Consider the following 72089-nt stretch of genomic DNA (forward strand, 5'->3'; position numbering starts at 1 on the left):
TTAATCTCAGGTGCAATACATTGTATACATAAAACAACAGCAGTTATTTTAGGAATGAGAAACCCCCTATAACTAGAAATCCTTTCAGAAAAAAAAACACTAGAGTATTGATCAGTATCCTATTCTATAAAACAGTATCATGTACTACACCTTGCGCATTTTACCAATGCACAATTCCATCAATGAGACTAAAGTAAATAAATGCTACAAATGAGAGGATTAGCTCCCACATGCTTTGATGTGAGGGCCGAGTCCTCACATATTTGTATCTACAATCACACAGCTGTAAACAAAGAATACAATCCTAGATTTATGCTATAGTTGACTGCATGTCTCAGGCTGGTAAGTCAGCTTTTCACAAAACTAGTATTGGATGAATTAAGTGGCAACAATGTTCTTTCCCATGGCAATAAGGATTACCTATATGGGAAGAAGAATTTAACCATCGAGTAAGGACAACTTACACTGGAGATTGAGAAAAATGTGAAGAAGCAAATATTTGATTTGCTAATTAAAAACTTAAGTCATTGGGCCGAGTTAAGAAATTAGATATCTTGAAGATATTTTATATCAGTTTTCCATGCATATCATGGTCTTAACAAAGCTTTTCCGATATCAGAAAAGGCGAGATTGCTTTTCAAAACTTATTTAATTGGGAAACATAGGAAAGCACCCACAGGTTTCTGCAGACTTCTTTAAATTTATTGAATATTTTGAGAGACATTGATAGTTTGATGCTATGCACTAAACAGCTGGTACTATCTGATGATAGAATTCTCAGACTATCTCTAAACTATGCCACTCATTCAGTCATTTATACTCTGGTTACCCACTTCAGCCATTTAAGGTTCTAAGAGAGCCAGGACCTATTCTGACACTCAATTTGCACATGGCAGAGAAACTAATACCGGTATCAGGATATCAGCTTATTAGATAATGCCTGCACAATCACACTCACATATGGCATGCACATCTATTGGTAGTTTGGAAGAAATGCAGCTCCTCTATGGCATGTGTTTGGTATGTAGGGGAAAACTGGATTACCCAATAAAGCCGTGCATGTTCACAGGTTGGGAGCTCACACTCTTCACAAAAGACAGAACCCAAGTGATGTAGAGCTTGACAGGACCTTAAACATCAGATTTTAAACAACAGCCAGTCATTGCAAACGTTGGAGTATAACAGTAATAAGACTGCATCACTAATATCCCATTAAATGACTGTATCACTAATATCCCATTAAATGTCTGTATCACTAATATCCCATTAAATAATCTGTATCACTAATATCCCATTAAATGACTGTATCACTAATATCCCATTAAATGTCTGTATCGCTAATATCCCATTAAATGACTGTATCACTAATATCCCATTAAATGTCTGTATCACTAATATCCCATTAAATGTCTGGCTGCAGCAATGTGAAGCCTCTGCAGTTAACCCAGCTCAATAGCTGGGAGCCCAAGCTACAGAGAATAAATAGATGTTTAGTTCTGAAGAAAGTTAATGATTAACTTGTTCTGGTTATAGATCTTGGATGGCAATGTGTTATATTTGAGTTCTGTTTTTCTCTTACATATATTTATTTTTAGTAAAAGGCACCTCAGTCTGGTGTTTTCACACTTAGTAGCACATTGCTAGCATAGACATTCAAACAGAACCAGCTCACATAGTCCCTTATAGATCAAGATCATATAATGGCAGTTCCCGAACTTTCCAAACAATTCATTTTTCTAGTCCTGTGGGTGTTATAATATGGAATCATTTTAAATTTCAAGTTGTCTCAAATAACTTATTCAAAATTCACAAAATGTGGCATGATATTCAATAAAAAGCCATATCAGAGAGATATTATAATGCTAAATGATTTGCCTGGAGTGACTATATATTCTTACATATATATTAGAATTATTTGGAATACTGGATCTTTTCTGACTTGATTAGGAATATGGTGTGATTGAGTCAATTGCCATTTAATGCAAAATAACAAAAAAGTCACCATAATATTCAGTGATGTTATTATAGATTGGCAAACCATACAGTCTGAAAATCTAATCAGTAATGTACATTTGTATAAGTTCACCCAACTTATAAAAACATCAACTAGAAATAACAAAGCCACAGCCAGGCAATCAACCCTTGACTGGATCCTAACATCCTCTCCAAATAAAATATCCTCCCATGGAACTCTGTCAGACATCTTAAGTGATCATTTACCAAGCTACAGCATAAGGCACCAAAGCACAGCCTGGTAAGAAAATGTACTACTTTTCAAGAAGACACTTTTTTTAATACAACTGGTTCATAGGCGGTTACTGGGCTAGTGACCTGAAGGTCTTTATAAGTCTAGCCGTGTGTACCCAATATAATACTAAAAAAACCCAATATAAAGGGACTTGCCTAAATTGTAGATCTTAGTTAGCAATGACTGCCCAGATCTAGAAGGGTCATAGGTGAAATCTCCGGCAGGAATTTACAGTTTCCCATGCAGTCATCCAGGCTGCGCTTAAACAGGGTCATGTAGGGACTTTGTTTGATGTGAGCTGGTAGCCTATTCCAGAGGAGTCACAACCTCTGAGGGACATATCTGTCTCTCCAGCAGGTCCTATTTATGTTACAGGTCAGGTTAAGGTCACTAGAGTGTGTGACCCCTGTTCCATTTAACTTGCGGATGTGCAGCATTTCCATTAGATTTGGATCCATGATTGCTCTGTAGGCCAGGCACAAGTCTCCTGTAAGTAGTCTGTATGTTACTGAGTACAGTGACAATGACTTCAGTCTGTCAGTGTATGACATGTGCTGGATTCCCCGAATTTTCTTGGTTAGAAATCTCTGAGGTGTCTCAAGTTGCTGCAGGTGCATGCTAAGGTACATACCAAAGGGAGCATTGTACTCAATTATTGACCTGATGAGGGTTTAGTACAGGGGTTGTATGACCTCTTTCACTCTTGAGGCAATGCCTTTGCTAATGAGGTGTGGAATGTAGAATGCCTTCCTTACCAAAGTAGACACACGGTGGTCAACGTTTAAGCTACAGTCAACTTGCATTCCCAGGTCTCTCACAACTGAGTTGTTACTTTGGGTATTATTATTTATATGATAGTCTACAGGGATATTGTTTTTACCAAAGGGGATGATGATGTATTTTTCAACATTGAGTTTGAGTCCATGGGTTTGGCACCAGTCACTGGTTTGTGTAAGTCCCTCTTGAAGTATATTGACATTGTTTAGGGATTCAATGATTGCACCTACTTTGCAGTCCTTAGCAAACTTAGTCAGCCACAGTTCCTCTGTTTTGGCCTAAACTTCTGAGAGGTATATTTCAAATAATAGGGGGCCCAGCTCTGACCCCTGTGGAACCACACTGGTGACAGGTCTTCTGGTTGAGTTAAAGTCCCCAGCTTTGACTGAGTGTGATCTGTCAGTGAGCCATTTAGCAACCCACCTGACGACATAGGTTGATATTCAACTGGGAGAGTTTATCAATGATGCCCAGATGTGAGATTGTGCTATTGGCCTTGGTTAAGTCAAGGTAGGGTGTGTGCACAGATTTGCCTTCATCTATGGCTCTGGTGACATTTTTGAAGATGTCTATCAGGTTTAACAGACATGACCTGCCTTTGACAAAACCAAACTGTGTCAGAGCAAGGGTTTGGATATCACCTATATCCTTATATATAAGGCCCATGATGATTTGTTTCACGGCCTTGCAGATAAGGTTGCTTAAGTTTATGGGCCTGTAGTTCCCAGGGTCTGTTGCTGTACTCCATTTATGAAGGGGGTGATGGTTGCTGTTTCCATTCAGCAGGGACAACACCAGTACTCAGAATGTGGTTAAATAGATTACCTAATGGAGTTGCTAACTCATGTTTTAGACCATTTAAAATACAACCTGTAATGCCATCCAGTCCCATAGAAGCTGTGTTTTTGACATTGGAGAGAGCATTAATGACTTGCATTTTGGAGATGCAAGGAGGGGAGATGTAGAGGGAATGCTTTGTGGAATGCTTGGAATGGATGGGCGTGAAATTTTCACTTTCACTGTTGGCTAATAGGTTAATTGTTTTTGCAGGATCAGTGTGTGTGATGCCATCTACAGCTAGTTTAGCACACATCTGGGTCCTACCCTTTAGATTATGGATATAGGTGATAAATGCCTTATGATTATCCCTAGCTATGGTTGCTAATTTTTTTTTCAAAATTGCCCTTACAGGATTTTACAAGTTGTCCTATTGTTTGTTCAAGCACAGGAGGAGATTCTTCCAGTGCTGGGACCTCTTTTTTATTCTTAGACAGTGACGTCTTCCTCTTGTATAACTTATTAATGCTAGATGTCCACCAGGGAGGCTTGTTTCTTCTTTGCTTTTTCTTGAGGATCTTGTTTTGATCCTACTGTTAAAATAAGTTAAAATAATTTTAATATACAAGTTAAAATAATGTATCAATAAAATACTTTCATGTAATATTTATGTTAAAATTAATTTATTAATAACTGTATTAATACATTAATACAACTATTAATAAACTGTTTTATGCAACTATACTCACTTGCCTCTTCTAATGTCTTCATACCTTTCTAAAAAATTATAGCATAAGCCAACTCAATTATAATGGCTTCATCTTATCCAAAAAGCACTCCTCAGCATAATTCCATTTTTCCATCCATGCTTGAAGATATACATTTTTAGCATAACCTTATAGGTTTATTTAAATTTGTTCATTTCTTATGTGATCCTATTCACCCAGGCTGTGACTACAAATAGTCCATTGCGATCAGTGTACTACCCAGTAAACAAATATAAATAAGTAAATAAATATACTACATCTCCTTACCTGGGAGTCACTAAAGTCTCCCACTAAAGACTATGCTGATTCAACATTCAATAAAATCTTACTAGGTATTCTAAACACACTAGCTGCCTCAGAGCAAATAGAGTCTAAGCCAATCCTTCCACATGACTATCCTTGGTAACTAAATACCTCATGAAACAAATAGACAAAAGGACAGATTCCAAAAGAGTTGCTCTCAGTATAAGTGTGCTTTGATTCCAAAAGCCTTGCTCTCTGTGTAAGTGAATTACTTTGGTGTAAGGCCAATCTATAAACTGACTTACTATGGGCCAGATTCCAAAGCACATGTTTTCAGCCTGTTCTCAGTGTGAGTGGTTGCTTACACTGAGAGTAAGTCTTTTGGAAATGGGACCAAAGTCTGAAAGGTCTGGAAAAAAAAAAAGCAGCTCCTACTTCATCAACACCAAACACACAAAAACAAAATTATACCATAGACAACCAATTCAATACCTACTTCATGCATACAATACTGCCATTACCAACCAGAAAACTCATCAAGCTCTTAATGTGCCTACTCAATAAAATAACTTCCTTCAACATTTCTCATTCCAGCCAGTTCCCAAAGATACCATTACAAATATTTCAAAAAATGAAAGCCTATTACAACTGCCCCTGACAATCTACTTGACAAATATCTTAAAATAGCAGTTGAGGATATTGAATATGTAGTCCCAGTTCTGATAAATTGATCCATTTCGGAAAATAAAGACCCCTTGCTAAGGAAAAAACAAATCCTTCATTATTCTACTGCACTGGGGTGGAATCAATACAGATCTTTCAAACTATAGACCAATTGCTATTTTATCTCCTCTATCAAAAATATTAGAAAAATGTATTCATTCAGAACTTCTCAACTATCTAATAGACAAACAGTTTCTGCCTTTGACCCAATAGGACTTCCACCCTCATCACAGCACAACTACTGCTTTGCTGAATTTTGTTAATGTTGTCACCACAGATATCGATGCCACAAGCCTTGTTTCCACCATCTTGCTAAAGTTATACTGTCTGTCACCATAAACTTTTCTCCCATCTTTAGAGATCACCAACTTTTCATTGCGTAGTTCAATAGCTACCCATACCTCTCAACCTCGCAGCACAAAAAATCTAGACAAAGCCAGAAAAAAATGGTGAGACAAAGCCCCAAAAATAGGGACAAATTGTAAATATTGCTCCTATAAACTTAGAAAGTTGATGGAATGACAGATTTGGCACCATTATTATTTTTCTGAAGGCTATGGCGTCTGAAACGCAAACTGTCTGTTAGTATTATTTAGTGACTTCAATCCTCAGTGATTGCCAAAAAACTGTAAATTTTATGAGGAATAGACCAAAAAAAAGAGAGGCAAACAATGGACAATATCTGTAAAAATCTTGACAGTTGAGAGTTATGCAGCTACCTCTCAAATAGAGCACAAACAATGAAATGGACAAATGATTACTCGACTTTCTTGCAGTAACAGCTGATGTATCACAAGGCCCCATACTTTTCAACATATTCATTAATGGCCCTACGCTCATACAAAAAAATTATATACTATTTAACTTCACTGATGATTCAACCCTAATCTGCTCTGCCAAAACTCCCTCTTTAAACTCCAAGGCCTTGCACAACAATCCTTTTTAATTAAAACATGGCTATACAATTTACAACTATTTCTAAATTCTAAAAAAAGACTGCTCTTTACCCAAAAATACATCTCTATCAAAATAACACTATCTACTTTCACCTCTACCAGCAACACCATGATAGAGAAAATAAATCATAAAAAAATTACTTGATGCCATTAAAGAAGACCTTTTGAAATTCAACAAAACCACCATGCATCACATGGTTAGAAAATATCATCAAAAACTAGGTACATTATACAGAGTAAAATCTCAATATGGAAAATTTTGCAATACAAAAATAAGAAAACAAAGGGGGGAATATAGAAAAGATGATTAGTAATGGAGAAGTTCCAGAAATAGAAACTGAAGTTATGTATCATCTGTGAAGTGAAATATTTAGTGTAGAAAATCTAACTCTGGTAATGTCACAGCATGGTGGAACAATGAATTCCCAAATTAAACAGAAACAGGTGGACAGGAAGCATCTAATCACTTGCCACATGAAGATACTCCAGAGCCTTCAGTAGGATATCAGTACAAATGTTTAGTTGCTCAGCAAGGGAAAGGGTAGAGATTGGAGCAATTCTGATGCAATCAAAGTTGAGGTGTGATAGCTCAGTGAGCTCCCATATGAAAGAGCAATGGATGACGTAGGATGTAGCTGAAGAGAATAGGTTACAGGTAGATGTTCTAGACTTTCTGTAGAATGCCCATAGGAAACAGAGAATAAATAATGTGCCCTCAATTTAAAGAAAAGATCTAAGGAAAGATTTGTTTTATTTAATAGAGATGGATAGATATATTAACATCAATGACAGAAATGGATTACAGAAAGTCAATAATACTCAAAACTTTAGAAGTCTGATAAACTAAATGAGGACAGTAATCAAGACTCCAAACTGAAATTCAAGTGATAACAAAAATAAATAGGATATACTACTGTGCAGCTAAATTAGTAACGGATAATGTCTTACCACAAAAATATAGGGCAACAAGGGAAAAGAAGGGAAGAAATCGAATGCCATTATAGAAATACTGAATAGAGAAAACTGTAAAGCAATTAAGATAAGAAGTGTCACCATTATAAGAAAATGGAAGAGGGAATAGATCAATAAAAATACTTAGAAAGATAGATGTGATAAAAGCAATTGTGCAGTATTAGAGCAAACCCGGATCTATTGTACACTATTGCAAATAATAAACTAAAGATATCAGCACAGGTAATAAAACTTAGAAGATATGCAGATAAATAAAAAGAAAAAGTATACACTAAGCAATTCACTGATAACCCAAAATGTTTTATGCAGAATTGGGAAACAAAGCATAAGGAATAGAAACACCAAAGAAAAAAAAGAAACAGACACATTTTGCCAAAATATTTATGAAGACCCTGTGGAACATAACAAAATGCTGAATGGATAGAAGAAGTAAAAGAAACATTAAAACATTTAAATGTACAGGATATGAAATGAGATAAAGTAATGGTCAGAGGAATTGAAACAAAATTAAGAAAAAGCTCCTAATTGGAAAACTGCTGGCCCAGATGCAATACCTACTTTCTGGTTAAAATATTAATGCCTTTGTATGAAGATGTAGCACTGAGAAATAACTTCTTATATGAGCACCCAAACTGATACCAACCTGGTGAACAACAGGAAAAATAATACTCCTCCTTAAGAGTGAAACTGTAAGCTATCCTAAAAACTAAAGATCAATACCTTGCCTTCTGATGATCTATAAACTCTATACTGGAATAGATGCCAACAAAGTTTATAGTCATTTAGACAAAAACTTAATGGTGGCAATAAAAAAGGGTAATACAAGAAAGTCATATAGAACAAAGGATCATTTGTTGTTAAAGAAAGTCATAATGGAGAAATTCAAAAAGGGGAAGGATCTAAGTGTGGCATTGATAGATTATAAAAAAGTATTTGACAGCATCCCGCATTCACAGATAAAGGAGTGTCTACAAATGTATAGGATACAGTGACCACGGAACACTGGTAAACTACTTTGAAGCTAAGCCATCATAAAGGACAAATTATCATCAAAGAGATAAACATTCAAAGAAGAATATTTCAGGGTGACTCTTTGTCACTGCTACTCTTTTGTCTTGCCCTTAACCCATTAAGCTGCCTACTTAATAGATTAGATCATGGTTACAATACTTCTCATCTTCTTTTTCTGGATGATTTAGAACTGCATAGTTCATCAGATGAAGAGTTGAAAGCACAACCAGAAGTGGTCAAAACTTTCTCAGATGATACAATAATGCCATTTGGTCTTGATAAATGTGCAGAAGCAACATTTAAAGCAGGAAGGCTACAACACTAAGAAAATATCACTGTGGGACAGGATTGTGATATAAAAGAACTTGAGCAGGAGGGAGTATATAAATATTTGGGCATTGATGAAGGACTGATGATAAAACATAAACAAATGCATACAAAACTCAGTAAGTAATATCTTAGAAGACTAAAATTAATACTGAAAACAACCATGACATCTAGGAACAAATGCCATGCTATAAACCGATTTTCTATTCCTGTTCTAACTTACAGGTTTGGGGTGATTGACTGGCCCCAAAAGGTATTGGATCAGTTGGACAGAAAAACAAGAAAACAAAAAAATACTTCATGCTTATCAAATAATATATAAAAATCAGTGTATACCAAGATTATATATTCCTCATTCTCAAGGAAGTAATGGACCCCTCAAAACTGATTACATATATAGAGCTGCAACCACAGGACTGCACACATATCGGTTGACCTTATCAGATCCAAACATAGTGAATGCTTTAAAATATGAAAAGAACAAATATAAGATGACTTCTCTGCTTAGTTTAGAAGATGCATATCATTGTCAACTGAGAATGGAAAACCAGATCAAAAGCAGACAAAAATCAGGAAGCAACTGAATGTGCCGGAAAACAAAAGAAAGACTATAAGGAGAATGATTGGCTGAGAAGGCAAGAAATGTGAAAAATGTATTAATATACTTGCAAGTAGAGAAAACACCTGGAACAACCTCATGTCAATCAGGATATGACACAGGAATGGTAAAGGAGTGGTGAATTTAAACTAAAAGATGAAATGTTAATATTAGCGGTCCCAAGATAATGAGCTACGTACACATTGATTTACAAAGTCCATTGAAACATGTGGGAGAAGCAAACAAATGCAGATTCTATAAAACAGAACTGGAAACAGTCGCACATCTTGTTGTTGGGTGTGATACACTAATGGCAAAGTGCCTGTATACTGAAAGGCATAATAATGTGGCAAGACTGCTGCACTAGGGATTGTGCAAGCTCTCCTCTATAATGAAGTAGCTGAGAAGATTTGGGGGCATGAGACACAAAGCATTATAGAGAATGGTGAAGTTTATATCACATGGGATTGCCCATACAGTTCAAAAATAGATGCGAGAAAACCAGATATAGTAGTTCATGAAAAGAAGACAAAAGTAGCATTGATCATTGAAATTGCTACACCCAGTGATTACATAATCTTATGTGCAGAGAGATACAAATTATAAAATACCAGTATTTGCAGGCAGAAATTATGACAATGTGGAAGAAGTATACATAGACAGCTGCAATAGTAGTAGAAGCTATGGGTCTCATAAAAAAAATTTACAGTCTTATTTCAATATGCTACAGATAACCTCATAGATATTGCAGGTGGAGTCAATTCTAGGCACATTGCACATGCTGTGAAGGCCACTTTTAGCTAACATGAACGACTGAAACAATACAAATTTCACAAACTTTAATTATACTTTTTTCTTAGGAATGGGGTCAGTTCCTATCATGGTATTAAAAACCCAAAAGACTTGGAGAAATTAAACAGTAAAACCCTACCTTACTGGCATAACCAAAAGATATATAGCCCCTTCTTTATTACCATCTCTCCTCTATGCTGACCCAATCGTCACTAACCTTCAAGTCTCATAACCATCCAAACTTGGGCAATGTTATGGTAAAACAGCCAAATGTGCTGTAAACTATAACATTAGGACCCACAACTGCCTAGCACTCAGAGAACTAAACTAGTTTTAACAACCACATCACCTAACCCTTTCTCAGATAACTGCAATACACAGATTTTTCTATAAGCTAGGAAATTGTTCATCTCTTAACATAGTACACCACAACTCCCTCAATAGAATTATTTACTCTAGAGAAAAAAAATCACTAGTAACTATAAACAAATCATCTAATACTACCGGTGGCTCTCTATATTCAAACAATTTAGCTAAACTATGGAATCACATCCCAATATCACTGAAATCCAAGCAGAATGTGAACTCATTTAAAACACAACTAAGACTTTACCCATCAAATCAATAGATCTGGTTCTGTGTATCTCCAGCATAAATGCCACTGAAATCTTCAGCTTGCCGTATTATCAAGCCATTTCACTTCATTCATAATCCTATGACCTACAACCAGCCTTTACAAATACCTGAATAATTTTATTAGTATTTCCCAGCTATATGCATAGTTTTGTGACACTGCTCACCACCCAACCTTTATACTTGTGATACAGGCCTTATGATAGCCTTATATATTTGTCTCAGACCTGCTTAATACATTACCTCTTAACTATATTAACATTTTCTGCCTGCCAAGTTCTTTCCCTCATTAATATGTCTTTTTATTTGTATTTGCTAATCTCAAGATCTGTTATTATTTGACAAATTCACTAATAAAACTCTTCAAAAGCTCAATGCTCAACATCTACTAAATGCAAAAGTATCTTTTATACTATTATAGTTTCCTTTATTTCATATGATTGTAATCTAAGCAGCAAATGTATGTGTAATTGTTGGGCTATAGGTTCATAGTATCATAGGTGTATACTAGACTAGTGATCACAGGGTTCATTTTAAGCCTAGCCATGCATGCCAAACATAGCTGGCAAGTTTAAGGACCTTAAGGTTATTTTAAGGTGCAAATGCAGGCTAGAGCATTGGTGGTCAAGCATTTACAGGCTGCCTCTGCCCCTTAGGGACATAGGTGCTAGACCAGAGGTGAATTTTTGATTCTCCATCCAGTGGTTCAAATTATGCTTGACTAGGATTAGGGAAGAATTCTGTTTAACACGGAAGGAAAGCCTGTTACAGAGAAGGGGTATTCTCTGAGACACATTCCGGTCCCTTCAATATGTCTTATTTATGTCACAAACAAGATTTAAGTACATTGATTGGGTATTTCTGATTCTGTTTGTTTTGCAGATACACAGAATACCCATCACAGTGGGAACCAAGGATGTCTTGTATGTCAGGCATTAATCAACCTAAACCAGTCTGTAGGAGACTGTGTACAGGAATAGAGCTTTGCCACGGTCCATGTAGGACATGTTGTTTAAGCCCTGTATCCTTTTTTGTAAGAAACTTTTGTGGACTTTCCAGCTTTTGTCTGTGCCTGGTCAGGTACATACCAAAGAGGGCACTGTACTCAGGCGTTGGTCTAATGAGGGCCAAATACAGTGAAACACTGACTTCCTTGGACATAGATTCCATACCATTGTTTATATGTTACACAATATGGAATGATATCTTTACTGTTGTAGACACATGATGGTTAAAATCCAGGTTAGTGTCTGCATGTGCCCCCAAATCCCTGACTGCTGGATCTAGTCTTAGGGGAGTATTATCAGTGAAATATTCTCAAAGGATTACCAGTATGCATCTTTTTGCATTGAGCAGCTCAATGGTACAGTGGCTAGGATTGTTGCCTCACAGCAACCACTTCTCCAGTTTGCTTTTTGGCAAGCATGCCTTTTGTGTTGAGTCTGCATGTCGTCCCTGCATTCACTAGGGTTTGCTCCAGTTTCCTGCCACATTCCAAAGTAGAAAATGGGCTCTGTTTCAGTAAACAAATATTAAATAAATTTATATGACTGCGTTTCACACCGTGGTTCTGACAACAGTTAGTTGCCGGATTCAGCCCTTCTAGAAGGATATTTGTATCTTTTGGGGATTTTATTTAGCACTTTCATCAACAATAAGTTATTACCTCTTCAGAATAAATGAACCTTCCACCAAAACACATTAAATAGTCATCAAAAAATGCATTTACATACTTAATACCACTCATTAAGCATAAAGACCTTCTATTTAAAGTTATAAACTCCGAAATTTTAAAACCTACTATTTTTATGTCTGGTCACATGATTTTAACACATTAAAACAACAATAAATATAAGTGCTAAATTAAAAACATAGTAACACTTATAAAAAATAAAATATGAAATATTATATATTATACTCACATGGTGACATCACAAATAAAATTCAGCTTTAAGTTTTAAATAACTGGTAAGGGATACTACTTCATTTAGCCCACGGGGACTAGTGGCATTCACCCTTAGTTGCCACATTAACTCCTTGTACCCAAGAAATAAATCAACAGGTCCCCCTCTTTCATCCAACTCATGTGTTCAAGTATAGTAAATTTAAAACTGTGGTTGGAGAAATTATTTAAATGCTTGGCAAGTGTATTTGCCTTTACTAATGTCATACATGTGCTGATATATACGTGTCCTGAAAGAATTTTTAGTCTTCCCTGTGTAATATCTATAACAAACCTGGCACACAGTGACATATACCACATTTTTGGTTCCACAATTACTTTTATGGTAGTATTTTATTCATATTTTTTAATTTCAACACTGACCCCCTCCAAAATATATTTACATTGTGAACAGTGTCCACATTTGTTCATCCTACCATTCTTTCTATGTTTCACATCTTCTTTTTTCTGTTCTAATATGTTCTTAAAACAAGTGTCCTTTTTAAATACCACTAATGGTTCATCACCTATTTTACTTACCACTTGTTCATCATTTTTAAGGATGAACCAATGTTTTACCAATATATCTCTAATCAAAGAAAATTGTGGATTATAGGTCATTGTCAATGCATTTTTGTATATAGTGCTGTTACTGATACTACCAGTATTGTTAATGCTGGACCTTGACACTTGTACCCCTTCGTCCATGTTTAAACCCAACAGTGGAAAAAAGTGACCTGTTATTCTTTTTTTAATTACTTCTTCTAATATCGGCCTCACAAATTCTTCAGGGTACCCTCTTCTCAGCAACATACCCGATAAAACCTCCCTTTTTTATAAAACATGTCAATCTCACTAACCATTCTAGCCAACGTCACACCTTGTCTGTTGACAAGTGATCTTTTTTGGTGCAAGAGATGCCCACTTTCAAAGTGTAAAAGGATGTTCGAATAAGTTGGTTTCCTGTAAATGGTTAAAACAAAGTTTTTGTTCACCCTGTCTTTGCTAATCTGGATATCCAAATAGTTAATACTATCTAAATTGGTATACACTGTGAATTGCAGAAAGAAGTATTGGAATTAAGAAAAAGTAAAAATTCACTTAGCTGGTCTGAATTCCTGTCCCAAAAAATCAGGATGTCATCCAAGTATCTCCCATAAAATTTACAATACTTGAAACCTTTTGAAAGACCAGTAGACAACTGCCATTGTGTAAGGACAATATTAGTGATCATAGGGACGTATGCAGCCCCAATGGTAACACCTGATATCTGTCCAAATAGTTGTCCTTCAAATATTATATAATTAATTTCTAGAACTATTTCCATCAAAGATCTAAAAGTTAGAATTCTAGAATGCACATATTGGGTGTGCCTAAAAGAAAATCATAAAATAATTCTATACCTCTTTGATGGATTATAACATTAAATAGGTCTTTCACAGCAACTGTTACTAGGATAAGTTTGTCGCTGTAAAATCCTTGTCTGATTTTTCTTAAACAATCCCAAGAATCTTGGATAATATGTGGAAATTTCTTCAAACAATTTTTTAATTGAAAGTCAAGAAACTAAGGAATAGTCAAAGTTTTTGATGCCTTAGCATCAACTATAGGCCTAAGGGGTGGATTGGTGGTGTCTTTATGAATTTTTGGGATCCCAGATATCGTTGGGATCCTAGGACTATTCTGTAACAGGAAATCATACTCTGCTTTTATTATCTGGTCATTTAATAACAAATCATATAAAATGACATATATATTACTGTATGGTATGTTCAGTTTGTTTAGGGATACTTGTTTATATCCATCCCCAAATAAATGACTAAACATGCTATCCACATATCTGTATTGGTCCATCACCAACAACCTGCCCCCTTTATCTGGTTTCATGACTTTAATTAATTTGTTGTTGGAAATACTAGACAACAAATTAATTTCTTCCTCTGTCTCCTTGGGGTAAATGTTGTTTTTTACATAGAGTCCTAATATCATTCACGCACATGGTTTCAAAAAGTTGTAGTGTGGGTTGTATGGGGGGTTGAATACACTGGCCTTTTTGCACATTGTATTATATCCCAAGTTAGAATCAGTATTCATGGTCACACTTAAATTGTGCTTGCTTATATATAACATAACATCCAATAAAGTTTCGTCCATACTTGCATTCCTAGTGGGCACAAAATTCAGCCGCTTCTAGAAAAAATTTGCGCATTCTTTTGTGACCTGATGACTACTTAAATTATAAATTTTAAAGTCATTATGATCATTGTATATTATTGTACTGTCTTTGCTTTCCTTTCATCTATTACCAGAAATGCTTGTAGTACATCATCATTTACCAATTCATAGCTCTTCTCCTCCCTCTCCCCCTCCCATTGGAATCCCTCCCCTGATTGTGGCCATTCCAGTAACTCCTGGTTTGTGGCCTGTTGTTGTTGTAATTCTGTTGCCAAATTTTCTCTGAACATCTGGCGGGGGTCCATAAAGGGGTATTTTCCTGATTAGCATCATCCTCATAACATTCAACAGTTGTGTCCCTTTCTTCCCTTTCAAACACATTTATTTCATCATCAACAACAACCCTTCTTGAACATTATTTGCAGTATTTCTGCTTGTAGGTAAAGGATATGCTTGCCCTTTCTCATACTCTTTTCTGTCCCTTTCTAATTTCTTATTTTTATCTCTTTAATATTGACAATAGTTTTGTCACCATTCACATACATAGCTTTATATTCATTAAATTTCATAGGAAAACACAAATCCTGTTTAATCTGTTCATCTAGTCTGTTGACATAGTCTTTCAGCAAATTAAATGTTTTATCATTGTATTTTACTAAAAGTTCCATCAATTCACAGCCTTGGTGATTAAACAGAGCTAGCAAGTCTCTATGCAGGTCAGAACCACTTATTAGGTCATTTTGAAATGTTAAACACCTAAGGCCTTTTGGGACTTGTTCCCATTTCAAACATTCTCTCAAATAGTGGCTCTCAACCTGCAATTTTTATTAATTTTAAAACATCTTTTTCAAGAGCTTTAAACTTTTGAGCAACAGTACCATGTATGTTTCGCTGTTGGGAAATAGCTAAAGCAGCGTGTCATTCTTTGTTAATCCAATCCAAGATGTTAAACATTTGTTGTAACTCCACCTGATTAGTTGAGCATCTCCTTTGAGTTTGCTGAGTCTGCTGAGCTGGCCCATTACTTAATCCTGCTTGTTCTCCATTTCTTGATAGCTACCAAAAAAAAAAGATTCTTTTGGCCTGGGGGAATGTTGTTAAGCGAGTCCTGTGAATGTGACATACCTTCCTCATTTTGTTGCCCAAACATAGTGGGAGACAGGTTTAATTTTGACCCAAAACCAACAAGTTACTGTGTCAACACTCCAGTGAGTGGTGTTAAGTTCCCTATAGCTTTCAACAGTTCATCAAGGGAACCACCAGCTCCTGCAACAGCCTGCGTGCCGTTAACCATAAACTAAGACAAAACTCTTGAAAAGCAAACCAAATAAGCAAAAGAAATGTACAAAGACGTGGTAAAAGCCGAGAAACTTTTTATTTAGTGCTCTTGTCAAAAATAAGTTATGACTTTTTCAGAATAAATTAATCTTCCACCAAATCACATTAAATGGTCATCAAAATGTATTTACAAACTTAATTCCACTCGATTAAGCATTAAGACCTTCTATTTAAAGCTGCAGACTTGAAATTGTAAAATCTGCGAAGTTTATATGTCTGGTCACATGATTTTAACACACTAAAACAACAATTAATATAAGTGCTAAACTAAATACATAGCAACACTTATAAAAATAAAATATGATATATTATATATTATATTCATATGTTGACATCATAAATAAAATTCAGCTTTAAGTTTTAAATAACTAGTAAGGGATAGTACTTCATTTAGCCCAGGGTGACTAGTGGCATTCAACCTAAGTTGCCAGACTAACTCATTGTACTCAAGAAATAAATCAACAGGTCCCCTTCTTTAATCCAACTCCATGTGTTCAAGTATAGTAAATTTAAAACTGTGGTTGGAGAAATGATTTAAATGCTTGGCAAGTGCATTATTTGCATTACCTATACTAATGTCATACATGTGCTGATATATACATGCCCTGAAAGTATTTTTAGTCTTCCCTATGTAATATCTATAACAAACCTGCACACAGCGACAAATACCACATTTCTGGTTCCACAATTACTTTTATGGTAGTATCTTATCATACCATATTTTTTAATTTTAACACTGCCCCCCTCCAAAATAAACTTACATTGTGAACAGTGTCCACATTTGTTCATCCTACTGTTCTTTCTATGTTTCACATTATCTTTTTTCTGTTCTAAATGTTCTTAAAACATGTGTCCTTTTTATAGACCACTAATGGTTCATCACCTATTTTACTTCCCACTTTGTTCGTCATGTTTAAAGATGAACCAATTTTTTACTAAGATATCTCTAATCAAAGAAAATTGTGGATTATAGGTCATTGTCAATGCGTTTTGTACAAAGTGTTGTTACTGATACTACTAGTATTGTTAATACTGGACCTTGACACTTGTACCCCTTCATTCATGTTTAAACCTAACAGTGGAAAAAAGTGACCTGCTATTCTTTTCTTAGTTATTTCTTCTAATATCAACCTCATAAATTCTACAGGGTACCCTCTTCTCAACAACATACCCAATACAACCTCCCTTTCTTTATAAAACATGTCAATCTCACTAACCATTCTGGCCAATCTCACACCTTGTCTCTTGACAAGTGATCTTTTTTGATGCAAGGGATGTCTACTTTCAAAGTTTAAAAGGGAGTTTGAATACGTTGGTTTCCTGTAAATGGTCAAAACAAAGTTTTTGTTCACCCTGTCTTTATTAATCTGCATATCCAAATAGTTAATACTATCTAAATTGGTATCCATTGTGAATAATAGAAAAGAAGTATTGTAATTAAGAAAAAGTAAAAATTTACTTAGCTGGTCTGAAGTCCCGTTCCAAAAAATCAGGATGTCATCCAAGTTTCTCCATAAAATTTACAGTACTTGAAAACTTCTGAAAGAAAGACCATAGACAACTCCCATTCTGTAAGGACAATATTAGTGAACATAGGGGTGCATGCAGCCCCCATGGTAACACCTAATGTCTGTCTAAATAGTTGTCCTTCAAATATTATATAATTATTTTCTAGAACTATTTCCATCAAAGTTCTAAAAGTTAGTATTGTAGAATGCACATTTTGGGTTTGCCTACAAAGAAAATCACAAAATAATTCTATACCCTCTTGATGGGGTATAACATTAAATAGGTCTTTCACAGCAACTGTTACTAGGATAAGTTTGTCACTGTAAAATTCATGTCTAATATTTCTTAAATAGTCCCAAGAATCTTGGATAATATGTGGAAATTTCTTTAAACAATTTTCTAATTGAAAGTAAAGAAACTTAGCAATGGTCAAAGCTTTTGATGCCTTAGCATCAACTATAGGCCTAAAGGGCGGGTTGGTGGTGTGTTTATGAATTTTTGGGATCCGAAATATCGTTGAGATCCTAGGACTATTCTGTAACAGGAAATCATACTCTGTTTTCATTATCTGGTCATTTAATAACAAATCATATAAAATGACATCTATATTCCTGTATGATATGTTCAGTTCATTTACTGATACTTGTTCATATCCATCTTCAAACAAATGACCAAACCATGTGCATGAATGATTTTAGGACTCTATGTAAAAACAACATTTACCCCAAGGAGAAATATAACTTAACAGAGGAAGAAATTAATTTGTTGCCCAGTATTTCCAACAACAAATTAATTAGAGTCATGAAACCAGATAAAGGGGGTGGGTTGGTGGCGATAGACCAACAAAGATCTGCGGATAGCATGTTTGGTCATTTGTTTGGGGATGGATATGAACAAGTATCCCTAAATGAACTGAACATAACATACAGGAATATATATGTCATTTCATATGATTTGTTATTAAATGACCAGATAATGAAAGGAGAGTATGATTCCTGTTATAGTATAGTGCTAGGATCCCAATTATATCTGGTATCCAAAATATGGATAAAGACACCACCAACCCACCCCTTAGGCCTATAGTTGATGCTAAGGCAGCAAAAGCCTTGACTATTGCTATGTTTCTTGACTTTCACTTAAAAATTGTTTAAAGAAATTTCCATATATTATCCAAGATTCTTCAAACTGTTTAAAAAATTAGACAAGAATTTTTACAGTAACAAACTTATCTTAGTAACAGTTGCTGTGAAGGACCTATTTAATGTTATACCCATCAAGATGGTATAAAATTATTTTATGATTTTCTTTTAGGCACATCCAATATGTGCAATCTAGAATTCTAACTTTTAGAACTTTGATGGAAATAGTTCTAGAAAATAATTAGATAATATTTGAAGAACAACTATTTAGACAGAACTCAGGTGTTGTCTTGGGGGCTGCATGGACCCCTATGTTCGCTAATATTGTCCTTACACAATGGGAGTTGTCTATGGTCTTTCTTTCAGAAGGTATCAAGTACTGTAAATTTTATGGGAGTTACTTCGATGACATCCTGATTTTTTGGGATGGGAATTCAGACCAGCTAAGTGAATTTTTACTTTTTCTCAATTCCAATACATTTCTACGATTCACAATGGATACCAATTTTGATAGTATTTGGATATCCAGATTAGGAAAGACAGGGCAAACAAGAACTTTGTTTTGACCATTTACAGGAAAGCAACATACTCGAACACCCTTTTACACTTTGAAATTGGACATCCCTTGCAATCACTTATCAAGAGACAAGGTGTGAGGTTGGCCAGAATGTTTAGTGAGATTGACATGTTTTATAAAGAAAGGGAGGTTTTATTGGGTATGTTGCTGAGAAGAGGGTACACTGAAGAATTTGTGAGGCCGATATTAGAAGAAGTAACTAAGAAAAGAATAACAGGTCACTTTTTTCCACTGTTGGGTTTAAACATGGACGAAGGGGTACAAGTGTCAAGGTCCAGTATTAACAATACTGGTAGTATGAGTAACAACACTATGTACAAAAATGCATTGACAATGACCTATAATCCACAATTTTCTTTGATTAGAGATATCTTAGTAAAAATTGGTTCATCCTTAAAAATGATGAACAAGTGGGAAGTAAAATAGGTGATGAACCATTAGTGGTATATAGAAAGGACACTTGTTTTAAGAACATATTAGAACAGAAAAAAGAAGATGTGAAACATAGAAAGAATGGTAGGATGAAGAAATGTGCACACTTTTTACAATGTAAGTTTATTTTGGATGGGGACAGTGTCAAAATTAAAAAATATGGTGTAATAGAATACTACCATAAAAGTAATTGTGGAACCAAAAATGTGGTATATGTCACTGTGTGCCAGGTTTGTTACAGATATTACATAGGGTAGACTAAAAATACATTCAGGATACGTATATATCAGCATATGTATGACATTAGTAAAGTAATACAAATAATGCACTTGCCAAGCATTTAAATAATTTCTCCAACCACAGTTTTAAATTTACTATACTTGAACATGTGGAGTTGGATGAAAGAGGGGGACCTGTTGATTTATTTCTTGAGTACAAAGAGTTAATGTGGCAACTTAGGGTGAATGCCTCTAGTCCCCCTGGGCTAAATGAAGTAGTATTCCTTAATGGTTATTTAAAACGTAATGCTGAATTTTATTTGTGATGTCAGCATATAAATATAATATATAATATATCATATTTTATTTTTTATAAGTGTTGCTATGTATTTAATTTAGCACTTATATTTATTGTTGTTTTAATGTGTTAAAATCATGTGACCAGACATATAAAAATAGGTTTTAAAATTTCTGAGTCTGCAGCTTTAAATAGAAGGTCTGAATGCTTAATTGAGTCTTATTAAGTATGTAAATGCATTTTTGATAACTATTTAATGCGTTTTGGTGGAAAATGTATTTATTCTGAAGAAGTCGTCACTTATTGCTGATGAAAGTGCTAAGTAAAAAGTTTCTCGGCTTTTAGCACATCTTCGTATGTTTCTTTTACTTATTTGTTTTGCTTTTCAAGAGTTTTGTATTGGTTTATGGAGAACAGCACTCAGGCTGTTGCAAGTGCTGGGGATTCCCCTGATGAACTGGCGAAAGCTATTGGAAACTTAACAACACTCATTGGAGTGTTGACACAGCAACTTGTTGGTTTTGGGTGGAAATTAATCCTGTCTCCCACTACGTTTGGGCAGCAAAGTGAGGAAGATACGTCGCATTCGCAGTACTTGCTTAACAGCATTTCCCCCAGGCCAAAAGAGTCCTTTTTTGGTAGTCAGCGATCAGCAAATGGAGAACAAGCAGGATTAAGTAATGGGCAAGCTCAGCAGCCTAAGTAAACTCAACAGAGATGCTCCACTATTCGGGTGGCATTACAACAAACATTTAACATCTTGGATTGGATTAACAAATAAGGACATGCTGCATTTGCTATTTCCCAACAGTGAAACATACAAGGTATTGTTGATCAACAGCTTAAAGCTATTGAAAAAGATATTTTAAAATTAAGAAAATTGCAGGTTGAGAACCACTATTTGAGAGAATGTTTGAAATGGGAAGAAGTTCCAAAAGACCTTAGGTGTTGGAAGTTTCCAAATGGCCTAATATGTGGCTCTCACCTGCATAGAGACTTGCTAGATCTGTTTAATTGCCAAGGCTGTAAATTGATGGAAATTTTAGTAAAAGACAATGATAAAAAATTTAATTTGCTGAAAGACCCTGTCTACAGACTAGATGAACAGATTAAACAGGATTTGTGTTTTCCTATGAAAGGTAATGAATATAAAGTTATGTTTGTGAATGTTGACAAAATTAAAGATAAAAAATATAAGAAATTAGAAAGGGACAGAAAAGAGTATGAGATAGGGCAGGCATATCCTTTACCTACAAGCAGAAATAATGCAAATAATGCTCAAGAAGGGGTTGTTGATGATGAAATAAATGTGTTTGAAAGGGAAGAAAGAGGCACAACTGGTGAATGTTATGAGGATGATGCTAATCAGGAAAACATCCCTTTATGGACTCTGCCAGATGTTCAGAGAGAATTTGGCAACAGAACTACTACAACAGGCCACAGACCAGGAGTTACTGGAATTGTCCACAATCAGGGGAGGGGTTCCCATGGGAGGGGGAAGAGGTATGAATTGGTAAATGATGATATACTACAAGCATTTCTGGTAACAGATGAAAGCAAAGACAGTACAATAATATACAATGATCATAATGACTTTAAAATTTATAATTTAAGTAGTCATCAGGTCACAAAAGAATGGGCAAATTTGTTCCAGAAGGGAATGAATTTTGTGCCCACTAGGAGCGCAAGTATGTATAAAACTTTATTGGATGTTATGTTATATACAAGGAAGCTCAATTTAAGTGTGATCATCAATAATGATTCTAACTTGGGATATAATACAATGTGTAAAAAGACCAGTGTATTCAAACCCCCCTACACCCCACACTACAACGTTTTGAAACCATGTGCATGAATTATATTAGGACTCTGTGTAAAAACAGCATTTACCCCAAGGAGAGATATAACTTAAAAGAGGAAGAAATTAATGTGTTGTCCAGTATTTCCAACAACAAATTAATTAGAGTCATGAAACCAGACAAAAGGGGGTGGGTTGGTGGTAATGGACCAGCAAAGATATGTGGATAGCATGTTTGGTCATTTGTTTTGGGATGGATATGAACAAGTATCCCTAAATGAACTGAACATACCATACAGAAATAGAGATGTTATTTTTTATGATTTGTTATTAAATGACCAGATAATGAAAACAGAGTATGATTTCCTGTTACAGAATAGTCCTAGGATCCCAACGATATTTGGGATCCCAAAAATTCATAAATACACCAACAACCCACCCCTTAGGTCTATAGTTGATGCTAAGGCATCAAAAACTTTGACTATTGCTAAGTTTCTTGACTTTCAATTAAAAAATTGTTTAAAGAAATTTCCACATATTATCCAAGATTCTTGGGACTATTTAAGAAAAACCAGACAGGAATTTTACAGTGACAAACTTATCCTAGTAACAGTTGATGTGAAAGACCTATTTAATGTTACACCCCATCAAGAGGGTATGGAATTATTTTATGATTTTCTTTGTAGGCACACCCAATATGTGCATCCTAGAATTCTAACTTTTAGAACTTTGATGGAAATAGTTCTAGAAAATAATTATATAATATTTGAAGGACAACTATTTAGACAGACATCAGGTGTTGCCATGGGGGCCGCATGCACTCCTATGTTCGCTAATATTGTCCTTACACATTGGGAGTTGTCTATGGTCTTTCATTCAGAAGGTTGCAAGTACAGTAAAATTTATGCGAGATACTTGGATGACATCCTGATTTTTGGGATGGGAATTCAGACCAGCTAAGTGAATTTTTACTTTTTCTTAATTCCAATACTTCTTTTCTATGCATCACAATAGATACCAATTTAGATAGTATTAACTATTTGGATATCCAGATTAGCAAAGACAGGGTGAACAAAAACTTTGTTTTGACCATTTACAGGAAACCAACATACTCGAACACCCTTTTGCACTTTGAAATTGGACATCCCTTGCATCAAAAAAGATCACTTGTCAAGGGACAAGGTGTGAGGTTGGCCAGAATGGTTAGCAAGATTGTCATGTTTTATAAAGAAAGGGAGTTTTTTTTGGGTATGTTGCTGGGAAGAGGGTACCCTGAAGAATTTGTGAGGCTAATATTAGAAGAAGTAACTAAGAAAAGAATAGCAGGTCACTTTTTTCCACTGTTGGGTTTAAACATGGACAAAGGGGTACAAGTGTCAAGGTCCAGTATTAACAATACTGGTAGTATGAGTAACAACACTATGTACAAAATTCATTGACAAAGACGTATAATCCACAATTTTCTTTGATTAGAGATATCTTAGTAAAAAATTGGTCCAGCCTTAAAAATGATGAACAAGTGGGAAGTAAAACAGGTGATGAACTATTAGTGTTATATGAAAAGGACACATGTTTTAAGAACATTTTAGAACAGAAAAAAGAAGATGTGAAACATAGAAAGAACAGTAGGATGAACAAATGTGGACACTGTTCACAAATGTAAGTTTATTTTGGAGGGGGACAGTGTTGAAATTGAAAAATATGGTGTGATAAGATACTACCATAAAAGTAATTGTGGAACCAAAAATGTGGTATATGTCGCTGTGTGCCAGGTATTTTATAGGTATTACATAGGAAATATTAAAAATACTTTCAGGACATGTATATATCAGCACATGTATGACATTAATAAAGGTAATACAAATAATGCACTTGCCAAGCATTTAAATAATTTCTCCAACCACAGTTTTAAATTTACTATACTTGAACACTTGGAGTTGGACGAAAGAGGGGGACCTGTTGATTTATTTCTTGAATACAAAGAGTTAATGTGGCAACTTAGGGTGAATGCCACTAGTCCCTCTGGGCTAAATGAAGTAGTATCCCTTACTAGTTATTTAAAACTTAAAGCTGAATTTTATTTGTGATGCCAATATATGAATATAATATATATCATATTTTATTTTTTGTAAGTGTTACTATGTATTTAATTTAGCACTTATATTTATTGTTGTTTTAGTGTGTTAAAATCATGTGACCAGACATATAAAAATAGTAGGTTTTAAAATTTTGGAGTCTGCAGCTTTAAATAGAAGGTCTTAATGCTTAATTGAGTGGTATTAAGTATGCAAATGCATTTTTGATGACTATTTAATGTGTTTTGGTGGAAGATTAATTTATTCTGAAGAAGTCATAACTTATTGTTGATGAAAGCGCTAAATAAAAAAGTTTCTCGACTTTTACCAAGTCTTCATATCTTTCTTTTACTTATTTGTTTATTGTTTGGGGATTTAATGCCTACAGACAGTTTGCAGTCATCACCAAACTTGGTCAGTTAGAGGCCCTTGATGTTGGCATTGACTTCCGAGAACTGAACAACAAAAAAGCAGAGAGCCCTAATGGACTCCACTAGTGACCATCTTCTTTGTGTTGATGGACTCTCTGCGCAAACTTCTTGGGTCCTATCTGAGAGCTACCTAACTATCCAGTGGTGACATAGGGGTGTATACTTAATTCAATGAGTTTGTCTACCATGTCCAAGTGGGGCATTGTATCAAATGCCTTGGCCAGGAGAAGGTAGGCAAAATGCACTGTTCTCCCCTCATCCATTCCCTTGATGACCTTCTACAAGAAGTTCACCATGTTGAGCAGGCATGATCTGCCCTTGACAAAACCAGAATGGGTTGAACCAGTATCTGGCGATTTGACATTGTTAATCAATTTCATAATAATTCTTTTCATGGCCTTGAGTATAAGATGTGCCTGGCATACGGGTCAATAGTTTCCAGGGTCTGTAAATGGTCCACCCTTGTGCAGGGGGATAAGTGTTACAGTACTCCATTCACATGGGATGAAGGCTATCTGGAGGCTATGGTTAAATAGTGATTCTAGTGGTCCTGATAGTATGTGCTTCATGGTATTTAGGAGGCATCCTGGTATATTATCAGGACCCACTGATGCAGTATTTTTGGCTTTGGAGAGCATGTTGGTGACTTGCTCCATAGTGAAATTTGGGACTGGACAAGTTCAGTGTTTTTACCAGAAAAGTGTATAGGGTAAAACTGGAGGTGAATTTGCTGGGCAATACATTTTCTATATCTTTTGGCTCAGTGTGGGTGGAACCATTTACAATTAGTTCTGCACATTGTTGCCGAATGTCATTGAGGCTGAGGACATAGCTAAAGGAAGCCTTATGGTTGTCCTTGACCTGGAAAACTATTTTACCTCAAGGGTCTATGTAATTCAATCAACTGTTCATATTTTTGAATACTAGAAGATCAAACGGGGAAGTTCAAAAAATAAAAATGTCGAAGCCGTGGAAATACGAATTCTTTCCCAGGGAAAGAATTAATTTGGCTGTTTCTGCGGCCTTGACATTTTCTCCACTGTGGTGCGAAAGTTACGGATTGGGTTAAGGTAATTGTGCGAGTGTGATGGACGTTGCGGTTAGGGTGTGGGTAAGGTAAGTGTGCGAGTGTGACAGACATTGGGGTTAGGGTGCGGGTAAGGTAAGTGTGCAATAGTGACGGACCTTAGGGTTAGGGTTTGGGTTAAGGTTAGTGCATAGATAGTTGTGTATGTAAGGTTTAGTGTGGGTTTATTAGGTTTTTGGTGTGCTTGTGTTGTGTGTGTTTTTCGGAACAGCGAATTTTATCCCTGTGAAAAAATTCAGTGTTCTGAGGTTTCCATGTCATATTTCGAACTACCAAGTTCGAACATATGGTGTTTGAAATTTTAGAAGTTCGATTATATGACATAGACCCTACCTCAAATATGGCTTTGTTAGACTTGATTTGTCCTCTGAGTCACTTATTTAGATTGATGAGAATTTTTTTTATCATGATGTATTTTGCACTTCTTACTTTATCCATGAGTTTCTTTCTTTAGCTGTACAACTTATTTATGTTTGGATTCTACCAGGGTGTTTTTTATTTATTTATTTTTTTATGTTTGTTTTGTGTTTATATCTGGTAGCCACAGCTGTCACTTTGCACTTATTGACATGGTGTACAGGGTGTCTATGAACATTTACGCATAGGCTACAGGGTTCTCAGGGCTAGGGGGGACTTGTAACTTTGCCATGTCATCCCTTAATAATAGGAAGCTTGTCTTGGAATAGTTCCTAAATGTTCCTGGATTTTCAGGGGTCTCAGGTTCTGTTTTTCTTTCAAATGAGAGAGCTTTATTGTCTGACCTCAACTGAGAGAACATTGCACACTAGGGAGTTGTGCAGCATTCTCCCATGTTAATGAGGGCCAAATCCAGTATGTTCTCATCAGTAGTGCCAGTACAAACTATGTGATCTAGGGTATTTTTGTTGACAAAGTCCAAGAATCTGTGGACCTGCACATTTGGGATCATGCATGACTTCCAGACTGTTCATACTGAGGTACTTAAATTCACACATGAATATGGTGTTAAGTTAAATTTTGAGTGACTCCAGTAAGCTTAATTATGTGTTACGTATTTCCTGAGTTTCGGAGGGGGACCTAGAGTTTGCAAGGATATGATCTGGGACTCTTCCTTTGGTGAGTTGGATGTGGAGAAGCTCAAGTACATCATCCTGTTTGACCAACCTTGATATATGATTGTTTTTGATATAAACTGAGACACCTCTTCCTTTATTCCCTATTTGTACAGTAGCTGGTCTAAATGTGTAGAAGGCATTGTAGCACTGCACTACAGGGGTGCTCTCTGTAGCTTTAATCCAATGTCTCAGTGATTGCACAAACATCTGCATTTTCTAAGATGAGGAGAACATGGAGGTAGTGATGTTTCTTGTTTAGGCTCCTGGTATTGAGCAGTAGCATCTTTAGAATTTTTTAGGGTTGGGTTTGCTTTGTCAAAAAAGACAGTTTTTGCCAATATTTAAAAGCCTGTAGGGACAGGCACAGGCTATCTTTGGCAAAAAAGTGTGGCTTGTTGACCATGTCTCCCATGCTGACAAAAATTGTACTCCCCTTGAAGTGACCTCAAAAACTAAGTAAATTATTAAAGTCAATTATCTTCTATTCATTTTGTAGCATCACACTTGGAGAAGGTTGAATGCTACTCAATACTATGCTTATACTAGCCCTTGGATACATAATCCAAGAGCTCCAGCATGTCTCTGTTCATATATTCCAGGGAGGCATGTCTCAGGTCATTTGTTTTCTCATAGAATATGAAAGAGTCAAAATAGTACTTGCAATCCAATGACCTGAGTGCATCCAATTTTTGGAGGTAGTTTCATATGGAAGATTTTGATACTACATGCCTGTGGCTGCGCACAGCACTGCTAAATGCCACTGCATGGTGAGCAGCATTGCACAAATGCAGTGACGATATACAGGCACATAATGTCTCAATATAAACTGCCTAGACCTCAGCCAATCACAACAACACTTTTTGGGGTTTCAAACAGTGAATCCCAACTCAGAAGGGACTTTGCTACCCTCTCCTGCCAAAAAAGAGCAGACCAAGGACTTTCTTAATGTGAAAATACTGTCTGGGTGCCCAAAAAGCTGAAACTAGCTTAGTTACAACTAATATATGAAAAAGAAGTGCAGGAACAAGCAATAGTACCAAAAGAAATAGAATGGAGCAAGAAGCACAGCAAATAAGCACAGATATCAGAGCAGCACAAGTAATAAAGAAATTAAAGTGCAATTAAGAACTATGGTTTTAGATGCTCAGGTCTGCGTGAATCTGGATTCAGCACAAAGTCAAATGCAATGGCAAATAGCCTTCAAAATGTAGAATTCAAGTGCAAAACTCTTTAAAATGCGTAAATATTACAGGCACTGTAGTATAAATCTAGGAAAAGCAAATCAGTACTTAAAATTACTTACTTAACAGTGAATACAAATAGTTTCAGCAGAAAATGTCTTCAAAAAGTGTTGTGGTAGGCCAGGCAAGAACAGCTTAATGTCTGTCCATGTGTGTTAATGAAAGCCTGTTTAAAAATGTTTGAAATCTGTTGGAGTCTCCTCTGAAAAGTTTTTTTTAAAATGAAAGCAAGATAATAATAATAATAATAATAATAATAATAATAATAATAATAACATCCCTAGTTGGAATGGTTGGCAGTGAGCTCCTCACATGCTCTCTGTCATGGGATTTGTCATTTTAGACTATTTCTTAATATAACCACCTCTGTGGTTATTCAACCTCAAGTTATGCTGTTTCAGTTAAATGATCCATCACTTTAAATGGACTGCTGTGCAATTCTCATTTACTAGATATACACTGATCAAAGTATAAATTACTGTCTACCACTGTTCGTATATTGTTGTTAATAATGGTGGATGACATGATGTACTTCACTGGAGTTGCAAAAAGATGAGGCTCAGATCACTGCTATTAGGCAGAAAATGATCCAAATACCTTCAGGGTTAATTAGATTTGTTTCAGTGAGGTAATTTAATGTTTTAAGTGTGGGGATTATTGATGTTTCTTTTTAGTATTTGCATGTGATTAGCTTTCTTTTCCATTCTTCTGCTGTCTACAAAGTTCATGAAAAACACATTATGTGCTTGCAGGTTTTATGCCATGGTTAAGTAGACATGGTATTTGTATAGTTGAGATAGGGTGCTATAAGGGTCAAATTCCTCCACATGACATGTGCTGAAGTGCCTCCTTGAAAAAAAAATTCTATTATGAGGAAGAAGCTCATTTCTGCTCTTGGTGAATGTAGATCATTTCATTTTAATAGCTTCAGTGTGGCTATCCAGATATGTTTGCATCTCCTTAATTATGTCCGCTGAAATGCCTGTGAAAGTCATGGAAAGCATTTTGTGGTGCATGCTGCTGGAGTCCATGAATCATACTTCTTTCGCAGGTGATTTGATGCACAATTTCGTGCAGCACAGGCCTTACCACTAATTCCACTTAAACTATTTCTATAACTTGGTCACCAGTGAAATGGCAAAGACCCATTAAAGCCACATTTATGGACATCAGCAAAGCTTTTTCCACTGTGCCTTACAGAAGCTGTTAATATGTATGTTCTGGAGTCCAAAATAGTGAGACAAATAAACTGAATGATCACAATTATTGGGTAGAAGTGAAGGGGGAACTGTTTTGCAAAAAAACTTAGGCTTTAGTATTAAAATCATCTTATTTGTCATATTCATGCCTTTTGGATTGGAGATAATCAGGGTGATGCTGTGGACACAGGTGGAAGGGTCAATTTCCATTGGCACCTGTTATAGTTACATGGTAAATGGATAACTCATAACAGGAATTTTATAAAAAAATGTACAAGGCCATGCATTTTATAGGGATAAAGTATGGCAAATGATCAGACAGAACTGTAACCTTTAAGTGAACAGAGTGAAAGATTCTGGCATCCAGTCAGTTGTACTATCCCCTTCTGCAAAATCATGAAATGAGGATCTAAAGTGCAGTGTCAGGGGGGGGGAGGCATGCTCATATAGATATCAATTTTCTGCTTTGTGAAGTGCATTGACTAAGTAGATCAAGGATAAAGTAATGAGATCCAGGCTATTAAAAACTATTGTAAATATTCCTACTTCAAAAGCAAACCAAAGTGACAAATTTGGGAGCAACAAAACAAAATCTTCTGACTCTGAGACCATGTGATCATAGAGAAAGGGGAAGAGTCAGAATTATGTAACTCTATTTGCTCCTCTACGATATACATGCATGATCTGCAAACGAAAATCAGAAAGCATCTACCAAGCTGCAGTTTCACAAATTAGCAGATACAGAAGAACAGTTCCTTTGATGAATAGAGCATTTGACCGGCAGGACTCCGTGAAACAGCACTTGACAACTGGATTTAAAATAACTTAGACGGTTTCTCACAAAGCCATATCTAGTATACTGATCCAAGCCCTGAGAGGTTTGCATAAAGGGGCAGAATAGATTTGTAGAATGTGAGACGTCAAAATGGTAAGTAGACTGGAGCCTTTTGGAATAATGGAAATTCTTAGGCTACTGTATACAGTGAAATAGAAAATAAATACAGAAAACAGAAAAGGGCACATTGCATTTTCCAAGGTTAAGGGAGTGGTACAGTTGAAGAGACAAAAAGAGATAAAGGGGTCAAGAAACTATATATGACTGTCAGTGACTGAGTCTTCCAGCATGGATACTCATTTTTTAAATGTATCACACTGATGGTAGTAGGTTTTGCACCTGTTTTCGTTGTAAAACAGCTAATGTGAATACTGTTTTTCCAGGTATCATTGTAGATGTTGTCACCATGCAGTAACAATTTTATATTTCTTTGAGTTGCACCACTTATTTAACAACTGAGTGAAGACCTGAAGGCACATCTTACTGCTTCTGCAGCACATTGGGGAAGGAGCCTGACCACAGTAAGCCATCAGACACTTAGCCAAGCTGATTTATTCTATGTCACGTCCCTTAGCTGCTTCAGATTAAAAGTGCCCTCAATACTGGGCCTAGGCATGCATGTGCTGCCCAGTATACACCACACTGCCACCTACAGCATGAACATAGCAGAGTAACCCAATGTCACTCCTTTTCCTGCTGCTACATCATCTGATCAACAACAGGTGTTATTTATACCCCAACAGACACTACATCCTCATCTGGATAGGTAACTTAATACTGGATGCGTGTCAGTCCCATCTTTCAATGTTATTACCTTCAATGTTAAAGTCAAAACTTAAAGGGTAGAAATGAGCACAGTCAATAATGCATCCCTATGTACCAAGGAGCAAAGAAATAGTTGAATTTCTGCATAACTTCCCAATTTAGCTTACAAATGTGTAAGCTAATAAGCTTATGAGGTCCAAACGAGTTGCTAACTTCTTAATAAATCTGGTTTCAGTCAATGATTGTGAGGATGAATTTTAAGAGCCACTGTGATCTATACAGTCTGTCAGTTCCTGCAGTTTCCAGAATCTTTACACTGATGTTAATGATAAGTGCACTTGATTGTTTAAAATGCTTGAGAAGCAACTTTAACTAATAACCAAAGGCCCTTCCTTTTTTTCTCCTTCATACGTAGTAATGGCATTTGAAATATGATGCAGCTCTTCTCCAACATTTCCTTATTTATTAGACTGGATTAGATTTGCTTGAAATGGCTCAGAGCAAATGAAAACCCATACATGAGAAACACATGGTATCTTGATGAGGGTGCCATTCATGTTCTTATAAATTAAAGGTATGTTCTTATTTAAGATGTTAAAAGTCCCCCATTATCTTCATGCTCATAACTGCATCACACATCTTCTGGCCAGTGGCACAGAATTGACCCCATACTGATTTTTTGGAAAGCCTTCTGTAAAGCTACACAAAGTCCTGTTTACATTCTGCACTGCTGCAGTGACCATTCTTTTGGTTTTCTGTCTGTCAAAATTATTTTTTTTCATTCCTTCATTGACATTTTTAGTATTTTCTGCTTTGCATATAAATCATCACTCTGAACTGTTAAATTGTTATTAGCTGACAAGAATACTGTTATTTATGCAAATGGTCCTTTATCTGACTTTTCCAGACCTACGTTACAGGAGTTTACAACCTTGATTTACAGACTACTTTCTGTCATCTGCATTTGCTACTAAGTCCTACCTGATAATATCTAGTTCAGTTAATGCCAGTATGACTGAAAAGAAATGGCACTGAATAGAATGAAAAACACACCAATTAGAATTTTTTTCTAGCCTCTGAGATTCTCAAATATGCTTTGTTATAACTAATGCAAGCACAGATGCCCCTGTTTTCCAGTCTATCATAACAATGCACTGCTATGCTATTATGAATAATTTTATTGAATTTTAATAAGTATTTTTTTCTTATTTTGGAACCAGTAAAGTTTACATTGTGGGTAATTGGAACTAGATATATTACATAAATGATTAATGAAATGCAAAATAGGTGAAACAGCTCCAGGTAGCAGAAAATGACAATCATTTAATTTATTTATGGATTGTTGATTGAAATGTCTAACTGCATCTGCAAATAAGACATGCCATTTTCAGGAGAAACTCATTGAGAAAGCTCCATTGCCCTTAAATATATGTAATCCAATTAGATAAATACTACAGTATATGACACACAGCAATAATACGTATTAAGTTAGTTAGGTAAGGCAAAAGGATTTTTTTTAGCTGTTTTAGGTTTAAAAAGATATCTTAAACAATGAAATAAGACAAAAGCTTTCCTCATGTGTATGTCAGTAAGAAACATGAGCATTAATAAGTGATTTGATTTTGCTGTATACAAAGTCCAAGACTGAGATTTTCCTGGGATAGTGGGCATAACCTCCTCCATATCTGTGTATGCAGGGGTCGAGGACTTTAACAATATGTTTCAATGATCACTATATATAGTTTAGGTCATCTTTATTCACTCTTTTAGTGTTAAATGCATGTAAGGCAAACTGCTATCGTGCAGCCATTAAAACAAGTCTTCAGATAAGATGCTAAACTGAGATTCCATCTTCCTGAGTTGATGGTAGCTCCAATGAATGTAAGACATCCCATAGCTCTTATCAACAAGAGGAGGGGAATTCCCCCAGGTGCCCTGACCATATTTTCCCTAGTAAGTATGAATGCTACCTCAAGACTCCCTTTAAAAGGGGCCATAGGCCTCGAGCAGCCAACCTAGTCAACAAAAGATAAAAAAAATTAAGATAGAACAACACTGTTAGAGGTATTGTACATTTACTCAGTGCATAACACCTTCTATCTGATAAGCAGCATACACAACCAGAGCTGCTGAACTGTGCATTGTTAACTTAATCATAACTGGCACACTGTCACTCATCACAATGACATATGTGCACATACATGCCTAAATGTTTTGCTTTACCCAATACACCCCCACTGTAATTTCCCAGAAACAGTATGTTTTTACAAACTCAATGCAGAATCACAATAAGAATATTAATAATTAGCTGATTTGAGGCTAATTTTAAAATGACATCCTAGATCCCAAGGCTTTTGCTCTTAAATTATTTAGTTGTTTAGAATGACTCACAGTTTCAGTCTCTCTCTTGATGTTTTGTAAAATGCAGAGGAAAGAACCTCTGCAGATACAGCAGGTACAGTTGTGCAAGCTGAACTTACCATAACAGTAGATGTTTGAATGATCACTGCTGCAATATCCTTAGCTGTATGGGTTATATCCTCCCAAGGATATGACAGCCAGCTACCTTCTGAAGCTTCAGGGCAGCTTCCATGTGCACAAACTATCAAGCAACTTGAGATGAAATGACTAAAAGAAAAGTTTGTGTGCAAAGCCCTTCAGAGCTTTGCTACCAGCAGAGAAAGGCTGAGCCCTGAAAGGACAATGCTAAAAATAACAAAAAAATAAATGTTTGCTCCCTGGCATAAAAACACACCAAAAAGGGGGCGGGTGCTGCATCAGTGATCATAAAATGGTGGTAAGTATAAAACTTACACAACTGTACTATGTCCATCATATTGATCATTGCTGTAGTAGCCCTAGCTATATGGGTAGATTGCCACAGCTAACTATATTTGGGAGGAAGAAGGTAAGGGTCCACAAGCACCAGGAGAATGGTCATAGCAAAATCTGATCTAGATCTAGAGATGGAATCAAGCTTATAGTGCTTTGTAAAAATATGTACATATGGCTACGATCAGCTTTTAGAATACGTCTAGAAGCCATCCCTTTCCAAAAAGCCATAAATGAAGCCAATGCCTTGGTACAGTGGGATCATGTAGACATCACACCCTATCAGCAGACCAGTTGTAATGTGGCCTATGTTCTGGGATATATGGTATGTGGAATGTCCACCAGCAGGTGCTTATGGTGGTGAGTACCCCCTTGTACGTACCTGAGTACAATGCACCCTTCCTCAAGTCCCTCCATACACATCTTCCAATGATGTGCAACTGAAGTATACCACCTTTATCACTCTGAGCTATCACACATCTATTTGTGTGTAAATAAGTGTTTGTTTTATTGCATAAACATTACTTTCTGATGGCACGGAACTGCCATCGATGTACTAATAACACATGCATGTGTGATATCTGTTTCAGAGATGCACTTGTGACATACATACATAGCTGTTTAATGACATTGATGGCATGGTTTACATCCATGACTGTGCAGATTGTGCTATATATATATATATATATATATATTTATATATATATATATATATATATATATATATATATATATATATATACACCTGCCATGCACACCAGTCAACTAGCCTGTAGTGATCTTAATGTCAAGTGTCTCTTCACACCTCCTGCATATGTTAGTATCAGGAGAGATGCTTGATTACACTCATAGATTGCTGAAATGTCCTAATAGTTATGGAAATGTGTTGGCGCAGAACCATCAACGCTCACTCAGAAACACATATGTTCTGTCAGAGACATAGGTATTGCTGGTGGTATTTTTCTGATATTGTCCATGATTGTGTGTGTTGGTTTTACTGTTGGCCATGAGACTGCATCTGTGTCTTACGTGTTAGAAGCCTCTGCTGACACTATAGGCATACTCAGGCAAATCAGTTTGCACAGCTTCACAATATGCACCCAACCCCAATTGTATTTAACATCCATGATAGATATTCTCTCCATTGTTCATGTCTGGATGCTTATATCACACAGATATCTTCCACTGCTATGTCACATTCTGTGACAGTCACACCATATACATTTGTCACTGTGCAGTCCGTACTCTGCCATGTGAAGATGTGGTTAGTGTTCCCACTGCAACTGTCTTCCTTTTATATTTCCTCATGTGCAGCACATTACAATGTTTCACATGCCTTCTTTCCCGGTGTTCATCCCTAAACTTCATCTTTGTGTCCCTTTTCAATAAACATACTTACCATGACTGTTTTTTTATAAATGACAGTCCATGCACCATTACAGATCATTGAAACAACTTGTACAGACTGCGTGGAATGGGGTTCCACAATACTCAGTAGTATATACACTGTTCTGTCCTGTGCCTGCCACACATGCATTAATATATGAAAAACCCTGGTGGACAGTGTGGCATTCTGTGCAATCCCACTAGCCTGGTATGCTGGACTGTACACATACACTATCCTGTCACCACAACATAACACATGAATATATGAAAAACCCTGGTGGTTCATGTGGCATTCTGTGCAATCCTGCTAGCCTAGTATGCTGGAGTGTACACATGCACTGTCTGTTCTGTCAGCGCAACATAATACGTGAATATATGAAAAACCCTGATGGTCCATGTGCCATTAATCACAATCCCACTAGCCCAGTATGCTGGAATGTACACATACACTGTCCTGTCCTGTCCCTGCAACATAATGTATGAATATATGAAAAACCCTGGGGGTTCATGTGGCATTCCACTCAATCCCACTAGCCCAGTATGCTGGAGTATATACATACACTGTCTTGTCCTGTTCCTGCAACATAATACATGGATATATAAAAAACCCTGGTGGTCTGTGTGGCATTCCATGCAGTCCCACTAACCCAGTATGCTGGAGTGTACACATACACTGTCCTGTCCCTGCAAATAATACATAGCAATCCCACTAACCTAGTTTGCTATTCTGTAACTAAGCTCACTATGTATGTTGGTTTACACAGTTTCCTGGCTGCCACAAAACCCTGCTTGCTTACGTTTGAAGGCCAGCCGTGACATGAATATTCATTAAGCACTGCTCCTCACCACACATACACATATTGAATCCCAGAGGATATCATCAAAAAAAAAAAAAGATTACTTTCAGGTGTTTAATTATTATTCACAAACTAAATATGCTGTTGACATTTTAAATAACATTATGTAATGTTTTGAAAATGGAGAAAATATTATTTCTTTCCAGCAATAAATATTTGTTAAATAAATTTGTTTCACACTGATTATAAACTATTTGTATAAATGTTACAACAATAATTGAGTTACCTTCTGCTCTGTTCATACTTGTCAGACTTGCGGGACTTCTGATTTTTGTACTTTATGTAATAATGTTGTCTCAAAATGCAGTTTGCTTGTGCTCAAAACCATTAATCTTCAGACTTTCTTTTAGATTTGATTATTAAAATTATTTGCTTTAGCACAGCAATCTCTTTTTAAAAGGTACACTAGCTTGAAAATGGTTCTGGTGAAGACATTTAGCAATGTCTGCAACTACGTTGTAAACAGGTAGCGTGAAACTTGTATATGGGCAGATTTAGAGGAATTTCAGTTTTATTACAGTAAAGATGTTGTGTAAGCTTTTTCTTATTTTTGTTTTAAGTGGACATGTTTTGTCATGAATTGTCTATATCAAGTCACCCAAGATTGTTGCAAATAGTTTTGATCAATTGTCCTTAATGCATGTATATATATATAAATATCCAGCTTTTGTCTACAACTTTTGCTGTATTCCTTGTGCCTTATATGTCTTACACAATTTGTGGTGGTGTGTGTGTGTGTGTGTGTGTGTGTGTGTGTGTGTGTGTGTGTGTGTGTTGGAGAGGGAAAGCCAAATGGCTCATACACCAATCAGTCCATACACAGAGGAAGCATCTTGACATACCACCAACTACCTGCCTTTCAGGTGTGAGATGTAATAATTAAAAATGTTAGCTGTCTAAGCTGCATATTTTTAGACAGTTTACTGCAGTCTTTTTTAACTAATTGTAGAGACTATAAGAACATATTACTGGAGTCTAATTTTCCTGTGAAAAAAATAGCAAATGGCATTTCACACCCTAGGGTTACTTACTTGCTTATAATATGGAAACTAACTATATGTTCCCTGACATCACTTAGATCCTCTCCCTTCCTCATTTTAGCCCAGCTCTAATGCTGTTACCATTACTACAACAACTACAAACAGTAATACTAATACAATCTCTACTAATGCTAATGTTCACACTAACATTAACAAACACCAATACTAATAATACTAACACTGACACTAACACCAATACTAATTCCAGTACTAATACTTACACTAACACTAATACTAATATTACCTGTATTATCACTAACATTAATATTAATACTAACCCTAATACTAATAACATTGCTACAAATATATTTAAGCACTGTGCTGTTGTGTTTTGCATGTCTTGTATATTACACAGCTTCATTAAGATAACTGGTAAATGCAAACTCTATGGAATATATTACAGCATAAATCTGTAGACCATGATACCAGTTCATAATGATAAAATTGTATGTGAATATATATGTGTGTGTGTGTGTGTGTGTGTGTGTGTGTGTGTGTGTGTGTGTGTGTGCGCGCGCGTGTGTCTGTGTGCTCCTGTGGTTGTGCATGTGTGTGTCTTTTAAAGGCGCATCTGTGTGCCTGTGTTTGCATGTATCTTCAAGGATATGTGTATGTGTGTGTTTGTGTGTGTGTGTTTAATGTTCATATACTGTATTTTCTATTTCTTATTCTCATTTGTTAGCAGCATAAGTTTGCTGGTCTGAAGAGCTATTTAGTAAAGACTTGTGTGAAAGGCAGGAGTACAGAAAGAAACATAACAGTTATTAATTCTTTCAAAATGTAGTTTACATGTAAATTCAGTTTTAGTTTACAGTGGTACTGGTATTATAACATAAGGAGAAGATGTGACTAGCTGTAGAAACTGTAGTCATATAAGTAAATGCTCCAAGTACGTTGTATACAAATGTATTTTTGTACATATACAGCCAGATGAGTTGAACAGAAAGAGGATAAGAAATAACTTATAGCAGTCTAAAATAAAAGGAAGGCTATACATGAGAAAGAAGCTGGAAAGGATGTGTCACTGACAAAGAGGATGAAAAAGCAGTAATGCAGAGCACTAATGTAGGACTTTGAGGCAAATGGACAGCACAATGACAGCAATTTAGTTAAGGCTGTTGCATAATAGAAGAGAATTAGGACTGGTACCAGGGATGTAGGAGAGTTACTTACTTTTGTGAAGCACTTGCATCATGAGCCATCAGAGAGGTGGACCAACACGTGCATTTAAAAGTTGGGAGACATCAAATCCCACATTGTCATTTGGAAACCTTTATCTCAATGGTGTGGGGCTTGAAGCGTGATCTTTTCAGTTTGTGGGTTCTAATAAACAATCAAAAAAATACATTCTAACTATATCATCATCTATTTAAACTGTGTAGGTAGAATGCTTTTGACTGTCAAGTAGAATATGCAAAGTAATCATACACAGAATGCCAATCCACATAATGAAATACATATTCAGAATACAGAAACTGTGCAATCTTTTGTCGACTACTCAGTTTCAGTTTTGTGTAATGTCATGTGACATAGAAGAGAATGGCTGCTATAAGACATCTTAAAAGGCATGTAATTTAGGGACCTGTGAAGAGTAGGTAGGCAAAGATCCTTGAGAATGACAAGGATAGGTGTGATATGGGTCTGTGGCTTAGGGACCTATGTGGTGAAGGTGGATACAGAGCCCAGGGACTGATAGTGTAGCTTAGGTATCTGTAGTGTGGAGGTGGAAGCAAAGCTTGGAGAATGACTGGTATAGGTTTGGTATGGCAGTGTGACTTGAGGACCCGTGAACAGGAAATAGGCACAAAACCCTGAGAATGTCTGGATGTCTGGGATAGATGGGATATTGCAGTGTGGCTTAGGGACCAGTGAGTTGAACACAGAGCCTGGAGAATGACTGGGATAGGTGTGATATAGTAGTGTGGCTAAGGGCCCTATGTGTTAAAGGTAGGCTCAGAACATGAAGGATGACTGGGATAGGTGTGGTATGGCAATGTGGCTTAGGGGCCTATGTGATGGAGGGAGGCTCAGAGTCTGGAGAATGACAAGGATAGCTGCACATGATAGTTTGGCTTATGAATCTGTGGGGGGCAGGTGACAGCATTGCCTGCAGGGGTATTGGGATGCTAGAAGACAAGATTGTAGCTGGGGAGCTCAGAGCATCTCCCAGTCACTCTGTACAGACAGATGGGATGATGACAGGACCTGGGCAGATGTAGAGCAAAAATAAAGGTGGAAGAAAAGGGCTGCTGTGCAGAACAGAAGATTAAAAAAAATATAAACAAGGCAATATGAAGAATAATAGATGATTTTGCCTAGAGAAGAACTTCTTAAGAATGAAGGTGGAAAAGAAGATGAGATAGGCCTAACAGTCCAGGAAATGACAATTATGAGCAGTATAGTTGTTGCATATGTGTGGACAGCTGCATACCCAAGGGGGGATTATACTCAGTGATAGGTTTGATGAGGGCTGACATCTCTAGAAGAAGATGCTATTCTTTTCCTTATAATATAATATGACTATATTACAACAGTAGGCACATGCTGGTTGAATGATAGGCCATTGTCTATGTAAGTATGTTCCCAAATTTCTAACTACAGATCTTCTCTTAGGGGTGTACTGTCAATGTGATAGTTTCCTGGGACAGTCAGTTTCCCAAAGGATAAAACTGGGAAATTTGCTTGGAATTCTGAGAAGTAGATGCCAAATGAGAGTGGCCTCTTCACTGAGCCCTCTAGGCCTCCACTAGTGATCTTTCTGTGAAGGTAGCTTTTCATATATTAACTTCCTGTGTCCTATCTATGAGCTAGTTGGCAATCCAGCTAGTGACACAGAGGTTTACTCCTAATTTAGTAATTTTTTCTACAATGCCTGAGTGGAGTATTGTCAGAAAGCTTTCGACAGGTTTACTTAAGGGATGCATACTTTCTTTCCTTTATCTATTACTTTGTTGACTTTTTCAATAAAAAGTCCACTAGGCCAAGTAAGCATGACCTAACTTTGATAAAATCAAATTAAAATGTGTCTAGTGTTTGGAGGTTTCCTATGTCCTTATCGATCAGTTCCATGGCAAGTGTTTTATATATATATATATATATATATATATATATATATATATATATATATATATATATACATATATATATGAGGCTAGTCAGACTTAAAGGTTTGTTTATCATACACAATGTAACCAAAGTAGTCTATTTGCAGCTGCTTAAACCTTAGATTCTTTGCATTGTCACCACCTGTCCTTTGTTTTTTGTCTTGAACCCACAATTGTCTACATTTGTCAACCTCTGTATAGTTTTGTTACCACTGTTTTTGACAATCTGTTTTACTATGATTGTAAGTGTAAAAGTGTGAACATCTGTAATCTTTTGTATCTTTGTTCAGGAGCTTTTCTCCCCAGGACTCCATTGAAAACAGGTTCTTCGGGCCCAATGGACAATCCTGGTAAATCAACTATAAATATAATAATAAAATAAAAAGATCAGTAGTTACCTGGATAGATGGATGACTTCACATTGTTCAAATGGTATTATCATTCTATTCTCTATTCACTTGGTGTAAAGCTGGTTTAGAGTCTGAGGTTGAATAGCGTTAAGGGGTTTACTATCATTTCAGCGATCGCACTTCAGGCAAATTATCATTTCTATGAACCAGAGAAACAAAAACAGTGACCAACAAAGTTGAACGCGGAAGTGGAGAATGATCGAATTCGACACAATTCAAACATTCAATACACTTCCACAACTGCTATTTGTGTGCAACACACAGTAAAGAACATTTTTGCATGGGGGCAAGCCCTTCTGCACCCCCTGCTACTTATATATGCAGACTCTGAGCTCGCACTACAGTGAGGGTAAGGGTACATTTCCCAATCCCCACTATAGTGTGATCTGCATTAAAATGTAGAAATTTACAACAGTGAATCATTTCTACATTTATTTATTCGTTCTTTCGATACTATCGAATAGGGCGTCCGGACTAAATGTAAAAAGAACAAAGTCCGATCGTCCATTTGATAGTAAACTGTTTAGGGCATGATGTTGTCAAGGGTATGAATAAGCCATGCTTCATGCTATTCAGGATACATTGAAGGATATTATCAGGATAGCTAGGTACAGTACTTTCTTGCTTTTGAGTGAACCTTCAGGACTTGCTCCTGTGTGACAGCTACAGGAATTTTGGTTTCTTACATTTTTGTCAGACACTGGTGTTAAAAAGGGGAGAAATTGGAGCTGAATTCATCACCCAGCAATTTTGCTGTATCTTCAGCTTCAGTATAGCTCATGTTATTCACAATCTGATCAGCACACTGCTATGTAGCTTTTTTAACAATACAGACATAGCTGAAGAAGACCTTGTGGTTGTCCTTATTTATTTATTTTTGGAGTCTCAGTTTAAGGAAGATTTTTTTATTTTGCTCCTCAACTCTGGGCTGAAGAGGAAACTGCACAGGGCAGCAAATATCCTAGCAATGGTACTGCACATGGGCATCAATGACTTGTCAGGTGTTTCTACAAAAAAAGAGGGAAGACAAGTGATATCCCAGTACATGCAGCAAGATACAGTGTATAGCAACCTTTTTGGAGTTACTGATAAAACCAAGTTCTAAAAATGTGGCAAAGTGGACTGATAACCAAGAAGCTGTACAAGATAGTGATGAGATGAAAGCATTCAAAGAAGGAACCTCTGTGTCACCACAGGACTATAATTCTCTTCTGGTGGAACAAATTGTAGAACTCTTTAATATGACTATATATAAGATGGTTACACCAATAAAAATAAGTAATGAAGGTAGGGAGAACACTGATAAGAGGGCATAAGTAGGACAGCAGGAAGACTCTACCATTGGCTACAAATGAGGTAGTGGGAGGGCAGTGATATGAAGATACAAGAAGAGCAAAACAGCACTATACCACTGGCTACAAATTCAAAATCATGCTACTCATCGAAATCAAAAATGACATAGCCTTATTTGCTATCATGGCACAGACAGATACTAAGTCCTTATTGTGCTCCAGTTGACCCATGTTCATTTAGCAGGATGGGCTCTGGAAGGAGGGGAAAAAAGTGCATAACTTTGTCCCATGGTACAGAGGGATGAAGCTTATGCTGAACACAAGATGATCTAGGTGGATGATTGACTAGCTGGAGGGAATAGGAAGAGGATCATGGGAAGTAATGAGCAGCACCAGCTCGTCCATCCTTGGGGAAGAAAGGCAGCCTAGGCTCACTGAAATAGCAGTCTTAACAGCCTGGCAGTCTCCATGATACCAGAGGCATACGGCTTTGTAGGGAGATACACATGTGTGGGAAATGGCATGCACCTCTCAAAGGCAGCCATTGCAGAGCTTGTAAAAGCTGCCTTGGGATTGTGAGGATTAGCGAATACTCCCCTAAAACAAATGGTATGACACTGCATCAGTGTTCTCAGTCTCCTCACTAGCTCCAGATGATCAGGCTGAGTGCAGGGGGGGGGGGGTGAAGATGAGTCATGTAGACCAACTGAGTGAGGAGATGAGCTGATCACAGCTCATGGTCAACTTCAGGAAAATACAAAAACAAAGAAAACTATTAAAAATATATAATCAAAAAAACTCCCATAACAGTTTGTCCCATATTGTATTTTTCTTTCTCTATCCCATTCGGAATTTCCTTCATTATATTCTTTACACACTTTTCTCCTAGAGTTGGTACCTTAATTTAACAAATACACAAAGAACAGGATTCACATACCTGATCATATGTCTTATTCTACGAGGAGGGAATATGTCACTGCTATGATATATCTCCATTTCCAACGGATGTAGCAACTGCAGAGTTCATTATGCTAACTAACATACAGCTGAACAGCCTTCTGCATGCAGGGATGCAGTGATGGAGGTTGCCTCACAAAAATTATGTTTGTTATAAAATAATAATTTATTTATAAGAATTTGAACTAACTGGTATTTCTTTTCTCGCCTTATGCAGAACTACCTTTGCCAAGGTCATAACAAGAACACAGTGCTATGCACGTTCCTTTTTAGAACTGAGGCATGGAAGCCCTACTGAAGGTAGACACTTTCATCAATATCCTGAATACATTCAGTTTAATCTGTTTAAGCATGACTTAATATCACCAGTGAAAAAAAGGGTTGCGGGCTCAGAGAGATCTACTTTGCAAATAAAATGAAATAAATAGATAACTGAAGGGTGTGTATACCTAAACAAAGTTACAAGGGTTCTTTCAGGACATCAAGTGTCTTAAAATAGACACATCAATGCAAGAAGTAGACATGCTTTTAGAAGAATTGGTTTGTGGTTAAGAGTGCACAATCATTTAATTATATGAGAGGTGATATGTACGGTGTCATACAATCTCATTAAGTATGTTAATTGACATAAAGAATAAATGTCCGCTTAGTATTGCCTGCTTATACCTTTGATTTAAACAGAGAAAGTGTAACAAAGGAGGTATAAATTATTTTAAAGTAGCTAATAGCATTGTTACCCACTAGCAAGTATGTTAATTTTATGGTGATATGGCTCATCTTTTGCATAAAGTGAAATAATAATGACAGGCTATTCAAGGCAGAGACATTAATTTTGTTTCAAATGATGGGAGTCATTTAGACTTTTAATCTTTCTGAAACTCTAATCTCTCTTAGATGATGGGCAATCACTGATATAAAGGATATTCTCATATGACAAGTAAATGACAGTTTTACATTTTATACAGTCCAGCAGTAAAGGAGAGTTGAACTAAGCCAACTATAGCAACTAATAGCGTTGTGAAGGATCCACGCAGAATTAAACATTTTGGAGCAGTAAATTAAGACAAGCTGTCAATTTAGTGCATGTGTTTTTCCACCTATTCACAGTGCTTTAAAGTGATGCTACATCAGATGAAGAAAGAATAGTGTTCTGCATGTGTGATAATATATTTGTTGTGTGTAATATAAGAAGGGACAGCATAACAAGTTTTAAAAGGACATTAATCTTTGGGATGCTTATAGGAATAAATATTACCTTAATACTGAAGCCTGAGAGTTTGGAATTATTTATGCAAAAGTTGAGAAAGATAATCAGGGAAAGTTTAAGGAATCAGTTTGATTCACTGTAGGCAACTTATGCAAGTGCCTTTTGCATGAATCAAAATCACTGAAAAATGCTTTTGATGAAAAAGAGGTACTCTTTTTGCAGATAGGCAAGCACCAATACACCCCTATGTAGGGAAACCCCCAAATTTAATGTATATATAAATAGGTCTGTTATGTATGTATACACACATATATATATATATATATATATATAGATATATATATATATATATATATATATATATGTGTGTGTGTGTGTGTGTGTGTGTGTGTGTGTGTGTGTATGTGTGTGTGTGTGTGTGTGTGTGTGTGTGTGTGTGTGTGTGTGTGTGTGTGTATGTATGTATATATATATATATATATATATATATATATATATATATATATATATATATTATTTATTTATTTATTTACATTTGTTAACCGGGAGTGTCTGACTGGACGTATGTCCATTTTCAGCGGAGGCCCGGGGAGAAAAGCTCCACAGTTAAAATAAACAGACATTAGTTACATTGGATTACATAGTGATTAACAATTTAACATAGCAATTACTTGCAACATATTTACAGATGAAGAACATAGTACATCAGTAGACAACTAGAATCTTTATCTGTGAAGTACATAACAGACATTAACAAATGTTACAATAAGAAGTTTCTGCTGTATAATAAGTACTAGGCTCATGAGTATCTGAGCTTGCTATAATCAAGGTAGTTAATGGAGTGGAAAGAAAGGTAGTGGTTGGATGGGATGGGTGATATTAGAGTGGGAGTTGCAAGGGCATAGCCAGAATGTTTTTAGGTGTGTTTTAGTAAAGTTTTGAAGTGGGTGCATGATGGTATGGAGGTAATTCTGGGTGGGAGGGAGTTCCATAATTTGGCTATGGAGCAAGAGAATAGTGCCTCACCAGCAGAGTTATTGGCTTTAGTGATCTGCAAGTGATTTTTGTTGCTGGATCTTAGTGGTCTGGTGGTGTGATAGGGTTGGAGTAGATTCTGGAGGGATGGGACATTTAATGGATGGTTTACTAGTTTGTGGGCGAGTGAGAGTTGATACCATTGAAGGAGGTGAGGGAGTTCAAGCTAGCCCAGTTCAGCAAGTGAGAGACAGTGGTGACTATGGTAGGATGCCCCTGTGTCGAATTTGGCGATTTTGTTGTAGCAGGTCTCTAGCTTGTTTAGATCGCATTGCCTTAGGTTGGTATATATTGGAAAGGCATTAAGTAGGGTGGAGATAAGGTGGGAATTTGCTATTGAAATCTTTGCTGCTTTGGTGAGAAGTTGCTTATTTCTGTATAACGCTCCTAGTTTTTTGTGGACTTTTTTTATGGTCATGGATATGTGAATGTCAAATTTTAGTTTATTGTCTATTTCCACTACTAGCAATTTGGTGTGTTCAGTTGGGTATATAGTGGTGTTGTCTTTTGCTGTGATGTTAAAGTAAGAGTTGTTTTGAGTATATTTGGTGTTTGAGTATATTTTGACTATATATGTGTGTGTGTGTTTATATATACATATATATATATATATATATATATATATATATATATATATATATATATATATATATATATAAACTAAACAGCCACAAAACAGTGGAAACCTCAATGATCATGTCCACCGACTCTTTGATCTGTTTGGTTGTTCATGAACTACTGTTTGAGTACATTTTATTTCAATAAATTACCTCTGTTCAATTTGTAGTATTCCTCTTATTTTTGGAGATTTATAGCTACTTTTATTCTTATTTATAGCTACGTTCATTCTTTCTGTTAAATTTCTATAACATAGCTCCTATTGTAACTGTGACCGATAACTGAGAGTCCTGGAGTTATGAAAAATAAACATCAAAACAAAACACCTACAGAAAATTTAAAAACTCGCTGTACTCCTTTCAAAACATTTTTTGCATAGAAGAAAGCCACTCTGTACCTCCAGTATGAGAGGCTGCATCACCTTGCCTTACCACTTAGGTCTACTGCACAACAATGCTTTACCACTTAGGTCTACTCTACTGCCATACCTTACCACTTAGTTCTACTACACCACCATAATTACTCCTTAGGTCTACTGCACCACAATGCTTTACCACTTAGGTCTACTGCACCACCATACTTTACTACTTAGCTCTACTGCCCCGCCATACCTTACCACTTAGGTCTACTGGACCACCATACCTCACCACTTAGGTCTACTAACTCCAACACTGCTGTACTACAAAGTAAAAGAAAATTGTACTACAATACCAGACTTAATATGCACAAAATCTTTTCTGCAAGTTTAGTTTTGCTGTTTGCTCGTTTGAATATCACACTTGCTTTCTTCAGAATTTAAAATGGATCCTGTATATGATATCTGTTATAAGGCCATCATAGCTGAGTTCCCAAATTTGTTTTATATATCTGTTAACCCTGTTTTCTGTCATTTATAATTTTAATAGTATGATGCCCCTCTTCTTCTTCTTACCTTATTTATTTTTTATACATTCTTGTCTGAGTTTCGTTTCTCTCACACCTTTCCTGTTAATTTACTTTTTCTTGTGAAGATGTGTTTGTGCTTGTGTGTTTGTTGTTGTGAGTATGTTTGTGTATGCACATGTAAGCATATGTATATGCGAGTGTGAGCTTGTGTGTTTCTGTATGCATAAGTGTAGTGCATGTGCGCATGCAAGTGTGTGTATGTGTGTGTGTGTGTGTGTGTGTGTGTGTGTGTGTGTGTGCGTGTGTGTGCGTGTGTGTGTGTGTGTGTGTGTGTGTGACTTCATTTCTGGTTTGTTGCTTTGCTAAACTGTTGCACTATGCAATGCAGTGTAAGGTGCAAGCATAATACAGATGATTATGTTCAGGTTACCAACTTGTAATGCATGGAGTACACAGAATATATTCCAAAATCAGGAACAGACAACTTATCATGCATGAATCCTGACATGAAAGACTAGCTCTGTTATGTTCTAATGTCATCCTAGACTTTACACTGTAGCTATTACAGAACTGTAGCAAGAACCTAAGTAAGTTTTAAAAGCTGTAAAATGCTCCTTCCTACAGTACTAAAAAACAGAGTGAACTGTTTAACAGCTTTTTAAAGCTGTTAATCCACTTTGTGGTACTGATAACTCCTCCTTACAATCTGTGGTGTAGCACTAAAATACTTCTTGCTCCACCACTTTTTTTTTCTGTAACTAATAGTACTCTGAATAAACTGAAGTACCATGTATAAAAATTATGATTGGGTCTTCCAATCATAACTAATTTGTTTTGCTTTCTCAAAGTGGATGTCAATATTCACCTCTTTACCTTCATTTTACTCTACTTTCAAGGCAAATTTCAGGGTATCTATGTCTCAAGTATACAGCAATTTAGGTAAGATTGGAGAACTGACCATAACCTTGTATATTCTGTGTTCAAGACATAAATATCAAGAAATTCTCCTTGAGAGTGGAACATAGTGATGCTTAAGATTTGGATCTAAACATCCATGTTGGGAACACAAAGTAAGTTATGACTGAAAAAAAAAATTATCTTAATTATTTGTAGTACGTTGAACTTCAAGTGCTGTGATATAGTCCTGGCTATAGAGAAAACAAGTATAACAGTGTAAAATATTTACAGCTTTTGAAGCTGTTGACATTTCCTGGTTCTATTCCATGGAGGATAATGTGCATATCATGGCACAAGACTACAGCATAACAGCTGTGAAGATTGCATAACATGGGGATTATTATTGGATCTCCAATTATAACCTGGATTTTATGTGGTTGAGACTTGAATGCCTAGAACTTTACCTTGATAGTGAAACTTAAATGGTGAGTGTTGACACCCATGTCAAGGACACCTGTTGACCAAATTATGATTGAAGAGACCCAATCATAATTTTTAGAGTGCATGGAGATTTGGTGGGGATTTAGGAAAAGTTCCCTGTGCTCTTACAAACTACAGAAGTCAAAAGTTGCAATATGCATGAACATGGGATATGCAGGTAAGAGACATGTCTTACTGCACAAGGGAAGACCTCATTAACAGCTAATTTGTCTCTAAACTGAGTGGAATTACTGCAAGTGCTAAAGTGTACTTTTTGGTGGTAATTACCACTGATTTCCAATGTAACACACTGGCATAGGTAGATCCCCCTCATTTACTCTCTCACATGCATACAAGCATTCATAGACACACACGTGCACACTCTCAGACACTCACAAACACGCACATGCTCGTACACACACACACACACACACACACACACACACACACACACACCCAGAGCCACCTGACACCACTCATATTCTTGCAGACATATACAAAACTGTTACTCACAAAGATACACTCACACAATCCCTACCACTACTTTTCCGCTAAACCTCCTGATACGTACCTACTGCACAGCCTCTCCCATTAATTATCACGGGGGACTTCAGTATTTTGCCCATTTTCATTAACGTAGCTGAGTGATAGCCTGAATAACTCAGCTGTGTAAATCCATTCCCACAGGTACTTTGGGGGAGATCACATGGCTAATCACCAAAGGACATTCCTCTAGAATTCCTGATTAGCATTTACTATGGCTGTGGTGACAGCCCACCACTGTGATTTAACCAATCTTTCTCTGAATCAGAAAGGGAGCCCCCCCCAATGTTTTCCCACCCATATTAAGGCTTACTGCTGGTGGTGACCCTTTCTGAATCCCATACTTTTTGTGCGCCATATACTACTAAGTGCTTGAAATAGCCATAAAACGCTTTGAGATGATACATAGACAGTCAGATGTAGTGTCCATTTGAGAAACTAACATCTTTAAAAGCTATTACACTTCTAGCAGCAATTCTATGGTAACCAGAACCAACTGTTATGTTCTAGTGCAAGTCTAGTGCTTAACGATACTAAGAGGTGTTTAAGAAAAGCTTGTTAATCACCCTTCTGACAACAGAAAAGTGTTTAACAAACCTGTTATTCTTCTGACTACAGAGCATAATCACAGGCTCCATGCATAAAAAAAAGCTTGTTATGCGTCTCTTTGATATCAAAGAGGAACAAATGGAATTTGTGGGGTTTTTCTAATTTTTGAGGGTAATCAGAGCACTTCATGTAAACTCATCTATAACCTGATTTCCTTTTGTGTATAGCAGACTTCTGTCAGGCACTGTATGTGGATATAGAAGTTCTAGAAGAGTGTTGTATTATATTTTTCTCTCTGTTTCCCTGTTTTACTCTCTTAAACATTGTGCATTGATTAAACTTGTACTTATTCTCTTAATTTTTAACATTTGCAGTAAACAGTCTGTTTTTGGTTCATCAATTTCTGTGGGCTGTACATTTCCCTTCTGGTGCATTTGTCTTTTCCTGTGCCTATCCAACCATAAAGTAGTTTACTAACCCACAATCACCCACCCTGCACTTTACCACTAACTAACAACAGACAAAAGATATGTAGATCTGCAATTAACATGAAATGCTGGTATGGTTTGTGACTAATAAGTTGCACAATATTTCACGTCTGTGAAGTCACATACTGCTCCAATGGTATTTGCTATGAATTCTGTTTACAAGTTACACAACGAAAACATAAATCTCTACAGTCCTTTAACCTAATGTTGGGCATACAGGCAGACAGACTATCATTGTGACTCCCTTCCAATTTGTTTAAGAAAAGTTTAACAGAGAGAGAAGTTTAGAATGTCTTGAGAATGGCAACACATAAGCAACCTGAAAAGTGGCAAAAAAGTTAGCTGAGCTACAAATATTTATTTGTTCACAATATTTGTTATATTGGTATGCTCAACTGGGAAGTCCCTTTTCAGTGAGACAGGACATTTCTTATCAATGGAAAATACAACTAGTGACTAAAATACAAGGCATTGCAAGATAGTATAAACTGAAAAACATGCAATGCTTAATCAGATCATAACTTTTAAATTTGGATTGCAGTTACACAAATCTATAAATTGCATGCCCAATTAACTGTGTTTGTCCCAGTCCCCTTCAATAACACACATCACACCAAAGGACATTTGACGACCTTTATTAAATTTCCATAACATAGCTTTGACCACCAAATTCATTAATTACAACTATTCATAATATAATTGATTCTAAATACAGCATAACATCCTTGTAATGTTAATCAGGGCATTGTACCTACTCACCCTGAACCAGTAAGCAGCGTCCATACCTCTGCTCGCTTACTTTACTTAAGAAGCAGCTTCCCAACTCACTTCATACACCATTCATTGTAATGTTAATCAGGGCAGCGTACCTACTCACCCTGCCCAACAAGCAGGGTCCATACCTCTGCTCGCTTACTTTACCTATGAAGCATCATCCCATCTCACTTCATACACCATTCATTGAATCACCTTCCACCAAATAAGCAGCATCCTTATCTCAGCTTGCTAATAAGCAGCATCCTTATCTCAGCTTGCTAATAAGCAGCATCCTTATCTCAGCTTACCTATTCAGCAAGCTTCCTCCAACTACACATTTCCTTTCCCCAAATCCTTGAAATGTACATCCAGACACCAGAGGGGGAACAGAAGAGGGCAAACCTATCCCTCTTCTCCACCATCCAGCCTGACCAGGCTGTTCCCCCTCCCTTCCACCCAAAATTGTTCAGCCCACTACTTCCCATAAAGGGAAGGGTCAAGCCAAACATCATTTGGTGTACCCATCTTCTGTAAAGCATCTTAGAGTTCCATCATAAACCCCTTTGCCATGCCATCACTGAAACACCCTAATGAAACTAAATAAAGTAGGATTACTGTGACCCCGCTGTAACACTGGAATATCCACACCAAGAGAACACATATCCTTTTAGACCGCTGCCTTCAATGCTGAAATCATGGCTCAATCTGGACATATTGACAGCCTATAACCACAACAAAACCACAAACTATAACCCCTTGAACTTAAAACAGCACTCAGCCAAACACTAGCAGCAAGTCTCACATTCAAGACCCGGTCAACCGTAACATATCACTGTAGCTCATCAACTACCCAGTTCTAGATGTGCAACAACTCAGCTACCATAGGGAACAGTCTAACTCCAAAACTTTAATGTCCTACCTTAGCTGGTGGAAAACCAGCACCTCTTGACCTAGATCCTGAAACTTGCCTATGCTCATCAACGAAGTATTCTACATGCCCAGCCATAAACGCCCCCAATTTCCTCATTACCAAACCATACTTAACCCCTGTTTGTCCTTGGCCTTTCTCCTTGAGAGCTCTCTTTCCTTATGTTACTTATAACACTAGTAGGTAATGACTACCTGTCCTACCGCTGCCGTATCCTGCAACCAAGCTTCCTTTAAACCTTCTCATTCCACTGTAACAATGCACCCAGTTTTAAAACTACCCCACCAGCTGCCTACCTACCATGCTTCTTAAAACTCTATCCACAAAATTCACTCAAACCCCAAGTGGAATGATCCTGGTGGTATTCTGTAAAGCCTTAACCTGTTATGTAACTTTAACACTACCTACTCAATGGACAAATTTGTCATCTTAAAGACACCACCCATTAGGAAAAAAACTCCAGCATCCTATCAAACACCTCATTGGCCCTTCTCCCAAATACGGTTCAACAACTGACTAAGTAAATACGACCACCCCAAGGTTCTAAGAAAGCAAGGGTTGAACTTCACTGACTTGCAAGAGCCATAGGGGCTTTAGCCTAATAAGTCCTGTATTCCTATGAATGTCGTGACTCTACTCATCCCGTGGGATCCCCATACTCCCAATAAACCATCCCCAACCATTTCCCCCTTGCCCCCCACCTACTTTTTCCTTACTTGCCCCCCATACTAATGCCATAAGCAACTCCCAGTAATTGAACACAGAGCTCTAATATGCCTTAATAAGGTGAGTACTCAAACCCACTTTGCACCCCATTCCTGCAGCAAAACATCCGTCCTATCAAAACGTTACCTTTCAGATCCCCTTTCCAAGCCACAGCATGATGCCTTCTGTCCTTCAGCAGTTTCAGTCCGCCACCTTGTACTCCCCATGTGTAATCTTTCTGCTCACCATTGCTTCCATCATCTGCGAATTACCTGTGTATTGCCAATTCACTGTTTATTGCCACAACTGGTACTCGGCACACTACCATCTACAAATAAAAGGACAAAATTAAACCCTCTAATATATAAAGAGAAGGCTCCACTTTATACCCACCTATTCCAAATTACAGCCACAACATTTCAAGACCCCATCTGCAAGAAAGAAAAAGACATATAAATCATCCAAAATACGTAACACACATTCCAAGACATCTTCAAGGACAACTGTGCTTCACATGGATGGGGAGTCTGTTCCACAGCTGGGGTAGTCTCTGAGATATATACCTATCTCTCCAGCAGGTCCTATTTATATCACAGGCAAGTTTTAAGTCTTTAGAAGTGTAATTCTGGGGATGTTATGCTTTGTGGAAATACAGGGGTCCATCAGAGTGGGGTCTGACAATGCCCTGTATCCCAGGCATAGATCTCCCCTCAGAAGCCTGTAGCGGACAGAATATAGGGATAGAGCCATGAAGTGATCTGCATAGGACATATTACTTATGCCCTGTATTCTTTAGTGAGGAACCTTTGTGGATGTTCCAATTGTTGGATATACCTGCTTAAGTACATATCATAATGGGCATTGTACTCAATGTCAGACTTTCAAACTCACACCCTAAAGCAAGAAAATTTAGTAACTCTAACCAAAACCAAGGTACTCTTCAGCAACTGAGAATAACTTACTATAGTTCATCTGACTAGGTCCAAGTAATGAGCGTTACTGTACCACCCTTCAAAAAGCTAACTGGCTTCACATCTGCAAACTTCTCTCTCTTTTTTTTTTTTTTTTTTTTATCTATAAGATCTACAAATCCTAATGCCCTGCTGTCCTCCCTGTCAACACCTTCCTCTGGCTATTCTCTTAAAAGCCAAGATATCTTATGTTTTTTGAAACCTGTTAGCACAAAGCCTGTCATTGGGAGGACCAAGGCACAAAATCCATATAAATATCAATTCTGCCCCCAGTTTTCGCCAGCAGCAGTAGAACATCCAAACCTTCCACAGCCACACAGTGCACATACGGGCTAACGGCACCCACTCACAGACATCCCAAAGCCCAGGAATCTACCTCTGCTCCAAGAGAGAACAGACCGACAAGCTCTACCCATAAACCAAGCATCCAAACCTATGTCTATTTAATTCCTAACAAATCAGCAGACTGTGTTCAAAGCAAAGCAGAAAGTGTTTCCACAACCTAGCAATCTGATGACACTCATTTCTTGCCCCTTCAAATTCAAGCAACTTTCATAGCCATGCAACCTGTCTCACATCCTGTCTGCACTGTCCATGGTAGTACTACTTGATACACAACCCATCCAAACAACCAGTTCACCCCAAGCCTCAAACCAGCCCCAACCCTACCTCAAACTCTAAACTTATCAATCATGACTCCCTGAAACGTAGAGCATTGATAATATGACAGGTGTAGCACTAAATTGACTTCCTGTAATGCAGGAAATTTAACTTTAATACAGCTGGGAAGTCATGCGACAAGTGTTAACATCCTTTTTGCCCCAACACATCCTGTTTGTCCCAACGAAAATATCCTGATTCTATTAAAACTTAATTTGCTGCTGAGGAGATGAACTCTGGCAAGTGCACATTGCCTTACTCATTTATACTGTGAAAGCACTTTAGGTGACTGTGGTAATCAGAGGGACACTATCAAAACCTTCCTAAATCTCTCTGGGCTCAGCGACAGTCTGAAAGACTTGACGGCCCCAATCTTCTGTCACAGCCACCGAGCATGGGTGGCAACAACCATCACACTAACTTACTCATAGCCCGCGAAAACCATACAGAGCTTTCCTGAGGAACTCACTCGCAAACCAAAGAAAAACTGGCACAAACAACCACACCTCTCAACTTCTTTACTCAAAATCCAAAACAAAGCCAAACTTAAGGTGAGAGAAACACTTAAAAGAAGTGACGAGTCTAAATGCTGCTAGGGACAAAATCTCCAAATCTGGGACAATACTTATTTAAGGTAATAACAATAATGTATACCACTATACGTTTTTTGAACAACTGCAAATATGAAACTCTGATACGCAGCATTACCGACATACTGCAATCCTTATAAACTTACCAGAAATCAAATTTACAATGTACCCTGCAGAAACTGAGGCTGATTCCGGGGGTTCCTATCAGATGAACGAACAATCAAAATGTCAAGTACAACATGCTCAAACCATTTTGATCGATTATTCATCTATTTGAAAACTCTAAAAGATGAAAACCGGAGTTCTGAAAAGTTTTTGTTGGCCCTGGTGGTGAGTGTAGCTTGTGATGTAAGGATGCTACGCTGTCTGGAATGGCTAGGAAAGTGAATTCCATATGTGTGTGTGTGTTTGTGTGTGTGTGTGTGTGTGTGTGTGTGTGTGTGTGTGTGTGTATGTTGTGATTAGTAGGTAATTGCTCTTTCTCCAATGTAGAGCAATCTCAGAGTTGGTATATATAGCTAGGGGGGGTGTGGGGGGGGTGAAGCCCCCCACTTTCTTTTAAACGTAGAAGAGTGTGTTTACGTTTGAATGTTGTTGAATGATGTGAAAATGTGTGTGTTTATTTGTATTAGTTGTATGTGTGTGTGTGTTGCATGTTAATGTAGGGAAGGTGTGGGACAACCAAAAATTGTCTGAACTCTGGTTTTCGTTAATTTACGGGTTTGATTAGATGAACGTTCGATCAAAGTGTGTTGAGTATGTTGTACTCGACATTTTGATCATTCGTTCATCTAACATAGACCCGATTCAGGAGCGTTCTGTAAAATCAGGAACAATCTGAGAGGGCTATCAACACCTGCCATCCCCTACTCAAACAGCAGAGCAATTCAGTCTTTAACGAGTAGCTGATTTACCACCACATCTACCCAATAGAGCAGACAGAGGGGCAGTAGAGGTAAATGCTAGTTTGTGGTAACCATTAACAGCGCATAGTAATACTACATATAGAATAACATCCCAGCTTTTATGAGGTTCACGTGTTTTTCATTATTTAAACTTATCTGTAAGTACTCCAACAAAACCAGTTTCTTTTTCCCAGGTGTGGAGATGGACATGAATCTGTCACCCCCTAAACGCGCCCAGTGATTCACGAACTAGCAGATAACTACCTCTAAAATGCTACACCACACTTTAGATGTGTTTTGAAAAGCTTATTACAATAACTAAGCTTGCTTCATTAAACCCTGACAGAAACACTCCAGACAGCAACACAGGAACCCATTCCCCCTTCTACTGGACCCCCAGACATAATTACCACTCTCCCCCATAAATTTATCACTACTGTAATTGAACCCCTGTTACTGAACATCACTCACCTCTTCTATCCCCAACATTACAAGGCCTACCTGACCAGTAATACTTTCAGGTCATCACAGACGAGAACTTGCTGTAGCAAGTTCATGTCAAAATGTGATTGCTTAACCCAACTACACTAGACTAAACCTCTTAAGCCCCTCCCCATCATTATCTCATTTCCTCCCAACCAACCCTGCCTCCACTTAACCCTTTCACTTTCCCAACCCACTTAACTCCCCTTAATATCATCCTAACCCCCCCATGAAGACGTCCCGGGACAAATTAGTTTGTTGCCAAACTTCATTTAGTAGGCATATAATTATGCTTAGAATGGGAAACTCAGTATTGCAGTTAATACACAGGTGAAACCTAAAGAACCACCAGAAGCTGAAAGGGAAATACAGGAGAGCTCTTATTTATTGCAAAGTGTATATTACTGTTTGTATCTGTGGGAATAAAAACAGCAAAAACTGTGAATGAAAGAAACAGCAAAAATGAAAGGTTATACTCTTGCATCTGTTCTTTTACTCAGAAATTAGGAAGGTTCTTTCATTCTCACAGATCTAACATTGGCTACTTTCCCTAATTATACTAAAACATATGCTGTAAAAAAGCCTTGCTTCACAAACAGAGGCATGATAAGTACTGTTGTTTCTCTTTCTTCCTAGCAAAATATTCATATCCTTCTGTTTTTGCTTTTTAAGTTTTTTTTTTGTGAGAATAATGTGAGATGAGGAACAAAGCATAAAATGGGAAAATGATGGACTGATAATCTGCCATTCTTTTCTGTCTTTTTTCGGTGTTTGTTTTTGGTTCATTTTCTTATTCTTTGCTCTGTACATTTTTATTTTAGATTGCAAGATCTGACTGCATCATGACACAAGGAAAACTGATATAATAAGGTGAAGGAGGTTTGGATTTCACCAAAATCACTTTACTGAATGTTATGCATTGATGAACACACATAGGTGAAAAGTATCACAAGGCAGAGGGAGACCTGTAACACTGAGAAGTATTTTGATGAAAAGTGAGTCAATGATTTGTTTTTTCATTGATTTCTGTGATTTACGGAAAAACTGTTTATCAAATATATTGTAAATGAAAAGCAGTAGCTAGAAAGATATTTCTCAGTTTTTTTTTTGTTTGTTTCAGTCAACACTATGAAATTTGTGCTTTTTTCAAGGAAAAAATGTTTCACGTTTAACCATAAAGTCCAGCAAAGACTTTTGCAGAAAACTTGAAAAATAAAAATACTCTAAATAGCACTACAAACAAATTAACATATGATGTTTTACATGAAACACCAACAGCAGTGTCCTTTGTATCGAAATAAAAGCTACATGTAATCATAAAACAATGTCTTAAAATTAACTATAGTAAGCCTAGAACAAAATTATTGTCTAATATTCCCCTAGCATTTTGCTGGCACCATCTCACTCATGTCAACATTCCCTGGATGCATAAAATTTCTGCATGTCAACTGTCGCCCTCCAACATACCTCATTGCCAGTTAATGGTTACTATACAATGACCCCCCATTAATATTCCAAAACGTGTATGCTGATTGGTCAGCGTGCCTATTGTAAATCAGACTTATACTAATGGAAAAAGGTCCGGTTGCACAGACTTTTTCCATTAGTATAAGTCTTTTTTTTTCTTGTTACAGCAATGGAGAATAGAAGAGCTCCGTTGCTGTAATCTCGCTATGTTAAATGGGTTTAACATAGCGAAAGAGCTTTAAAAAAAGCAACGGAGAAAGGAAGATCTCTGTTGCTTTTTTTTAAGCTATCTCGCTATGTTAAACTCCTTTAACATAGCAAGATACCTTTTAAAAAGCAACGGAGATCTTGCTTTCTCCATTGTTTCCACATACAGCTATGATGTACTGCATAAGCATATGCATGCACAGTACATCAGAACTGCCGCAGAATACCAGACAGCTGCGGAAGGGCAGCATGGAGGCATTATACTATGCCATTATTTAAGAAAAGTAAGTATTTTTTTCTTAAATAATGTCATTGTATAATAGCAATAACCCACTTCTGGGTGTGGATAATGCTGGATTTACCCACGGTTGTCTTTGTTTGGCCATTTGGGCTTCGCCCTTGTGACCAAACCACACCGACCATGGGTAAATCCAGCATTACCCACACCCAGGCGTGGGTTATTGCTTAACTGCTAAATGTCCACCTTTGCTTTGTTTGCTTCTTTCAGTTGGAAACATTTTAGGGATTCTGATATGTATACAAAATCTTGTTTCTGATGCTTCCTAGAAATGATACGATGAGTGTGAAGTAGGAATTGTACTATTAGATATTTAACAAAGGCAGTAAGTAATGCATCTTTGCCCTTTCCCCCTTTTAGATTTATTGTTTCCTTGAAACTGTACAATGAGTATGAAGTACTGATCAGAGCATTATATATTTAATAGAGGTAGTAGATAAGCCATCTTTACTCATTTCCACTTTTGGATTTCTGTCTCCCTTACCTAGAAGATCCATGCCATTATCCTCCTCTTTGTCTTCAGTCGAGATTTTAGTTGAAAAATAATGAAAACAGGTGTAGGAACAGACTCCTTTAAGGAATTATCATGCACAGCTCACATATTATGGGGGAGGGGCTGCAGATCATAGCTCAAAATAATATTTTTTCATGCAGCAGGTGGGTTGCTAATTTCATGCTGCATTTAAAACATTCTCTGTGGGCATCATTTTAAGATTTATTTTATATGGCTACTTTATAAGTACTGCCAATTCTAACATTGGGACTACAACCTGCACCGCCTGTCTTGAGTGCAGTTTTTTACCACTCTGTTATTGCCATAAATCAGAGTGCTATTTTGAATTCTACAGATGTCAAAAGCTGGTCACCTGAGCAAGCTGCACAATCCTCAGCAAATCAAAATTTACTGCACTACTTGCCCAGTTTCAGTAATATTCCCTGTCATACAAGGTGAACAATACAGAGAAAAAAATGCAATGGTAACTTTCCTTTTCTTTTTGTTAACACATAATCACATTCACTGCAAATTATTCTCCTTAGATAATAGTTGTATTATTTTTAAACAAAAAAAGGCAAGGACACATTAACAAATACATGAAGGAAAAAGTATGCAAAAAGAAGCCACATATAGGAATATGTGCAAAATGAGCAATATATCAATAAAATAGTTTATAAAATATCTGTAGCTTAAATTATAACTTAGGTAATTATACAATACAAAGACAGTGTATAAATACCTTGCATCAATAATTGTTAGATAATAACAACAATTTAGAAACCTCATTTCCTTTTCAGCAAAACCATTAGTATATTTCACAGCTTATGACTAGGATAGACAAAAATTCAATGTTGTTTTTTATGAAAGATAGACCAATGCAGCATTCATTACGTATAAACTAAATAGTGACCTAAAGTTATGTTATAATAGTTTAAACTTTTAGGATATAATCTTGTGACTTCTGAGTTATCAATGTTTTTTTTTAATTTTCATTTATCTGACCCATTTTGAAATCTATGTTGCAATTTAACCGTATCATGATATGCTTTTAGGTTGGAAATGAGACAGACTTCAAATGCCAGGCTAGCGCCTCTAGGTTGGAAATGAGACAGATTTCAAATGTTATGCTGTGATTTTTTTTTTACCTAAAGCACATAGTTTCTTTTTATTATCAGCTACCTGTACTACCTATACACAGCTCTTTCTGGTAAAGTAAGTAGTTCTAAATGATGTGCTATTATAAATAACGATTTTGATTTTAGTATTTTTATAAAAAACAACATTAAGCAAAGTTAAATGGATGTGTTGAAATGAATTCAAAGGTATTACTAATATATTTCTTTAAAACCACTAAATAAGTAGAAAAAATATGAAACCATTCATCCTTTATTCCATATCAGCATCTCCAAAAATGATTACTGTAGTTTTCAAGCAAGAGAGTTTTGTTTTGCCTGCATAATATTTGGCCCTTATACATTTTCAAAATATAGTGTAGTTTCGATTTTTAAACTGTTAACATAATATTAGGGTGTCTTATTTCAGTAAAGAATATTGGGATATATTTTCAGATGCTAAAGATGAACCACACTCATTCCACGCTAATGACAGGAAAAATTATTACAGAATATTCACCACAACCCCCCAACATACCAGACCTCTAAAACTTGCAACCATATAAACACCTACCTTATATAAGAAAAGTCACCAAAAAAGAAACTGAATTCCAGATTCCTGCCTAGCCCTTAGATCATCCAGGTCTGGAACAATATGTATGCATATTTTCAGACACTAATGGCAGCCTCAGATGTTCGATTTCAATGGTTCTTTAAACAAATTGGAAAATAAATTTCCAATTACTTTTGGCACATTCTTAATGTTTTAGTCACTTGACATACATTCTCTGACATCTTGAAGAATACAGTTGTAGTTCTCATACTAAAATATACCAAAATGTCCTCATTTAATTACCATGGCATATCCTTGCTTTTTTGCATTCTCAAATTACTGAAAAAGCAACAGGAATTTAACTTACTAACATATTTTACAAATATAATATACTCTTACTCCACCCTTATGTTTTAACACAGCAGAGAAACACTCAAAAACTGCTTTTCATACTCTAAGAGACAGAAATCTCTGCAACAGAAAGGTCACCTTACTTGTTTCTTATTTATTGACTTTATCAAAACATTTGACTAAGTTAAACACCCTAAGCTAATTAACCGCCTAACATATTCCAGGACTGGATCTTTCACCTTATAGTGATTATTCAGTTAACAAGATAACAAGTCTTTCTCTAGAAAATTTAATTAATGAATTATTTATTTTTAGTTATTTATTTATCTTTGGTGGCCAGGTTAGACCCACTAGGTTAGTTGCGTCTTTTCAGTGGGGACCCAAAGTGGCATTTATAGTACTGGAAGAAATTTAACCATGGCACTGGGAAACTTCCTTTACTCTTTTCAAAAGGTGCCATGGGATCTTTTACATCCACCTGAGCTACCACCAATTAAAGCAGTTTAATGCCTTATCCAAAGGCTGCATCCTCAGGAATGTAGTACCTCCTTATGCTACACTGCAATATCAGTAATTGATCTACTTGGTGTGGGAATAGAACCCACAGTCTTCTGCATCAAAGGTGAGTATACTACTTGTTGCTCCACTGACATACCAAGTATCGTGTTGCTCCACTGACATATCAATAGTCAGTGTGTTGACAAAATAATGAAAAAGACAGGAATAACAAAGGAAGCTTGCAGAATGTCTATACAAAATTTTATGAATGTGAATGCAAGTTTATTTTTACACAGTGTCAGTGGAGCAACAAGTAGTATACTCACCTTTGATGCAGAAGACTGTGGGTTCTATTCCCACACCAAGTAGATCAATTACTGATATCAGTAATAATAAATAAATAAATAAAAATAATGAAAAAGACAGGAATAACAAAGGAAGCTTGCAGAATGGCTATACAAAATTTTATGAATGTGAATGCAAGTTTATTTTTACACAGTGTCAGTGGAGCAACAAGTAGTATACTCACCTTTGATGCAGAAGACTGTGTGTTCTATTCCCACACCAAGTAGATCAATTACTGATTGATCTACTTGGTGTGGGAATAGAACCCACAGTCTTCTGCATCAAAGGTGAGTATACTACTTGTTGCTCCACTGACACTGTGTAAGAATAAACTTGCATTCACATTCATAAAATTTTGTATAGCCATTCTGCAAGCTTCCTTTGTTATTCCTGTCTTTTTCATTATTTTGTCAACACACTGACTATTGATCTCAAAGAAAGAAGTCATATTATTTATACTGATGACCCTGTCTTCTATAACGCAACCCCTAACTATAAAATAATTGTACATAACCACCAAACAACATGTCACAACCTAAACACAATGTCTTGATAAGCAGCTACATTTAACACAACACACTTACTTTATATTGTTTAGCACTCACTAAAATCTTAACTAAATAGTAGCATTCCTATAATCCATAATTTTCAATAACCAACCCACTGAATGGATCTCTTCATTCAAATATCTTGGCATTTTACTCAATTCACATTTATATATATCATTACATATTATTCATGATAAGTGTAAAGTTAATTCTACACAGTAAGGATGCCAAAAAAATCATACTATCTTACCCCTGAAGGAAGACATTCTATAGACAAAATTAGTTTGCTCCTCAGTTAGAATATGCCCTCATACACCTAAATTATATCTCACTGAAAAGCTTTAAAGAAGCCTTAAGCAACTCCAAACACTCTCCGATAAAATAGTTTGCCTCATTGTTTCCTCGCCAAAGCGAAAGCATCACTGTATCAATCTGCAAAGAGTTACTCTGGCTCCTAGTAAAGGCACGATTGGACCTTTTTCTCCACAGCCTTGCACACAAACTTTTAAACAGTAATTCCACCATAACACTAAGCCATAGGCTAGGTGCTAAACACACCTCATAGTAACTACATTCCGATGCCAGCAATGTTACATTTCTTACAGTACTAATCAACATCCTGGTGTCTACAGACCATATGTTTTCATGTATTGGTCCAACATAATGGAGCTCACTACCAAATGAAATTTGTACCATATCCTACAAAAAAAATTCAGAGATGCATGCTAATTAAATTCTTGACAAAAGGAGCAATACATTCCTGCTTCAGTCATCCTCCCATAACATAGACACTCTAATGACTTGTTCTCTAACACATTCCCTTCAAATCTTTTTCAGCCATTTGCACTTCACTGACTACATACATTTTGTAAACATGTATGTACTTTGTGTGACTGTATATATTTTATGGTGATATATTTCTCTTATTCATTTGGTATTTACAAATGTTGGATTTCCTGCATGTTTTGATTCCCAGGTACTTTCAAAGTCTTCACACAATCTGCCACTACTTAAAGTCTATCTTTATTAATATATGCTATATTTCTGGGATGTGGCCAAAATGTATCCTTTATGCATCACTCTACTACTCCAGTTAACAAATATTAGTAATAAAATAAATTAAAAAATAAAAATAAATACACCTGAAGCAGTTTAGTAGTTGTAGCACTGTGTATTTTGATTATATATCTTAGAGAAAGTATGCTTGGACCTCTTAAACAATAAACACATGAAACATGAGATATTGCTCAACTGCACTGGTGATAAATATATTCTTAGCATATGTGATTATATGCAGTTTATGAACAGTTAAGCAATAATTTTGTTACAATGTATCGTATGATTATATTCCATTAGAATAAATCATTTGACAATTTTAACTTGACTGAATTTTGCTGTAAGTTTTGTTTGCTAGTTTATTATTTTTTGTTAAAATTGCATGTTGTTAAAATGATAAATAAAAAATAATTTATAAAACAATCTTCATAGTTCCTAAATAAAATTATTTCCATTAAATGCTCTGAAATAAAGGTTACCTGTTTATTAATCTCTACAAAGGTCATCAACTCTAAATGATATAAATACAAATTGTATTGAAAATATGTAAGTCTAAGATCATTCTTCCGTCTAACTATATAAGAAGACCAAAAGGTAATTATTATCGCAACCCGATTTTGGCAGTCACATAATTGGCACAGCTATATTTAAACGACTGCATCTCAAACTTAAACGGAGTGTTCAAAGTCCAGACTATTTAGGATTACAGTGTTTAAGCATCAGGAGCAGGAAAAACAAAGAAATTCCTCTTCCTGTTATGAATTCATTACAGATGCATGAATGAATGAACATGGCTGCTATTATACCAATGGTCGCAATGTTTTAACAGTAAAGAACTGATCGTTCAGACAAATATTATACAGTAACTGAATACAGACACAGAAAAGGTATTTTTTCTAAGGTTTTTATTTTTCACAATGTGTTAATGTTACATTAAATGAAGTATTGTGATGAAAAAGTAGCTATTACTGATATTTCTGAATTGTGAAGAAGGCAGGTGCCGAGGTATACAAGTACTAGTTTAGCGGTCATTACTTTTTTACTGCTCAGTTAATATTGACAGGTTATTCCCTGGTTGAGTTTTAGTGTGTGGTGGGAAATTGTCAGCTATTGCCTAAATTATTGTTTCAAAGCAGTCATTTTTATGGGCAATCTGTGTTTCACACCAGATGTATTTAGCTGAGTCCAAATGGTGACGAGCCATCCCCTCTATGTTTCTTATTCCTGAATTTAACAGAACCCCAGATCCATTCAACCCGTTGAGTATGGACTCCAGTGTCAGGATACACAAAATTATATCTGTGGTTAACCTTATCTGTTTAAAGCCAGCTTCTTCAAGTTCCTTTGTTTGATAAGCTCACCAGGAATCTGAATAGATAGTGCTACCATCTTTAATGTACTCAGTTATTTTACTGAATAATGTTGAAGCACTTCTATCTGCCACAGTTACTAGAAAAGTTTCCTTTGTCCTTCTGCATATCACCCCAAAAATCCATTGCTGGGGCAGGACACGTCCAGCATTACTTTTCCTTCGGGTAAATAGACTTTCTTCTATTTCTACTATATGGCCTGGCCCACTGATTTTTCTTTTCTCTTGTTTCTACATTTCCAATAAACAAATGTCTCGTAAATAATTATTCCAGTCAATTACAGTTTTGTCTGACATTTCCCAGTTCTTCCAAACAGAACTGAATCGATGTCAACTGCTTACGCCAGCAGTAAATGAAATGTAACTTGGTAGGAAAAGTTATTCTACTCCCTCCAAACCAGTTCTGTGTACGTATACCAGCAGGCTGGTAACACTTCTTCTTATTACACTTTCAAAATATTTATTTACCAAATTATAATTTCATTGAATGCCCTGAACTGCTTTCCTGAGTATCGAGAATAATGCCGTACTGCTGAAATAATTTAATCACGTCTTTTTCCATCTGTGAGCAAATCCCACAGATGCATCTTAACAGGACCAAAGTACTATGTTTTTTTTTACTTAAAAGTAAAAGAAGCACACACTTCATGGGGCACAAACACAGTACAGAATGTACTTTGACAACATTTGTAGCCACGAGAAACGGGCGTGCAGCAGCTGCTCTTGAAATGACAAATATGGTTGCGATAATACCACAGACACATCTTCAAAGGACAAAAGTAATATTTTTTTATATAAAAGTAAAAGCAGCACACGCTTCTGGGAAACACACACACTTAAGAATGCACTTTGACACCATTTGTTAACAGGATAAATGAGCATGAATCAGCCACTATTGAAGTAACAAATCTGGTTGCAATAATACGTAAGTACCAACCAAAACAGATTAATAAAAACCTTTGTCACTGAAACATTGTAATAAGTCACTGAATGTGGAACATTAATGCCTGCATCTGCATTAAAGATAAAAAAAATGTTGCCCTGATAAAGACAAACAACATTTTCTGCTATTAGAGAAACTCATTAAGCAGCAAGTCAACCATAATTTAAAAAATAAGAAATAGAACTAAAGGTCAAAAGGCATATGCTGGAGTTAACACTTTAAATTAAATTGTGAGAGTTGATATTTATTGCTAATTAAATATAACTGATACATTAGTTAGCAATGTATTATACTTAGTATGTCTTGTAGTGTATTCAAATATGTACGTAAATATCTCATTATAGCCTAATCCCAGTTTTAAGGGAATGCTGAATATAAAATGACAAATCAAAATAAAAAAACAATACCTACAGTTTTAGGGATATTTATACTATTTCAGCAAAGTTGTTTATCAGTGTTCAGACATTTAACAATAATGCAACATGATATGCAACTATAAACTTGACTCTCAACTGAAACCATTTTTAAGAGCATTTTGAATTGATATACCATAGAAATTTTTCACCAGTTTGATAACAGAAATGATAGGGAACATTGCTATTTGGATCCCATAATGGTAGTATACTTTCCCATATTTATCCTCTAATTTTAATAACAGTATTTAAATGTACATATAATGCTTATAATTAGGCCTCTAATACTTAACAATACATACCCAAAAAGTGTGATCGAGAGTTCAATGCATTCATTCCTACTGCCATCAAACGTTGGTTTGTTGTGATTTATTTATTTATTTAAATATGCTCACCAGGGGATATGGCTAGTGTAAGGGACCTTTTCAGTCATGACCTGGGCACCAAGGCAGCAATGGTACAAAATAACATACATATAGAGCAGTATTAACATTGATACAGCACTGTCCATACATAAAGAGATATCACAGTAGTTAGTGCATCACTGAGAGAACATAGATTTGAACATTTTGAAGATTTGCAGGGCATTATTTGTAAAACTTGCTGTACCTTATAGCCTAGACCAACTTCTTAGGAAGTTGTCATATTTATTGCCATGTTGTTTACAACCATGTAGGATTTATAATTAGAACTGTAGGAATTACACAACATTAAAAAGCAAAATAAAATAAACATTTATAATTACTCTAAGTTGCTTATAAACTGTGGTGGTGGTGCTGCGGTAGCGTTGTTGCCTCAGAGTTAGACGTTGCCAGTTCGATTCTCAGTTAGAGCATCTTCTATGTGGCGACATGCATGAACGGGTGTTCCTTCGTTGAAGGTTGTGTGTTAGGCCCGGCAAGCCAGCACATAAAACTCTACTGCCAATCATTAGCGGACCAGAGTTCTGCTGTGGCGATCCCTAACCGGGAAAAGCCGAAAGACATAAACAAACTCTAAGTTGCTTATAGATACATGCATACATACATATATACAATATTTGGCATCATTCGGGACATTGAAGTATTAGTGAAGCAGAAGAGAATGAAGGATACTATAATGATTAAATCTATGGGGATATTTAATCAGCCATTGTTTAGTAGGCAGGTGCAACTATAAGCTTGTTTGAGAGATGTTATTTTTTTACCCTGAAAATTGCCTATTTTTCTATGGAAGTGATTCCAGTTTGTAGACATTAATGTACTGAAGCTTTTTCATCATAGTCTATGCAAGCTGCATTTGTCATAATGTGTTTGAATTATCAGCACATTTAAACATGTGAATACTACAGTAACCACATTTCATATTTTTGTATCCTTTAGCCATATCCTATGCTATTACCATTTTTTAGTCTAATCCATTACCCCATTTTTCTTATATCAAGAGTTAAATAATAAAGCTATACTGTTGTCCCATATCCCTTCATCTGTACTGATCATGATGGAATGTTTATCAGCTTTCATTTCTTCTGTAACAGGCCTGCTAGAACTAGTCATTTCTGAGGCAGTATATTAACTGTCTCATGCTTACTGAAAACTCTTTATAGCGACCTTACAATGATTCAGTATGTGAAAGGTAAGAGTTTTTTTAAATGGGAAGCTACCTTCTCACCTTTGAATACATTAAGTAAACTTAAAAATCCTAACAGACAGTACAGAACACCTCCACTTGTTAAGAGAACAATGGCTAAGACTCCCAGATTAAGGACTAAGAAACCTAAGACATTAATTCACACAGCAACACAGCCATCTTCACCCTGCATGCGCACAACTAAGAGTCATAAGGGTGTAAACTCCAAGCCACTAATGCTCACTGACACTTCATTTACACACATTAATGTTTTTAGTAATAGATGACTCTATTGTCGGGGATACAGATACTACCCTCACCAGAATGGATAAGAACAGGGTGACTGTTAGCTATCTTTCTGGAACTAGGATCTGGGATGTAACAAGGGGTTGCTAGAACCTTCTATCCTGTCAAATGGAATTGCAACCTGATAGTGGCCTATGTGGATGTGAATGAATTAAGGCATTTTACCCAGAATGACATGCATAAGGATATGACTGAGCTCGCTATGCATGCATGCAAGGCAGAAAAAAGACTTCCCTAGATTTAATAAAATCCATGTAGGCATAGTGTAGAGCCTACATGGAATTTTACCATGTCTGTGTACATGGTTCCCCATTCGCAGCACGCCATACATATTAATCATGGCGTGTTGCCAAGTGAGAGCCATGGGACATGGTTATTGAATCAGTGTAGGGAGTGTGGTGCTAACTGTGTCCGCAGATGAGTAACACACTCCCTGCACTATCCAAATGGAGTATAACAATGTAATTTATTTATTTTTTTATTTCTACAAAAATCATGTTTGCGTGGTATGGCTCAGACTGCAGCAGTGCTAAGTGGTGCAGAGACACCAGACATCTAAAATAGAAACATGATGCATTTAATTATTTATCTAAATGTCATGTTTAAACATAGCTGAGTGGGTTTGTGTGGCACAGTGCATTGCTCAGCACTGCTTAAAGGTAGCTCAGAGGTATATGTAAAGTTATGTCAACATTTCACACATCCACATAGCTAAGTGGTGAGAGTTACGACCTCATATTCTGTAGGTGAAGGGTTTGAGTACATGGAGGAGAAAATGATAATTTTTTTGGAAATACAAATTATGCACATTTTTTTTAAATACTGGTCTGCTGTACTCAGATAAGCTCTGCTAAGACCTGCTAAGCAATGCATAAACAAAGAACAATGGCTAATGTTTATGCACTGCTTGGCATCGCTTGACTGGTTTGCACACTACTAAGCAATGCTAAGCAGACAGGTTTTTGCAATGCTCAACTGAGATGCGCTTGTTTGAGTGGTGCTAAACAACACACCACTTTTTAAAATATTGCCCAGTGGCATGTAAGGGCAGGAAAACAGGCTATATTAAGCAAAATGGGGGGAATACAGTATAATCCATTGGAGTTCTGACTCTGAAAGGTACAATGGCAGGCATTGGTGAGGGTTCACATTTCATTTAATGAAACATTAACACATTGTGAAAAATAAAAACTTCAGAAAAAATACCTTTTCTGTGTCTGTATTCAGTTACTATATAATATTTTTTTCTGAACAATTACTTCTTTACTGTTAAAACATTGCGATCATTGGTATAATAGCAGTCATGTTCATTCATTCATTCATGCATCTGTAATGCATGCATAATAGGAAGAGGAATTTATTTTATTTCCTGTTCCTGCTGCTTAAACACTGTAATCTGATATCATGTTGCATTATTGTTAGATGTCTGAACACTGATAAGCAACTTTGTTGAAATAGTCTAAATATACCTGAAACTGTAGGTATTGCTTTTTATTTTGATATATCATATTATATTCAACATTCCCTTCAACTTGGGATTAGGCTATAATGAGATACTTATGTACATATTTGACTAAACTATAAGACATACTAAGTATAATACATTGCTAACTAATATATCAGCTATGTTTAATTAGGAATAAATATCAACTCTCACAACTGAATTTAAGGTGTTAGCTCCAGCATATGTGTTTGACCTTTATTTCTATTCCTTATTTTTAAATTATGGTTGAATTGCTGCTTAATGAGTTTCACTAATAGCAGAAAAGATTGTTTGTCTTTATCAAGGCAACATGGTGCAGCATTGGGGCATTTAGGAGTCCAGGGTCATGGTTGGACTCTTTGTAAAAAGCCATGAGGGCCGGCTGATGCAGGGAGCTTAACAGGGCTCAGAGTGCAAGGCGGAGGCCTGGAACTGGTTGGCAAAGACCTCACCAGTGCAACTGGTATCCCCCGCACAGGTCATTAGTGTCGTCACTACCATGATGACCTGAAAAGATAGAAGGGGGCTCTCTTGGACACCTGGGTCCAAGAATTCCATGCTGGGAATGCCCCACATGTATGTAAGTACGATTACCTGTGTTTCACCAATATCTAATCTTGAATGTGTGCTAAACTGGTATGCATAATGATGTTCTTTTCTCCCAAGAGCTGCAGAGGAGAGGGATTGCAACATCGAGGTGCATGCATGCCAGGCGCTTGGCCAGGTTGCGCTATGAGTGTGGAGATGTATTTTGCTACCTATAGTCAAATAAGCAAGAAAGAGTAAAAACATTAACTGTGATTAGATATATACAGTAAAGATCATATTGCAGTGAATGCGGACTTACACCTGTACTGCTAGATGTGCAGATTGCCAACTGTAGTGCCATAAGCATGGAAGACTAAAGCATTAACTATAATAAACAATTATATGGAATAAAACTTAGTAATGTAACAACTGTGGAATTACAGCTGTGTTGCAACACCTGCATAATGACAACTGTTGTGCAATAAAAACATGAAATTATATCAGCAACTGATTGAAGGCTTCTCTAATAAAGTCTGTTGTGCAATGACTGTGACAGTAGGGCTGTTTTTCAAGAAATCAATTATTAACACTGTTCTGCAATAAAAAAACATGCAATAATATCTGCAGCTGCATGAAGGTATTTCTAATAAAGTCTGTTGTGCAATAAGCGCAGGTTCAGAGGTGTATTGTAAGAAATCACATGACAACTGGTCTGCATCAACACAGGAAGCAAGAGCAATAACACCAAGGTAAATGTGTACAGCAGGATTGTCTTGTTTTCATCATTGCATGTCAGTTACAAGAATTCAGTCTGCGAGATAAGGTGCTGCAGTCAAGTATAACAGTGTACTAGTTGTAGACTGCAAATAATAAGCCATAACTGGATATTGGTTGCAGACTTCACAGATATTTCAACATTCTAACAATGTAATGTGTATACCTGAATTCTATGTAGTCATATATACTTTACCTAGTATCACTGTCATGCTTGAATGTCATGCATGTCTGTTCAACTGTCACTGCAGTCATGTATAAAACTGTACCACTATTAGCAGGTCGTACTCTGGTGCTAGGTGATCTCTGTGCAAATATCAGTCAAATAGTAATCACTAGTGACGCAACATCCCATTTTTCTAAATGCTATGTATAAAGTGCATTTTTGCCACACACAGACGAGGGTTTAAATCCAGTGTTATGTGGATCTAAATATTACAGTATCAGTCATGTAAAGTTTACAGATACTCTCTTCACAGGAACTACAGGTAAATGGGTGAGGTAGCCTGTATTATGAGTTCATTATTGTGTGTTTACATGTCACAGACTGTTACAATCATTACCAGGAATATAAAAATACAGCATAAAAACAGGTATGGCTGCATGCCTGGAGTGTGTGTTATAGCTGCAGTCAGTTAATACTTTTGATGCAGATGTCCACTGCTGTCACTGCTATTGGGTTCTATCCCTATGCCTGCCAAGCAAGGCATGATAGTTGTTTACTGTCTGTATTTTACACATACATGTCTCTCAAGTGTCACACTGTCATGGAATATCCATTGCGTAAACCATCTGTCATAGATGTATCATTGACTTGATTATGTAAATAGCAAAGTAACACTACATCAGCCCAGAGTACACCTTGGTAGTAATATAGGTACATCTGATGTGCAAGTGATGTGTAGTTGTGTACCCACAGTTCTTAGTGCTTGGCGCATACTGTCCCATGCAGATAGCTTGAGAGGTATGTACATGTTACAGCAGCTATAGAGCACTTTTACACATACAGGATGGACAGACCTGAAGAGTAGATAGAGGCACTGTGGTCAACTATACAGCCTAGAATGGTATTAATGGACTGCATTTCTCTCTCTCCCCACCCCTTATCTTCAAATATTTATTACTGTTATGCATTGGTTATGGTTTACAATTAACATACATTGTTCCATGAACTTCATTTTGGGGCATGTGCTTTATTATTGTTATGTATTACAATGGTTGCATATTAACATATCTTGTTGAATTACCTATTCCATTGACCATATGCCATAAGTGTTACTGGCATGCTGTTAATATACTGCCTGTTTTGTTATTCATTGTTGTGTTTCATGTAATATGCTTTGAAATGTAATGGGGTTATTTCCAATGTTCTGACATGATGTTATTACTAACAATGGTTTTGTTCATAACTAACCTAAATGTATTACTTCATCTCCATAATCACAGCATGTCAGGGTAGGCCAGTTCTTGCTGATCTACCTACCTTACCTCTGCCGGCCATGGCACCGGGTACCAGCATGTCTGGGACCTAAGCTGGTGGTGTCCCTCTACTGGTCCTGCACCACATTTGGGTGGAACCACCTCAGAGGACATGGCCTGTTGCCCCCCTGGGAGCAGTGACAGAGAGGTGGTAGTCACCCAAGATCAACTACCAGCCATAGTGTGTAGGATTCTTCATAGAATGTTATGAATGATACCTGGGCTGGCTCAAGGGCAGACTAAACCACCTGGTGTGGCCTGCTGGCTCTGGCACCCAGCCTCTAGCACAGCCACCTTTGGAACAGTGAAGGAGCAGTGTAGAATGCCCATGGGTAAGGAACAGAGTCATTCTGCTGCCATCTGGAGGCACATGCACTTTGGATTCCACAACACCCTCCCCATCCAAGGTGTTTACCCCGCTCATGTGTCACACACTGCCCCTGTCCACTGTCTTGTCTGTCTGCAATTGCATCCTCTCCTACCCAACTTACCTCCCCACATGTACCTATATCCCTTCCCCAGCATTCCACTTTCTCTCCTTATAAAAAAAAAGAATGGGCATCTCTCCCTCAAAAAATTATCACCCCATACATAGCTCTCCATTTTGCATATATGTCCACTGGACAAAAATAATTTGGTCCAATTGGCTTGACATCACATTTTTGTTGTCCTCACCTCTCTCTCTGGGGTTTGAAAGACC

This window comes from Protopterus annectens, chromosome 16.part0, assembly GCF_019279795.1.
Source record: "Protopterus annectens isolate FY-2018-M chromosome 16.part0, PAN1.0, whole genome shotgun sequence".
In the NCBI taxonomy this organism is placed as follows: Eukaryota; Metazoa; Chordata; order Ceratodontiformes; family Protopteridae; genus Protopterus; species Protopterus annectens.